The sequence below is a fragment of the Acomys minous genome (assembly GCF_964271855.1).
Source record: "Acomys minous genome assembly, chromosome: 3".
In the NCBI taxonomy this organism is placed as follows: Eukaryota; Metazoa; Chordata; class Mammalia; order Rodentia; family Muridae; genus Acomys; species Acomys minous.
Window position 1 is genome coordinate 2,089,399 of NC_140485.1, and position 72,089 is coordinate 2,161,487.

The 72,089-nt window shown below is 44.8% G+C and overlaps 2 long non-coding RNA genes across 2 annotated transcripts; one reads left to right on the top strand and one right to left on the bottom strand.

The window, feature by feature from the left end:
• Positions 1 to 21,155: 21,155 nt before the first annotated feature.
• LOC311594538 lies at positions 21,156 to 24,092 on the bottom strand. The gene is made up of 3 exons (XR_014778119.1): positions 23,704 to 24,092; positions 22,974 to 23,040; positions 21,156 to 22,746 (listed from the first exon to the last, which is right to left on the bottom strand). It is a non-coding gene; the product is annotated as an uncharacterized lncRNA (long non-coding RNA).
• An 11,972-nt stretch (positions 24,093 to 36,064) lies between these two features.
• Positions 36,065 to 51,246, top strand: LOC311594280. The gene is made up of 5 exons (XR_014778023.1): positions 36,065 to 36,781; positions 37,094 to 37,219; positions 46,940 to 47,122; positions 49,189 to 49,278; positions 50,420 to 51,246. It is a non-coding gene; the product is annotated as an uncharacterized lncRNA (long non-coding RNA).
• Positions 51,247 to 72,089: the final 20,843 nt, after the last annotated feature.

The window sequence follows — 72,089 nt, forward strand, 5'->3', positions numbered from 1 at the left end:
TGTTGTTGAAATAAGACATAACTTAGTTTTATTTTACATGGATGAGTGTTTGCCTGAATGTATGTATATGCACCATGTATGTGCGCAGTACCCATAGATGGACTCCCCTTGAATTGGAGTTATATATGGCTGTTGGCTTCCATGTGGGTTCTCAGAACAGAAACTGGGTCCTCTTCAAGAATATAAGCACTCTTAATCCCACTAAGTGGAATTTAATAAATTATTGCTAAATGACATACTAAGACTTTTTCCACTGGAGAGGGGAGAATCTCAGTTTGAATTTGTGTAAAACAGAAAGTGCTGATTGTTAGGCACAGAAGGATCTGGAAGCTCAAGGATGCCTATCTCTTCCCATCCCTTTCCTCTGATGAGCCCTGTCCACTTCACTGGGTTGGAGTCCTGTGCTGTTAGAGAGATGTACACCAACAGTCTGAGCCTTGATCTCCCTGAGGCAACCCACAAGACCAACTGTCTTTCCAGAAAGACTTTTCACATTGAGCCATCAAGTGTTGACACTTTGGAGGTGAGTCAGCAGCATTCAAACCATAAGCCTCTGCTAAAGACTGAAAGGGATTCTGTTACCAGAAGAAAGGATAGAGGTTAAGCAATGTCACACTGCATCCCAAGACACACAAGCACATAATCACCACAAGGAAATGCATTTGCATATTGCATTATCATAACACCAGTAGGTATTGCCCCACTGCTCAGCAACCCTCTTGAAATGTTTGAGGCTGTGGGTTCTGTATTTTTTTGCATGTGAAAGACTGGTACAGAGAATGAAATATTTCTGAGCTAAACACCTAGTGTTCCAAACTAGCACTAGATGTTGTGTAAATGGAGGACTAAATTCGTCTGGTGAACACAGATCTATTGACCAAGCTTTTTGTCCCAGTCTCTCTGAGTTCTTTTTGCCTCATTTTGGAGAGGCTGGCCTTTTAGTAACTCCCTCCAGCAGATGGGACTTGGAAATCCAACGTAACAATTATGTGATCTATGTTCCAAAGCAGGAACAGGAAAGACATACGTCTCAAATATGATCATAAATAGTTAGCACTTATGATGATGATGATGATGATGGTGATGGTGATGATGATAACAACTTATTAGCATTTAGTGCATTAAAGAGATGCTATCCAAACATTAAGTAGTCCAAGCTTGGGATGTAGCTCAGCTAGTACACTTCTTGTCCAGCATGCAGGAAGGCCCGGTTCAATCCTCAGCACTAGATAAACCAGATGTGGTGGCACAAGTCTGAAGTCCCAGCATTTGGGGAGTAGAGGCAGGAAGATCAGATGTTCAGGGTCACCCTCAAGCATAAAAAGAGTTGAGGCCAATCTGAGCTATGTAATCAAAACAAAAGACAAAGAAGAACGCCAACCATTAAGTAGCCTTAACAATTATTTAAGACACAGCCACAGATGAATTCTTTCCTAGCAAAGAAGGATGTCCCATTGGATGACAAGCTAAGAACACAGGCGCGTGTGCCCATTGCATATTCAACCACACTGTGTGCCCTTGGGTTTGGGGGAAGCTTAGGCTTAGGTCAATTCTGAACTGCTTAGCTGAAAAGTCTCTTTTTATTATTCAAGGACATGATGTCAAATTAAAGCAAAAATACCACAGCACCGAAAGCTTGCACTCATTTCATATTTTGCCAAGTCTCATATTAGAGAGCTTTGCATAAGTTAGACCCCCCCCCCCCGCCACCCACCGCCAAGCGTTTGCTCTGCAAACTTCCTTCCTCCCATTCCTTTAACTGCAGGTCAGCATCCTGGAATCCTAAAGCATGAAGTTCCTCGCGCTGCCCCCACAGTTACTCCCAACAGTTTGGAGATTATTAGGTTAAATTAAAAAACAAAACAACTAAGCCCTGCCATTGATGTTGTGTTTTCCTTTGGGGGGTAGGGGTGGTGCATGCTGCCTGCTTGGCTCAGTCCTGACAAGTTAATGAAAGTCATTCTAATTTTTATTTAAGAAAAAGCAATTTTCATAAACGGTGTATCACTAATGGACCATGATCACGTAAAGCCTCACAGCAAATGACTCTTAATCCAGTTCTCTACGCCCGCCTTACCTGAGGGAAATCATACCCACTCCTCCCCGGGCTGGCACTCTGTTCACAGGGACGGTTTCAATATATATTAATCCCACCATTTATCTTTGTCAACTGAGAACAAAAATAATTTGTGGAAGAGTAAACAGAAGCACATACAGGAAGGAGCCCGGTGTTATTAAACAGCGGAAAGCAGGTGCCGGCAAAGCCCGGCTTATTTTTATTGCAGAACGTGAGTAATTCTCCTTCTGCATCTGTGCATAGTAAATATGGCAAGGGAAGAAAACCTCATATCTTACAGGAAACTGAAATGGCTGCAGCCAAGGAACAAGGGCAGGTGCTGGCATCATAGCTTGCTTAAAAAAAAAAAACAGCCTGAAAAATGGGAGACTGGTGTCCTCTAAACAGCAGAAGGAAAAATGCAAGAGGCACTAGCTAGCAGAAATACCTACTTGCTTTAAGAGATGGAGGCTAGGGAGAAGGCTCAGGGGGTAAAGCACTTCCTGAGCAAGCCTGAGGGTCTGAGTTCAATTCCCTGGGATCTATGTAAAAGTTGGACATAGCAGCAGGTTCAGTGAGAGTTGCTGTCTCAGAATGTGGGGCGGAGCATGATAGAAGAGGACTCCATATGAACATCACACAGAGAGGGGGAGAAGGGTAGGAGGGAGGGTGAGGGAGGGAGGAGAGGACAGACAGAAGGAGGGGGAGGGAGGGAAGGAGAAGGAGGAAGGGAAGAAGAGAGAGGAGAGGAGAGGGAGAGAGAGAGAGAGAGAGAAACACTACGTATTTCTGCTGTTCAGTTCAGGGTCACTCTGCGTCTCTCCCATCAGCTCTCATTGCAAGCACTTGGATTATTTGACTTGCTGTCACTGGCTCTCACTTCAATCAGCTGGTCATTCTGCATCTCCTAACAGGAACAAGTACTCAAGATAGGCACTGTACAGGAGGAAAACCCAAACACTTGGGAGGCGGAGGCAGGGGGGTTGTGAGTTTGACGATGTTCTGGACTACAAACAGAGATCTTATCTCTAAAAGAAAAGAGGAGAAAAGGGGGACAAAAAGGGTAAATTTACTTTGGTTCCTGGCTCCACAGGTTTCAGCCTGTGGTCACTTGGTTATCTTGTTTTGTGGCCAGTGAAGCAAACAATATGGTGGGAATTGCACTATGGGAAAGGCCTGTTTGCATCATGATGACTTGAGAGAGGGTAGGTGGGGCACGAGCCAGGCAGAAGAAAGGCAGGCAGGTTTCTTTAAATTCAAATCTAGATCCCGATCTATGTAGCGAGTTCCAGGCCAGGCAGTGCTACACAGCTGAAGATCTGACCGTTCAAGTCCCTGCTCTGGGTGCCTGCTGCCATGTCTTCTCAGTAGTTAGGGAATTCCCCACCAGAACTGTAAGCCCACATGCACTCTTCCTTATAACCAACAAACCGACCAATCAATAAGAAAGGAAGAGAAAAAGAGGAGGAAGAGAGAGGATTCCCAATGACCCAACTTCTCTCTCTCACTAGGCCCCACCTTCATCTCTCCCAACAGCACCGCAGGCAGAGGCCCAAACCTTTAGTGCAACAACCTTTGGGGCACATTTCAATCTAAGCATGATGAGCGATGTCAAACGTGATGGCAGTAGCATCAGCACTGTCACCAATCCTATGATAAACAAGGGTGACTTTTCTTTAGACACCCCATGTACCATGCCCTCTGGTGCACTGTGACTGTCCCCACACCCTTGTGTAGGTGAGATGAAAGACTTGAGGGCCCCATGGCCATCAGAAGGCTCAGTGACTCCTCTAGAGTTCAAAGTGGCTCTGTGACCGCCATGTTGGAGAGTGAGGACCAGGCCTTCTGAGCACATGGTGTATCCTTTATCAGGCGACAGAGTACTTGGATGACAGAATTAGCCCCATTTGTGTTTGTCTAGTGGGTCCTCATGATGAGATTGTACTTATGCAGATTTTGCCAGGAATATTCCAGAAATGTGTGTTTGTCCTCCCTGTATTATATAATAGGAGTGGCTTAATGATGGTGCTTTTATTTTTCATTTTTTATTTTATATTTTTGAGACAAGGTCTTGCTATTTCATGCCAAAGCCCTGCTGGTCTTGATGCTGAGATCCTGCTGTGTTCTTCACTATTAGGGCTTGGCTAGCTTTGATACAGTGCTTAGGGTGATTTTGATGTCTTTTATCATTTCTCCTCTGTAAGACACATCTGATTTGGAAAGATGTTTTGAGATGGTGTAAATATTTTATTCCCCATTAAAAGTTTAGCCACCGCTTTCATTGTCAACTGTCAATGTTTGCCTCCGGTGTCATTGAGAGGATCACTGTGCGGTAGCTGCGATGTCAAACTCCATCATCCCAGATGCAGCATCTTGCCAGCTTTCAATGGCAAAGAACAATTCTCCATCTGCCATAGTTTTTAATATATTCAGTTAACTTAGCCACATCAGATGGACATACAGACTCAGATTTGACTCTAGGTTGTATGCTCTGGAGGATACAATGGCTACATGATGTCTAAGGGTGCAGCCCTAATCCACTAGACCTAGTGTTCTTAGTATGTAGATGGATGTGTGGATGTGTTTCTGGTGTTGTGCATGCAATGTGCTGACTGTACGTGTGTTATGTACTCACATGTGGAGGCCAGAGGACAGCCTAGCCTCCTGAATTGTGAAAGCCTGTTTCTGCTGTTGAGGCCTCACCTGTGGTGTGGGTTCTGGCAGCCTGAAGAAGCTCTTTCAGTGTGTCGGCTTCATGTTCTGAGCACTTCCTCACTCTGTGCTTCAGAATGAAGTTCTAGGCTTGTTTTCTCTCTCCTTGTACACGCTCCACCCTCAGACCCCTTGGTTCTCCTTGGTAAAGGGTGGCATTTAGTGATTGAGAGCTACAGGCTCAGTGTGTTTATTGTGGCTGGGAGTCCCTGCTTCTCAGTGGCAGAGCAAGCGTGTGTGCTGTCTGTCCTTAGGGGAAAGCCACCTCATACCTATGGAATCCAGATATTCATTTCCTACTGAAAAATATAAGGAGCTGATTTCAGAGACAACAGATACCTCTAACGGCCCATGTATTAGACCACAAGGAGTCAAAGCTCACTTTCAGTGTGTAGGGAACCAGCTACCAACACAGACAAACACACAGCATGCGCTCACATACACTCAAGTTGGTCTGACACAATTACCCAAATCTAGGTGGAGAGGAAGAATAAAATTTATTTATTGAAATGTGCAGTTAAATATCCCTCTCTACACTTGAAATTCCAAATGCTGCATACACAGGGGCCATGGCCAAATGCTGACAGAGTTAACCTTTGTTGAAAGATATACACAAACAAACAAAAAAAAAAAAACCCCTATGAACCTTCTGAAAATAGGATAACACGAAACTCAAACCTTCACATAGTGAAGATAAGAAAAGTACTAATAGGTCTTAGCTCTCCACCGTGGGGGAGTTGAATTGAGACAGCAGCCAGACAGGACTTAGCCTTAGATGAGGAAGATAGCGCATCACACCTAGGACTTAGCCTTAGTGCATCACACCTAGGGAGGGTCACCCAAGAGCTTCACCAACAGCTACAGTTTCATTCTGCCATCTGTCACTGGAGCATCCCTGACACCACTGCACTCCAGGCTAGAGTGTTGGGGGTCAGTACTAAAGCAAATGTTACCTAGTAACCACAGGAGCAAAAATTAGATATCTGTGTGGAAAGGTGTGATGGCTTGAACGGGAAATGCCTCCTGCGTACCCCGCCACTCCCCGCTCCCTGCTTACCTGGGCACTAGGTTCCCTTGTGGTAGTTTGGGGCAAGTTTAGGGGGTGCAACCTTGCTGGAGGAAGGATGTCACTGGGGGTGGGCTTTGAGATTATCTAGCCTTGTCTCACTTCCGGTTTGCTCTCCGCGTTTCATACTTTCTGATGAGGCTGCGAGCTCTCTGCTTTCTGCTCTAGCTGCCGTCCTGATGCTTGCTGCTCTGCTTCCCAGCCATGACGGACTCTTACCTCCTGGGAACCGTAAGCCCAACTGAACGTCTCTATAAATGGCCTTAGGCTATTTTATCTCATCTCTGAAAAAAAGCACCCATGATAGCACACAGGTGCAGGTGTCTTCTCTGCTGCTGTTGGCAATAGTCCGTGATCCTCCACAGCGTTGTGCAAAGGTAAAAATAAGAAGCCTCCTAAGTATCGCTTTTGTTGCAATGTTACCTATATTTTTGTTTCCAGATTTCTACAACCCTGAGTTATCTCACACAGAGATGGGCAGGGCAAAGTAGACATCTCTCCTAAAATTGTTCTTAAGAACTCTGGTTCCACAAGATTTGCCCCCTCTAGTCTCTGAAATGTGTCCCAGTTCAAGGCGATGATTTTTAAAAATACAAATCAACATTTTAATACTATTGAGGATATACACAAAATATGCCCATAGAATTTTGTTTAATTTTTTTCCTTTTTGCTTATAATGGCTCCATTTGCTTTATTTTTTTCATTTTAATTTATTGTAGTCCCAATTTTATTAACCAAAATACTTTATTAACAACTTATTGACCGAGCCTATATCAATTATAACCAGATTAACAAAAACAGTGGGAAATGAAGGTTAATTGACACAACAACAAAACCCTAAGGATATCAGTCCTGAGGAACGATTCTCCGATCGGGAGCCGCAGGATTTCTTCCACTGGAACCGGGGGTAATAAGACCTCAGAGCCTCAGTAGGAGCCGGAGCTCTGAAGCCTTCCCTCAAGTGGATTTCTCTAGGAGCGTCTTGAAGGGTAGCAACGAACAGCCAAATCTATCCCAAGTCTCCAACCTGCCCCCCGCTCCCCCACCGCCAGTTCTGGGCTCATTTATATAGCTCCTCCCAGAGTCTGTTCACAGGATCTTTTTCATCTGGTAGCAGTTAAGCTCCTGCACGCGGTGGTTGTCCTTCTAGTGAAGTAACATCACCTGTTCTCTTACTAGACCGTTCGATCCCACACTTGGGATCCTAAAGAACAGATTTCTCTCCTTCAAATTTATTTTTTTAAAAATTATTTTCAGACGCTTGATTTTTGACAAAGAAGCCAAATCTATACAATGGAAAAAAAGATAACATCTTCAACACATGGTGCTGGTCTAATTGGATGGTAACATGTAGAAAAATGAAAATAGATCCATATCTATCACCCTGCACAAAATGATTAAAGACCTCAACATAAAATCAGACACACTAAATCTGTTAGAAGAAAAAGTGGGGAAGAGCCTTGAGCTAATTGGCACAGGAGACAACATACTGAACAGAGCATCAACAGCTCAGGCTCTAAGATCAACCATTATTAAATGGGACCTCATGAGGCTGAGAAGCTTCTGTAAGGCAGGAGACACTGTCCAACAGAACAAAGCAACAGCCCACAGACTGGGAAAAGATCTTCACCAATCCTACATCTGACAAAGGGCTACTATCCAAAATATATAAAGAACTCAAGAAATTAAACACCACCAAACCAAATAATCCAATTTAAAAAATGTGGTACAGAGCTAAACAGAAAATTCTCAAATGGCTGAGAAATACTTTAAGAAATGTTCAACATCCTTAGTTACCAGAGAAATGCAAATCAAAATGGCTCTGAGATCCCATCTTACACCTGTCAGAATAGCTAAGATCAAAAACTCAGGTAATGGCATATGTTGGTGAGGATGTGGAGAAAGAGGACACTCCTCCACTGCTGGTCAGAGTGCAAACTTGCACAACCACTTTGGAAATCAATCTGGTGCTTTCCTAAGAAATTGGGAATAACTCTACCTCAGGACCCAGCCATACCACTCCTGGAATATACCTGAAAGATTCTCCACTATATAACAAAGATATTTGCACAACCATGTTCACAGCAGCTTTATTCATAATAGCCAGAATCTGGAAACATCCTACATGTCCCTCAACCAAAGAATGGATAAAGAAACTGTGGTACATCTACACAATGGAATGCTACTCAGCTATTAAAAACAAGGAAATCTTGAATTTTGACGGCAAATGGATAGAACTAGAAATGATCATCCTAAGTGAGATAACCCAGACCGAAAAAGACACGCATGAGATATACTCATTTATATGTAGATTTTAGCCCAACATAAATGTCCTCTGAGAGACTCCACCCAGCGGGGGCTAGGGACAGTTACCGAGACTCGAAGCTTGATACTGGGCAGAGTGTTGAGAGTGTAGGGTGGCCTTGCCAGGCCACAGAGGCAGAGGCTATATGTAGCACAGGGGACACTAGATAAGCTGAGAGTAGACGTTAGAGGAGGAGGGCTGCCATTTCTAAGGACCAGGGGAGGGAGAGAAAGGTGATGAGGGAGGGGTGGGATCGGGAGGTGATGAGGGAGGGGTGGGATCGGGAGGTGATGAGGGAGGGGTGGGATCGGGAGGTGATGAGGGAGGGGTGGGATCGGGAGATGATGAGGGAGGGGTGGGATCGGGAGGTGATGAGGGAGGGGTGGGATCGGGAGGTGATGAGGGAGGGGTGGGATCGGGAGATGATGAGGGAGGGGTGGGATCGGGAGGTGATGAGGGAGGGGTGGGATCGGGAGGTGATGAGGGAGGGGTGGGATCAGGAGATGATGAGGGAGGGTGGGATCGGGAGGTGATGAGGGAGGGGTGGGATCGGGAGGTGATGAGGGAGGGGTGGGATCGGGAGGTGATGAGGGAGGGGTGGGATCGGGAGGTGATGAGGGAGGATGGGATCGGGAGGTGATGAGGGAGGGTGGGATCGGGAGGTGATGAGGGAGGGGTGGGATCGGGAGGTGATGAGGGAGGGGTGGGATCGGGAGGTGATGAGGGAGGGGTGGGATCGGGAGGTGATGAGGGAGGATGGGATCGGGAGGTGATGAGGGAGGGGTGGGATCGGGAGGTGATGAGGGAGGGGTGGGATCGGGAGGTGATGAGGGAGGATGGGATCGGGAGGTGATGAGGGAGGATGGGATCGGGAGGTGATGAGGGAGGGGTGGGATCGGGAGGTGATGAGGGAGGGGTGGGATCGGGAGGTGATGAGGGAGGGGTGGGATCGGGAGGTGATGAGGGAGGGGTGGGATCGGGAGGTGATGAGGGAGGATGGGATCGGGAGGTGATGAGGGAGGGGTGGGATCGGGAGGTGATGAGGGAGGGGTGGGATCGGGAGGTGATGAGGGAGGATGGGATCGGGAGGTGATGAGGGAGGATGGGATCGGGAGGTGATGATGGAGGGGTGGGATCGGGAGGTGATGAGGGAGGGGTGGGATCGGGAGGTGATGAGGGAGGGGTGGGATCGGGAGGTGATGAGGGAGGGTGGGATCGGGAGGTGATGAGGGAGGGGTGGGATCGGGAGATGATGAGGGAGGGTGGGATCGGGAGGTGATGAGGGAGGGGTGGGATCGGGAGGTGATGAGGGAGGGTGGGATCGGGAGGTGATGAGGGAGGGGTGGCAGTTGGGATGTAAATAATTCAAACTGCAGAACAAGCGGGTACCTTATATCCCTAAACCCACTACATGGGAATAGCTCTGAGACTGGCAGGGATACCAATGTAAATGCATGGAGAGGCTTCACGTTGGCCACAGACTCTCTGTGACTTATTACTAGCGGCCATTCTTAGAATAGCATGGAGGAAGATTTGCAGATGGCTTACTTCTGCTCATACAATGAACAGAGAATCCGTCTCAATTTCTCTGTACATCCCGAACACCTCCTACAGTTATAATGTTAAAACTGTATAATGCTTGTGAGAAATTATGTTTTCAGAACAAAAGAACTGGACACTGACACTGGATCAGACCCGACAGGATTCATTCCTCTCAGCATGCTGGACACTGACATCCTGCATCCTCCTTGCTCCAGCCCCAGGTGCCTCAGTTGCTGTTACCCTTCAGAATTGGACAGCTTCCCAGACAGTGTTGTAGAAAGCTACTGATCCCATTTGGTCCAACATTTCAATCTGTCCCACACAGGACTCCTACTAAGCCTGGAATCTCTCAACATTTAGAAATTGGACCACAAATTCAACCCTTGCCTTGCTTAACTATTTTTCCCAATTTGTGTGTGTGTGTGGGCTTCCAAGGTAGTATATATGCCCCAAGTCAGCCTGAATAAACCTGAAGAGAATGATGTCCCATTTCCTCTAAGGAGGCTTGGGTAGGTTTGCTCTCTCGGTCTACAAATGCTTATTTTCATCGGGAGGTGGTTTAAGTTATTATTGTCTTATTCAGAGAGAAAACTAGGCTGAACTCAGGGATGTCTCTCTTTTCCTTTATCCTTCATCCATAGGAAAGGAGATAGGAGGTGAGAAGAAAAAAAGGGGGGATTAGAAATATAGAGGGAGGACAGAAAAAGGGTAGATGATTGAACCTACTCCTTAACTCGAGGCCTTAATGTTACTCACAAAAAGGCTATCTCTAAGTCATTAGTATAGAATTCTGTATATTGATGCAAATCATGTCAAATACTAGACTGATTTAGCACAAGAATATATATTATAAGTCTAAGAGACAGATATGATTCTATAGATATATATAAATTAAAATAGTTAAATAAAGTCTTCAAAAACCACCGAGACCCACAGAATATGTAATTCAAAGACGTTTTTATTATTCTAAAGATTCTTTGACAACAAGACAAATTAACTCCTGACAACACCCAGCCGACCTCAAAAAAGATGATGAGCATCAAAGAACCTCCTTATGGAGTTGGCTTCAAATGTGGCAAACCAGCCACTGGACAAAATGTCCTGTGTCTGCCACAGACAGAATTCTGCCTAAAACTGGGCAAGCGTAGATGCAGGCAGAGTTGATGGGCAAACTCTGCCAAGACAGGGTAGGCAAGTCCTCAACAGTCCCTGCCCCCTGCATAAGTCTGGCAGAGATATTGGCCTAGGAAACTGAGAATGAGGCTCCAACATTATAGAGAGTGTTGGGTGACTGTTCTGGCAGTAAATTGTCTCTGTCATTTTTTTTTTTTTTTCATTTTGGAAGCTGATAACCTGCCCTACCGATTCACTCAGGCATTTAAGTTTTATTCCTTCTCAAGTCTCTGAGGGGGAGTTGAAGACCAGATAGTTTAGTTTTATAGTTTGCTAGGGGATAAGATCTTTTTAGATCAAGATAAAGGATTTAAGTTAATAGAGATGAGATATGATAGATATTGAATTTCATTCAGAAATTTAGACCCAACAAGATGGGAAAGATGTTTATTTCAAGTTTAACAAATACAAATAGCCAAATCACTATGAATGTAACATATATAACTCATGGTTGTCTCATGGTTCTCCCTGCTCTATGTAGTTTGTTTTATTCATGTGTAATAAAGTAAATGTATATGTTTTAAAAAAGGAAAAAATTATTTTCTTTATATCCCAATTTTAGCCCCTCCCTCATTTCCTCCTGGTCCCACCCTTCCTCCTCCTCCCCCTTCCCCCTAGTCCTCCCAGAGGGGGCGCCTTTCTCCCCTACCAACTGACCCCAGCCTATCAAATCTCATCGGGACTGCCTGCATCCTCTCCCTTTGTGGCACTGTAAGGCACCCCACCAGGGGGAAGTGATCAAAGTGCAGGCAACAGAGTCCTTGGCAAGGACAGCCCCTGCTTCCCTTAATAGGGGACCCATGTGGAGACTGAGCTGCCTACTGGCTACATCTGAGTTTGTGGTTGGGGTGGGGGTGCTAGGTCTTCTCCATGCATAGTCTTTGTTGTTTGAAGCACCAGTCTCCACCAGCCCTCCTGGGCCAAGGTGTGTTGGCTCTGTTGGCCTTCTTGTGGAGCTCCTGTCCCCTCTGGGTTCTGCTATCCCCCCCCCCCCCACTCATCCATAGGACTCCCTGTGCTCTGCCCAAAGTTTGGCTGAGAGCCTCAGCTTCTACTTTGGTCCCCTGCTGGGAGCAGTCGTTCAGAGGACAACTGTGGTAAGCTTCTCTTCTGCTCCCTCTCTGCAGCTGCCTCCAGTGTCTATTCTATTTGCCCTTCTGAATGAGAAGTAAGCATCCTTCCTAGAGCTCTTTTTGTTACTTAGCTTTCTTTAGGTCTGTGGATTGTAACATGGTTATCCTGTGTTATATGGCTAATATACGATTATAAGTGTCTTTCCGGGTCTTTGCAGCTCCATCCATTTGTGTGCAAATTTCATGATGTGCTTGTTTTTGATAGCCGAATAGTATTCCATTGTGTAGATGTACCACAATTTCCTTATTCATTCCTCAGTTGAGAGGCATCTGGGTTGTATCCAGTTTCTGGCTACTAAGAATAGCACTGCTACGAACATAGTTGAGTAAAAGTCCTTGTATGGTGGAGCATCTTTTGGGTATATACCCAGGAGTGGTATAGCTGGGTCTTGGGGTCTCAGTTTTCTGAGAAAGTGTCAGATCAATTTCCAAAGTGGTTCCTACCAGCAATAGACGAGTGCTCCCCTTTCTCCACATCCTCACCAGCATGTACCATCACTTGAGTTTTTATTTTAGCCATTCTAATAGGCGTAATATGGAATCTCAGAATTGTTTTGATTTGCATTTCTCTGATTGCTAAAAATATTGAGCACTTTCTTAAGTGCTTCTTGGCTATTCAATATTCTTCCACTGAGAATTTTCTGTTTAGCTCTGTACCTCAATTTTTAATTGGATTATTTGGTTTGGTGGTGCTTAATTTATTATATATTTATTATATATATGTTTCATTAGGCGCCATTAGGCGCCACTTACTAATTGTTGACCTTGGAGCCTGAGCTGTTGGTGTTCTGTTCAGGAAGTTGTCTCCTATGAAAATGAATTCAAGGCTCTTGCCCACTTTCTCTTCTAATAGATTCAGCGTGTCTGGTTTTATGTTAAGATCCTTGATCCACTTGGACTTGAGTTTTGTGCAGGGTGATAAATATGGATCTATTTGCATTTTTCTACATGCACACATCCAGTTAGATCAGCATCATTTGTTGAAGATGCTGTCTTTTTTCCACTGTATGGTTTTGGTTTTTTTTTTCTTTTAAAAAAGTCAGGTGTTTATAGGTGTTTGGGTTTATTTTTGAGTCTTTAATTCTATTCCATTGATCCACCAGCCTGTTTCTATGCCAGTACCATGCAGTTTCTATTACTGTTGCTCTGAAGTACAGCTTGAGATCAGGGATGGAGATACCTGCAGAAGATATTTTTATTGTACAGGATTGTCTTAGCTATTCTGGGTTTTTTGTTTTTCCATATGAAATTGAGAAAAATTGTCTTGGCATTCTGATGGGGATTGCTTTCTATTGCTATGATCAGAACATTAACCAAACCAACTCAGGGATAAAAAGGTTTTGGTGTTTTGTTGTTGTTTGCTTTTGTTTGTTTGTTTTTTTTTTGGTGTACATTTATACTTTACAGTTCATCACTAATGGAAGACAGTCAGGACAGAAGCCATGGAGGCCATGGTGGACCTCTGCTTACTGACTTGCTCCACTTGCTTTGTCATTCAACCCAGGCCTATATTTCTGGAGTGGTACCATTCACAGTGGACCAGGTTTTCCTACATCACAGACATGCCTACAAGCCAGTGTGATGGAGGCAATTCTTCTTGTGTTTGGGACAGCTCCTTACCTGCCTTAGGTTGCTTTTTGAACTGTGGAGAACAGTTTCTGGGAAATTGTCGCCAAACACAGCAATACTGGCCAATGACTCTAAACTGCAGCTGCACAAGGGATGCTGCAAGCCTGTCACGCATGCCAATGGCCCCTGCTCTGGAGACTTGGCTCCAGTTGATCCTGTGTGGGCTTTGGGCTATTTCCTTCCTGGGGCATGGAAGGAGGGGTGTTGTTTCCGTGTTTTCTTTCCTAATTGCCAAACCTTCCAAATGTTTAGGAACACATCAGTAATGTACAGCAGAGATCCATGAACCTTTCTTCTAGATTTAGCAATGTGTTATCGTGGGAAGAAGGAAGCAGGAAGGGGGGAGGAAGGAAGAATAGAAGGAAGGAGTGGCAAAACCATGGAGGGTAAAATTGGTAGACCATATAAATCCAGAAAAAGAAATATTATCATCCCACTTTCATCCTTGAGATTCTTACCTAATTGTTGGACTGTTGTCTAATTTCGAACTCAAAAGCACCTAGACTCAGAGAGAGACTTTAAGAGGAGACTTCAGCCCATCAAGTCTCACCTGGACTGCCTGCATCCTCTTCCTCTGTGGCCTGGCAAGGCCGATCCATCAGGGGGAAGTGATCAACAAGTGAGCACCGGGGTCCATGTAGCCCCTACTCTCCATACGATGGGACCCACAAAGTCAGATGACGGGGGAGGAGGGCTCCCCATTTCTGAGGCCTAGGGGAGGAGGAGGAGGAGAGATGGGACCAGGAGGAGATGAGAGAGGGGCTATAATTGGGATGTAAAGTGAAAAAATTAAAAATTAATTTTTAAAAACTACCATAAAAATAATAAATTTTCTCTGGTAAAACAAAAAGGAGATTCTAGACCATTTTGTCTTGCACCACACAAAGCATTACCTCAACACTCTGCACGCACATGCTGACTCAGTTCTTACAGATTAAAACCTATTTCCTGTACCCCAAGACATTTATTCTATATCCGTAATATCATCACAAAAAATTAACCCTGGCACAATGTTGTTAACGGCCCAGAGCCTATTTGAAATGTCAACACTTGTCTAAACATCCTTTCCAGCCGCTCTCTGCCTCTAGCTGGCCTCATTTGACGTGCCACTGTAGACTTCTTAGGTTTGGGGCAATTCCTCGCCTGTCTTAAGTTGCTTTCTGAATTGTAGAGACTAGTTATTTGGAAGAACACCACTCACTTTGGACTTCTTTAATGTATTTTGGGCAGGGCATTCTGTCCTCGAAAGATCCGTCTTTCTAGTACCCTTGAGATGCCCACTTGTTCCAACTTAGATGGCACTGACATTTTTATTCACGCTGAATGAAATGGCTTTGGAAGGAAGCCCCTGGCGTGTCTTACCTGGAGGGTGGAGACGTGTTAGATGGCGCCTCTGTGCCTGCTGTCTCACACGCCCACCAACTCAGTGCTGCCACAGCTCATGCCCACCGTCCCAGCAAGCAGGAGGCTGAGGCAAGGGGGCCATGAATTTGAGGGTAGCCTGGGCTTCACAGTGAAACCTTGTCTCATAAGCCAAAAATAAAACAAACAAAAACCATAAACAAACCCAGAAAACTACAATGGGCCATATAGATTTGATATTTCTTGTCAAATTAGTTTAATATAAAAATATGGTTAAGGCTCTGGACAAAATTTCTTCTCATATAGACCGAAACGCAACAGAAATTATAACATTGCTTAAAACTCTTACCTGACTCGACCTACAATAAAACATGTACTTCTTAGGGGGAATTTCTAACTGCTTTCGCCAAGTAACCTGCAATACCGAAAGGGACCATTGGGGGGCTCACTGGCTCCAGTAGTCCGGTAGATTTTTGTTTTGTTTTGTTTTGTTTTTCAATGACGCTCCGCCTGGGAACTTGGTGTTACTGGAACTGCAGTTGCTTAGGAAGTCAACCCAAAAGGTTCCTTGGAAAATAACTGACTTGAAAAAAAAACCTTTAGTTTTATATATTTTGATCTGGTTTTGGATACTTTTCCATCATAAATTTTCTTCCTCATTTTTTTTCTGACTATAAATTTAGGCAACTCATTTAGGTATAGAATAAAAGTGGAAGTGAACATTAGCAATGCAACAAAATATCTAAATCTCACATCAAAAAAAAAACTTCTACCTGGACCTTGGGGGGGGTGGTTATGAAGACTGAAGCTCCAACCAAGGGCCATGCATAGACTAGACCTAGGCCCCCTACATACATGAAATCAACAGGCAGCTCAGTCCTTTCTTGGGTCCCCCTAGTAAAGGGAATGGCAGCTGGCTCTGACACAACCACTTTTCCCTGGCAGGCCTCCCTCGACAGGCCCTGGGGGAAGAGGAGATGCTGGGTCCTGGTGTGACTTGACGTGCTGGGCTGGGTGGGTGGAGGGCTCTTCTCTGAGTAGGTTAAGGGGATGGGGGAAACAGGGAGGGAGGGTGGGACTGGGAGGAGAGGATGGAGGGGGATATAATTAATAAAAATTTTAAAAGCCATATAACCTCTCTCTTCTCTACTGTTACCTCAGAAAAATGAATGCTTGGCACGTGTGGCAGGGACTTTGTAACATTTACTTCCTGTTTGTCTTGTTACATGTTGGAAATAAATAAATAAATAGTTGTTTAAATAAATAGAGAAATTTTTTAAAGACATTTAGAAAGATCTTGTTGCTGCAGCAACTTCAGCTTCTTCTTCTTCTCCTCCTCCTCCGTCTCCTTTTTCTAGAAATAGAGAGAACAATTGCATTCTCTAGAACCTACAGTTCCCTGGGTGGCAGCATGCACTACTGTGACAACATGTGTGTGGGTGGGAGGGTGGGGGAGATAACAGCTTTAAGAATAGTTAGACGAATCCCACTAAAGATTTCACGTACCTAAAAGACTTTTGACATAATTAAGAGGTAGATCGGACTTTATTCTTATGCCCGTTTTGGGCTGCAGGGCAGTGTTTTGTGTTCTGGAATGTAGGGTTTTGTCCTGTTTCTTTCTTTTTTCATTTCCTTGCTTGCTTCATTTCAGCAGACTTCAACTAAAAGCACACATACACACACAAGTTCAAACCTCTTTGTGTGATTGGACCATACCACTTAACAAAGCGAGTTTTAAGTTTAAAGCTCTAAAAAACAAAACAAAACAAAAAACCCCTCTTCTATTTAGTTAACTGGGCATGAATTTCTGGTTTCTGTTAATATACATGAGTTAGCTCAGTGCCTAGCCAACTAGATGGCTACATTTCTGAGGTTTGCTACAACACTCTGGGGTGGCGTCAGGAAGGGGACAGATACTTTAAGAGGCACGAAATGAAACGCTGTAACAAGACTATGTGATCTGTGGATAGTAACCCAGCAGGTTCAACCACGGGGTCACTGGAGCTTAATTCACCTATTTAGTCTCTAGAGGGCTCTCTTTGGCCCCTCTTCCTCCTGCTCCACCCCTCTCTCCTCTCTCCTCTCTCTTTTAGAGTCAGGGTCTTTGTAGCCCAGGATAGTTTCAAACTCTCCTTACTCTAATGATAGCTATTTTCTTCAATTTTCACACAATTATATTTCAGCCAAGTTTTTGGGCACTACCTCTTTAAATACAATGGCAGTTTTCACACATTTTGATTTTATGAATAAAAACAAAGTTCTCTTATAGTTACAGCTGTCAGATTGCAGTGCACCTCTGTGCAAAGCAAAGCATGAGTCATGGCCCCGTGCAATGACGGACTCAGTTTGCACCTAGAAATATCAAGGATGGGAAGAACATTTTTCACTCTAGCAACATGAAGTCCCCATATACTATTTCAAAGCATGGTAGTCTCAATTTAAAAATGAAAAAGAAAATGCCCGTGCAAATCTCTTCTTCCCATGTTCTTGCCTTTCCCTCTCTGCCTTCTTGCTTCTTGCTAGTTTCCTGTTGTTTTCCTACTCTGGAGCACAAGAGAACGCATTATAAACCTGTGCCTCAGAAGGACTGGGTAGAGCTGATTCAAGGCAGACAGTCTCAAGAAAAACACACACACACACACACACACACACACACGCGCACGCGCACACACACATACACATGCACACATGCACATACACACATACATGCACACATGCACATGCACACACATACATACGCGCGCACACACACACATGCACACATGTGCACGCACGCACACACACATGATGCCTAGAAGCTATAAGAAGGAGTTCAAAACATCCTTTTCTCTCACTTATCATACTTCATGCAGATGACATCCTCAAGTTCACCAGATATTTTTAGGTACTACACATGTTTGATGCAGGTCCTGGTGTCCTCAGGACTCCTGGGCATTTCCAGCACCACCTCAGGAGACCTGCCCTTGCAGGTCTTCACGTCACTCAAGGCCAGTAGCCCTATCTTTATGTTTTGTTTATAAATGTTCAATAACCAGTCATCTGGAGACCCAGTTCTATCTGAAAGGCATAATCTAAGGTTAAACGATGGCTGACAAGATGGCCCAGAAGGCAAGGAGTTTGCCACCAGTGCCAGTGACCTGAGTTCAGTACCTAAGACCCACATGGAAGGAGAGAACAGATTCCTGCAGTTGTTCTTGTATCTCTGCTATGTGAGCATGCATAGGTGTGCACAAGGGCAAAGAAACAAAGTAAAACTTAAACCAAACCAAAGGAAAACGCCACAAGCAAATCCAATTATAGAACAATTTATTTAAGTCTTACTTTACTTATTTTTCAATCAGGAGTGCCTCAGTGGTATTTAACTTATAAATGGCTTATTTTATTTTATTATACGTCAAGGTTTAGCATATTCCAGGCTGGCCTAGAACTTATTATGACAGTGGTTGCTAAGTAGAATTTTTTTTCCTGTTAGAATGACAGAAAATTTGTCTGGTGAGGATAAGACAGGATTCTTGTGTCAAGCCCGCCCCTCCACAGCCCCATCTACTTTCTTTCTAGCTAGCAACTCCTTTTTCCTGTAGACTGATCAGCCCTGAAACATAGGGCTAACTTTCATCTTCTCTCCTTTGTTTTTGTCTTTGTTGTCTCCTCCTTACCCTGACTCTTCTACACAATTTACACTGTGAGGCCTTGGGACGATGTGGAAGCCTGTAAAGACAAGGAGATCTGTGACTAACCATGGCCAAGCCAATATATTAAAAGATACACCAGGGGTTCACAAAGAGGGAGTGCTCGGTCCCAAACGCTATCCAACATAAGAAGCATTTGAAAGCCCTATCACATGTCCCCTGATTTAGTTCTATCAAACTTTCCTAAGTTATATATTATTAATCTGTTTTCCAAACAAGGAAGTGAAATTTCACACCGACTAATTGAATTCAACTGCCACAAAATAAAAATTCCATGGTGACTCATGCTTGTAATCTCTGCACCCAGGGGTCAGAGGCAGGAGGATTGCTGCCAGCTTGAATCCAGCTTGGGCTACATGACTGTGTTCCAAGCCAGCCTGTATCTCTGCTTCAGAGATGCTGCTGGGTCTTCACATAGTGAGGGACAACATGATCCCTGAGGTCTGAGGACCATGGGAAGCCTCAGCAACCACAACGACAATGACAACAACAAGACAAATCAATTACATTTCAGTTAAGAACTAATGTGAATAAAAACTTGACACGGTGGTGAAAAGACAGACCAGAGAAAGATCCTGACAACATATCCAATGGACAAAGGGTTAGTATACACAATATATAAAGCATGCACGGTGGGGGGTGTTGTGAGGGAGAAAAAACTCCTGGATGTCTAATAAATACAGGACAGATATTCCATTTAATGGGGGAATGGAGGAACTACGAAGCATAAAATAAAAATTAACTGTCATTTTCATGTTGAACTAAAACAAATAAAGGGCATTAGTGATACAAAGGTTGTGCAGAAATTATAACAACGGTATGGTGGGGGGGAGTCAATTAGTGTAACATTTGAAAACAATTTGGTACTATCCAAAAATGCAGATAATGTGAATGTCTCATGACCCAGTAATGTATCCCCCCCCCCCCACAGGTATGTTAAAGCAAGATATTTGCTGTTCTACTTGTACAGAAATACTATAAATTGTAAAGACTGGATGCATACATGTATAAGCAAACCAGAAGAGACTCAACTTCCCACGAAAAGATTTCAAAAACATATTAAGGGGAAAGCGTCTATAACTGTCAGAGGAAGAAGGCCGTGTGCCTGCAGGTGATGAAGGAAGTGTCATTGTCATCAGGGAACACATATTATAGTTTCTTCAGTGTCGACTTCAACAGAGTGTAGCACTAAACCACCAAACTCCAGCGCTGTATTTTGTGAATAGCTTCACAGTCACAAAGACTCTCAAGAAAACCTTTGGTGAGAGGAATGAGATGAGAAGACTCAGGTGCCCATGAGACACCTCCAGGTTAGTGGTCTGGGAGAATAGCTCAGCAGCAGAGCACTTGCCCGGAATGCACAGGCCCTGGAAATTTAATACCCAGTGCCCCGTAAACAGTTGCCAGTTCATAATATTACGTTATTTATTTGGTGAGGCTCAGGGAAGCTCCTGTGTTATAGCTCACTATATAAATATATTTTTCTGTTTACATTTTATTTTCTTACATTAAAAGATAAATTTCATTTGGGTTTGCTAACCATTTAATATTTAAAAACAGCCAGCCGAGAAGATACAACTTAGAAGGTAATGATTCTTGACTGAGCCTGAGAGATAGATATTTTTTATTTACCAGGTGGTAAATATGGAAAGCGCCCCTCCCTCACCCCCCACCACCAACTTCACCACTTTGCCAGGTATTTCTGTGGGCAGCAGCTCCCGGATCCTCTGAACATGGAAAATCCCAGATCGAGTGGGGTCTATGGGTGAGAGAGCGTTGTTTGAAGAAAAACACAGAAGGGAATCTGTGAGCCTCTGAATCTCACAGCACAACAGCAGGCTCGAGGCAGAGGCTGCACTCTCAGGTGGAGACAGTAGGCATCACTGGCAAGAGGACAGCAACAGGCACCATTTCCTGTATGTTTCTAAGTCAGGGATTCTGTGCAGCAAATAGCCTGCCTGGTCTGCATACGGCTCAGGCTCCGGGCAAACCCAGGGATGGAGAGTTAGCTAGCAGAGCTCTGTAAGTGTTTGAGCTTTCCCAGGAGGCTGGCTCACCCAACGAAGCAAGAGGCTGGGTGCGGGGATGTTCCCAGGAGAACTGAAACTCAGACCCCAGCCCAGGGCCCAGCCCTTCCTTTTTCTGGTTCTTACCCTTATTCCCTAGGGCACTTTCTTAGCCTCATGACCATTCCAGGAACATTGATGACAGCGCCTGAGAATACTGGTTCTGAGCTCAGAAAACTAAATGAGGGGTTTTTTTTCTTTTTTTGGGGGGGGGGTGGAGCAATAAGACACAGAGGACATGAAAGCCAAAAAGGAAAAGAGTTCAGAGAACCCACTAAAACAAACTATGCTTGAAATGCTATAACGACATCTGATATTTTGTTTGCTAATTTATTAATTATTTTGAAGACATTTTTTTGAAACACGATTGTTTATATTAGCTCAAGGAATGCTGCAGCTAAATTGGAGTCTGCTAAAATATTTCAAATTAAAGTAACTAGTAAAGGAAAGGAATAAGCAATTTAGCCATCCCGGAATGCTGTTTGCAATCACCCTCTGGCTCTGAAGAAGACATCTTCTGTCACCTTAAGGGCAGCCCCGCAACAAACATTTACAGCTCACTGAGGTGGGAGGAGGCCTGCTCCTCCTCTGCTGGTCTCTCTTGTGCCTGTGGGTACCAGCAGGCCTCGGGAGCCCTGGTTTATGCTCCTGCCTTGTTTTCACATAGTTTCCATCGGTCCAGTGAGACGGGGCCAAGCTCTATAAAGCAAACCCCATTACGCAGTTCTGTTTTAAAGGGCCCATCCCATAAAACAACGTATGACAGGACCCGACACCTGCCTTTAAAAGCACTTCCTCCCTGTCATGTCTAAGTTGATTTAACGTCGCTACGCAGGACTTCCCTGACAGCTTGAGCGCCTAAAGAGGCCGCTGTACAGGTGCAAAACAGATCTTTCCAGCGCTGTGACGCGGCTTACAAGGAAGCATCAGTGGACTGTGGCCGCTCTCCGCGAAGAAATCACTGGGGAAGAGGAAGGACGAGGCAGTGCGGCCAAATTTTCAAGGCTCGGTGCAAATTCCCCTCATTATACAACAGCAAATAAATATCTGTCTGGCCGAAGCAGGTGACTGTATACACAGGTGTCTCCGCGGCGATGTTTATGTACATGGAGGCAGGGAGGGTCTGTGGAAACACAGATGTGCCTGCCCTCTGTGCCGTGAGCCGTGCTAGGGTGAAAAATGAAGGCTTCGGGTATCAACGTAGAGAAGACTCTGGGAAATGGTCTGTAGCACTCAGAGGCTTTCCACCCTGGGCCTTTTGGGGCGCTTCTGAGGATACAGTCGCCTAGGCTTCTACCATGGGGCCATCTTCCTAAAGAATTGAGAGGCAAGCATTATAGAAAGTTGAGTGGGCACAGTGCCCTCCAACGCCACTTGTTCCTGGGGTTAGGCGACCAGAAGGTCACACACCACAGACCCCGAAGTCAGACATCGTCGCCCTCTCCCGGCTGCTCAGCTCGGGGCCTTTACATCAATCCCAGTTCTGAGCTCGTCATGTGACAAACTGACTACCCATGAAGATTAAACAAGATCTGTGAAAGCTTGCCACAAATTGTCCATTGTCTGGCTTCCTTTGGGCTCAGATCTCAGTGAGGCATGAGGGAGCCAGTCCCATAAATCTGCTGATGAGCACCAGGAACAGCTAGAATTTCGTGTACAGGGAAGAGCCAGGATCTGAGACAAAGGCGGTCATATGAACATGGACGAGGTTGAGACTTCAGAGGAAACAATGTCCACTCTCACAGAGTATCTTTTTACGGTGGGATCTTCGTTGACAGACGTACTGGATACGACAGCAAGCCTCCCTTTGCCAGAGAGACCATAGCCTGGAAACACGTCTCACATTAGAGTTTGTGCCCATTGGCAGGATTCCCCCCCCCCCCCATACGCCCACAATGCAGGTGGCCCTGGGCATCACCGGAAATCAAGCCTGACTTTGCTGTGCTCCCGGTCAAGAGCAGGAGATCCTGAGAGCTCTGGGGAAACATCTTCATTCCGCCACTGGGGCGTGGTCTAGGAAGAGAAGGAATGTTTTGTAGGGGTGAGGTAGATCTACCAGTCGCCAGGAGCAGGGACGCTCTCCGGATGGCCGTGGGGCCCCCTGAAAGGAGCCCAAAGCTGGTCAGAGGCACAAGCCTGATATTGGGGAGTCCTGGGCAGAGACGGCAGCGGAACCCTTGAAAGACAACTCTCCCAGTTGCACTGAGCTTCAGAGTCGGCAGGGCTCGGGGAGCACACACCTTCGATGTCTGTTTCAGGCAAGATTCTGGAACACATTACTGATTCTGGCTCGCCCTTTCAGGGGATCTGTGATCACAAGAAGGCAGCATGAGTTCACTGAGAAATAGCAATTTCACACTAGACCCCGCTCCTTTTTTAAAAAAGAAATACTGGATTAAACCATGTAGTGGGTGTTATGTTATAGGGGAAGGTTTGGCCAAAGATCAGAGAAGGACCCTTGTTTCCTTGCCAAGACCTAAATTAATCAACAGGTTCTATTTACAAGTCAGGGAGTTAAAAAAAAATTCACAGCCTTAGTAAGAAATGCACAACAACCAAAGGACTTTTCATTAAAATGCAAATATAAGGTTAACAATTCAGTCCTATGTTAGAGAGTTTTCCTCAGGCCTGTCAGCGGGACTCACTTTTTCCCATTCTTACTTCTTAGTAACAGAAGGATGTTCCTTAAGGAATGGCTCTCAAAGCAAGGCCCCCTCACAAGTAGCTTCAGTACCACCCTGAGCCTGGGATTGGGACCACAGTAGGTCTCTTAACAAGCCCTTGCGATGCAATCATATTCTGAGAGTGCTGCTTTTTTTTTTTTTTTTAAGTTTTATGGATACAGCAAATGCTACCAAGGCAACTTGCCTCATTAGCAGAACTCCTGCTCTTAAAATACTTAAATTTTAACAATACTTAACAGTACTTAAAACAAGTTCCTCTAGCCCATCCATGAAGAAGGCAACTCACATGCACAACAGCTAAAAGGTCTCATGCTGTGGTTAGATGTCTGTCGTTTCATGAAATTCCTTAGATAAAGAGAAATGGAGAAAGGACCCAGTCCAGTACACACTTCTTTTGAGCCCTAATAAGTTGAAATATCCCAAGTATTCTCTAGAGAGAGCAAAGAGTATGATAGTGGGTGACTCTGACTGCGTGGCATGTGGCTCCCAACCTTGCCCTCTGGCTTACCACGCTTTATCAGGAGCAAGGAGGCGGGTTCAGTGGTATGTTTCTCATGCTATAGAATGAAGCAGTACATTATTGATAACACTGTGTGGTGAAATTAAGGTTCAACAAAAAGTTAGCTTTCTCAAACAATCACTGGGGACAACCGAATTTTCATTTTTTTGTGCTTGGCATGCAAATTTCAGTGACACTAAACAAAACAAATTGTGAAGAAGTCATTTAAAGGCTACTTCCTGAAAACTAACTTGGTGGTACATGGTTACCTTAAGAGGCTTGGAGGGAACCTGGAGATGTGGCAGTTATAGAGTGGATTTCATATTGGTCACATTGAGAGAATATTTATGAGGAAAGGTCTAGGTTCATTCTATTGTCATGATCAAATTCTACTTTTCAAGATGATGCTCAGTCTCGGATATCATATTTTAAGTGGTATTGACATCAGTGGGAGCTTGGAGCCAACTGAGGCACAGGAAACATTCAACACCATGTCTTTGGAAGTATTAGCTAAGCCTGTGGGGTATTAGCTTAGCTACTTTTATATTGCTGTGGACACCATAACCAAGGAAATTTATAGAAGAAAGAGATTATTAGGGCTACAGTTTCAAGGGCTAAGTTCATGACCATCACAATAGGAAGTATAGCAGCAGACCGTAGTCCTGGTACTGGATCCGTAGCCGACGGCTTATGTCTGACCCACAAGGACAAGGCAGAGAGCTAATTGGGAATGGCACAGGCTTTTGAAACCTCAAAGCCTGACCAGTGATATACCTCCCCGAACAAGGCCACACCTCCAAGCACTTCCCAATTAGTTCTACCAAACGGAGATCATGCATTCAAATATTTGAGTTTATGGGTACCACTCTTATCCAAGCCACTACAGTGCTCTATTCTAGAGAAGATTCAGGGGACCTCCCCAATCACCTTGACATTCTTGAAATACTGCTTTCAGACCTGATCTGTTTGATGTGGCCACCAGGGATGGAACTTGAACAAGGATAAATAAACTACAAAGACACAGGTTTCCCTCCACCATAGGAATCATTTTCCAGGAAGCATAAAAGCTTCCCCAGGTTGCAATAAACACTGTTGTTGGAGTGCTAAAATATGGACTACCACTTGGGGGAATGAAGTTAAGGGGATCCAAGCAGAGTAAAATAAACTGTCCTTAAAGTCTATTTAATCTCTCCCATGCTTCTACATGTCAGTAAGTGTCCTGGGAAGGAGATAGAAAACCCATCATAAAAACAGCTAAGTCTTGCAGTGTGCCTACTGTATTACATGCTATCCTAAGATCTTGTATAAAACCACTTATTGATATACCATGATACCACAAGAAGAGTCACACTGCTATTTAACAGAGGAGAAAATTAAAGCACGGAGACTCAAGTAGCTTACCTGCTCACAAGATCTCAATTAAAGCCCTGCTGTGTTTCCCTACTTTCTTTCAAGGGGCAATTGATGGTTTGTCCACAATAGCATGTGTGCATGTCAAGTGGGCCAGTAAGATCAGATAATCAGAAAGACATGGGAATGCACCAAGCTATGCGTGTTCACATACATGTAAAACACAGATGTGATTCATAATGTTACAACTGCAAGAAACTCTAGACACCAGGGGTAAGTCTGGATATGCACACTAGAAGACAAGCTGCCTCCCCATTTGAGGGCTTGGCATTTGCTTTCCCTCCCAGGCTGCCTTCTCCCTTGACTTTTCTCATGAAACACTTCTCTCAGTGCTTTATGCACATTTGTTGTTGAAAATATGACTTCCCAGCTTCCTGATCCTGTCATGCCTACTCCTTGGGGCTAGGCTTTCCTACCACAATGGACTCTTCCTCCCTAACCATAAGCCCAAATAAACTCTTTATTACTCAAATGAGGTTTTATTACAGCAAAAGAAGGGCAGCTAATAAGTTTGCATCCGGCAACGAACTGTTTCTGTGAAGAAAGTGACCCTCGTGTTTTTTGGAATAACGTTGAGGTCATTCAACTAAGCCTAGAAGACGGTAGAGTAGGACAGCCAGGGTCCTGCCTTGGGGTGAGGGGAGGGCTTGAAGAAGGGTGGGTCCAAGAGTGACAAGGGGAGAAATGGAGTACTGAGCCAGGCACCGGGATCTGGAGGAGGTTACAGCCCGACTGACTGGCAGTCAGAGTGCGTCTTTATTTATGCAGAACTCAGTAAGGCAGGGATAGATGCACGTTGTTCCAAAACATAGGTCATATCATTTTCCTGCCCAAACACATGTTTTAACTTGCACTTGGTCATACATTTAGTCATCATTGATAAACCATGACAGAACAAAATTGCCTTTTATAATCATTTTTCCTCATCAACCCCATAACCCAACATTTAACAATATTAAAGTTTCAGGGGCATATTTTGTCAAAACATGACAGTCTGTTCTCAGGGGCACTGGACATAAGGAAAATCTTCAAACCGGTCTGAGCAGAGCAGTGTATTATCAACTTTTAATAGTCAGAGTGCAAATTGTTATCAGGCCCAAAAAAAGTCTTCAGGCCAAGGTTGCTGCAGTTATTATTCGATTTCTGCCATAATGCAACGTTTATATTTTATATACTTGTAGAGTTTATTTGCAAATCTAATCTTGGTATTAGTGGCCCTGTATGAGTTCGCTTTTCCTAAGAAAGGAAGGTCATATGATTTTATTCTTTTATCACTTATCCATGTTATTCTTTGTCCATCATTATAAGAAAGAGGATTTTAATTTGATCTGATGCCAACTTCTCTAGCCTACTGAACACTGTTTACCTTTATAAGTTTATTTTACTTTGATTATCTTGTTCCTGAGTAATGAACATCAGGGGCAGGTGTGTCAAAGGTTATCTTTGAGTCAGAGGCTCATAAAGAGGCCTCTGGCATAATTATTTGAGTCACAACCTCCAGGGCATAAGGAAGACCTTCAAGTAGGACCAGACAAGGACATCTCCCCAAAAGCAGGAGGGGTAGTATGGTCAGGACGTTAGGAAAGCTTAGATGCAGTGCTTCTGAGAGAGGGAAGAAATGATTCATAACAACAGTTTCATCAATCTAACATCCCCAAGTTGTACAAATAATAAAATCCCCCCCCAAGCATGCGACACATAGAGATCAAGGCCAAAAAGTGGGGGACTGTACCGCAATGATTGCATCATTCAGCTTAGCTCTGCTGGAACCTTGTCAGACAGCTGTGCTAGCTTTATGGCTTTCACTCTTCTCACTAGATATGGCTGTGTTATCACATAGACTGTATAGGCCTGGCTCATGAGGGTTCAGAGGGAAGCAAAGACCTTAACAACAACTGGACTAGAGGTCATTCATGTGACGTAAAGAATCCAGTGGCTTTCTGCCTGCCTGACCTAAGAACTTTCCTGAGGAAGAATATTAACAGACTATGTTCTTTGGTGGAGAAAATTTCAAGACAGCATTATACTGAATCGGTGGCATTATTGTTACCAATAATCCTTAGGCAGGTCTAAAATGAAAAGAGAACAAGTGGGCCAGAGAAGGAGAACAAGGAAAGGAGCTCTAGGAAGCTTAATGTTGCAGCCGGAGCTCTTGTGGGAAGAGAGACTGTAATTATTAGAAATACTACCACCATTAAGGCGAGGCTTGATCTGCACTGAAAGGGAGGCAAGGGTGCCAGAGAGAAAGATCCAAGTTTGTTACCCAAGATAACAAGCTTCCAGTTAGTTAAAGAGAGCCTGAGGAACTTTATGCACCTAGAAACCAAGTGAGTAAAAAAAAAAAAAAAAAAAAGCTACTGCTAATGCAATTCAAGGGAGCCAGGGTCCATCCCAAACTCTGCCAACCTTGCCAGAGTCACGCAGCTGGTGTTGTCTTTAGAGGCATGAAGGCTGAAGGGGTTGTGAATCTTTCTCCATGCTCTTAAGGAGCCACTGATAAAGTATGTGGCAAGGAAGTCCTTGCATGAATGCCCTAAAAGGTCAGGAGGCCCAAAGAAGCCATTGAGTAAAATTGAAGTGAAGCCTAGGTTGCAGTGAAAGTGCCCAAGTCATGAGACACCTGCCAATGAGGGCTGCATACAGGGCACAGAACCATCCCAACAGGAAGATGTACGCTTCAGACAGCAAAGCTGGCGAGGCAGAACCATCTGAGCCATTGAAACTGAAGTCCCAGACACCAGACACAGAGCTAACAGGAGATCTTTTGGGTTTTTGTTTGTTTGTTTTGTTTTGTGATGAGGGAATGTATTTTTGAGTGCTGTGGGATAGAACAGTTAGCATAAACTGGGGGCTGATGATTCCATGGCCTGAATGGCATCCCATAGTTATCCACACTCCTTGAGCTTGTGGTGAGTCTTGACCCCTTATTCTATGCATATGTTCCTTTCCACCAAATACACAGTCCCCTAAGTTCCTGTCCCTGGTACTATTATACACCTGTGAACCAACTAAAGGTGGAATTCCTCATCTTGCTTTTTTCTTCCTTCTGTAGCTTTGCCTCCTGCCATCTGTTCACCATTGCCCATGGTGAGTTACTGTTTCCCTGACCTCACTCCTGGCCCTGCCCCTATGTGCCATATGCAGATATCTCTACTGTTATTTTCCCTACCATGACTTCTCTCTGGTTACTTGCAATGGATGTGTCCCTATGGACTCAGAGCCATCTGGCGCACAGCTGCTGGGCAGAGCCCACCTTACTGGTCCTCTCCAGAGGCTCCTATGTCTGTATCACTCTCTCTTATTTGAGATGGGATGCTACTGTTGCCTGGAGTACTTAGCTGATTAGAAAGAGGTTGAACTCCGGAGACAGTGTCTGCTCCTTCTAGCTTCAGCCTAGCTGCTAGGTTGACTCTGGGTTGAATTTCCCCTAGGAGGTTTAGGATGGGACCAGTGGATGACACAAACCAAGTGGGAACCGGTAAACAGTACAAGACATCTCAGTTTGAACCTTTGCCCACTCCCTACTCAGCAGACTCTTCCTGGGCAAACTTCCTATTCTTGACACACAGGCTCCTGACAGCCTAGCAAATAGAAATTCAACTTTCAAATGCTGCCTGATGCAAAAGCGCTTCAGAGAAGTTAAAAGTTGTCTATTCTTCAATGACAGTCTGGCTTAGGGCTCCGTGCATCTGTGCATCCACAGTTCTCACTGGGTTGGCCATGGTATGAGCCAATGCCTTGTATGGCCATCTCACTCGAAGTCATCTCTAGATAAAGTGATAACACTGTGTTTAAAGATATGTTATGTTATGTTATGTTATGTTATTTATTTATTGGTTTTTTTTTTTTTGAAACAGGGTTTCTCTGTGTAGCTCTGGCTGTCCTGGAATTCACTCTGTAGACCAGGCTAGCCTTGAACACACAAAAATCTGACTGCTTCTGCCTCCTAAGTGCTGGGATTAAAGGCACGTGGTACCACCACTCAGCAGATTATTTATTATTTATTCTTAATGGGCTAGCTTAGTTTTTTTCTCTCTCCAGAAATCCATTTCAAGTTGAAGCCTATTTTTTATTATCAGATCCAACAAGTAGTACAGGGGTAGAGATCCTCCACCTGCCTCTTCAGTAAACAAATAGCACAATGAAGTGACCCAAACCCTGCAGCTGGCCATGTGCACAGCCACTGGGCTACTGCCTGGATATGCCAGGCACAAGTATGTTTTCTCAGACTTGCACTCTTTTGCCTTTTGTTGATTAAATTTGGGAAGAGTCATAATTACTGTGACATAAATGTGTTCAACTGTGGAAATCTGTCTTTAGAAGAATCTGGCATAGCCTCCTGTAGTCAATCAAGAGCTTCAAAGGAAGCAACTGGGGGCATCTAAAGTGACAACAGTTGCCTGACAAATTGCCATTTCAAATCCCTTTGAACTAGAAGAGTGAACTTAATAGCTTTCAGCCATTGATTGTTATTCTTCAAACACGGGCTTTTCCTCTTGTCTTCTGGGTCATCTGCTGAGCCCTCCTTCTGCAGAGGCCTCAAGACTGTTCTTGCTCCCAATTTAGGTTAAAATTGAGATGTTTCATACTGTTTAGTGGCTACCAGTTGGATTTGTCATCCACTAGCCAAGTCAATAATGGTGCTGGGAGAATGCTCGCAACATCAGGACTCTCAGTGGGGATTGCTGGCAGCAAGCCACACTGTGACTGACACACGGCTGCTGAAGAGATGGTTTTAAATGAGTGTTGGAAATCTGGCTTATGGATTCCATATCTCATTGCAGCCTACGGGAACCAAGGCAGATGTTCTAAACCAGCCACTTTTTATGGAAGGACAGATTCTCTTTCACACCTAAAAGTGCACATTAAGTGGTGCTCCTGGATGCAGAGGGTGTCAGGCGCTCACGAGATAGGAATCAAGTATGGTGTGAGAGAGAGGTTCTCAACCTCAGGAACACACGTACATGCACAATAGGCAGATGTGGTCAGTAGCTGTTAAGCTGGACAGCCCCAGATAAGGCTTGCACCATGCTAGAAGTTTTGGATGCATCATGACCAAAGCTTCAGATGCAGTATGACTAAATCAGGTGTTTCTCTTCTCATGGTTCAAACACAGGTGAAATGTGGATTGTAAGCCACGCGCACATGGTAAAAATCCCTGGGGCCGGTTCTCACACTGGCTTCCTTCCATCCTGCCTCCCTCACCAGAGCTTTGCGCTTTGTTCATTTTCCGTCCTCCATCCACATCATACCTTCTACCCGTTAAGCGCCACCATCTGTATCACTTAAAGCGGGGCTACATCCTCATACAGTGGCTCTTCTCTGGCATCAGAATTCATTTCGCCCTCTGCCACCCTTCTCAGCTCTTTCCCTTGGAGTCATTGTAGCCATCTGCTTAGTATCTTGACTGAATATCTCTAAGGAGCCCTGGTAACCTGCTTACTATGTAAATATATGCGTATCTGCATGCTTGCTATGCAAATATATGCATACATCTATAGATGCGTATCCACAGGCACTTACATGCTTTTTCACTGTGTAGTTGAACTAATTGGTCTTCTAAAGGAAGACTTCCAGCCAGATTTAAACACAAGCTTTGATGTAGGATTGAGAGCTACTCCTCTTTTGTCAGGAAAGTCAGTCTACACTGTTTTGAGGTCAATACTTACATTTAAACTTTTGTTTTGGAGCAGCTCACATGTAGACTGTGGGTTTCAGCCAAGGGCTACTAAAGCCTGCCTATGCATTCCTATTGGTCTGAGTCTGGAACTCCATCTCTGTCATCCGGTTTTCTCCGGACCCTTGGATAGTGCTATTGTCTGAGGAAGCAATAGATTAGTAGTACCCTGGGACAGCAATTAACCAAGGACTGGTGGATTTGGCCCTCTACTTCTTTGAGCCTAAGCCCCTAGAATGCATCACTGAGCTGTGAGTTGTTTGTTGGTTTGTTTGTTTGTTTGTTTGTTTGTTGTTTTCAAAGACAGGGTTTCTCTGTGTCAGCCTTGGCTGTCCTGGACTCACTTCGTAGACGAGGCTGGCCTTGAACTACAGCGACACACCTGCCTCTGCCTCCCAAGTGCTGGGATTAAAGGCATGCACCACCTTATATTACTTTGTAGAGTTAGGCTAAGTGCCCACAGCAATGATAACTCTGATGCTCTCTAAATTGTTTGGCAATCCTGGTGACTCCTACACTTTCCCTGCTCCTCCCTGGGGCTTCCTAAAATCATCTCTCAAAGAAAAAGGAAACCTTGCACTTAGATTCTCCCCCTCACAAGTGACCTGAGGTTGAGCTGAAAACCATGATATACATATAACCCCCTTTCAAAGATCACAAGTTACTACAGGAGGAAGGCAAGAAAAGAAAGAGGAAGAAACACAGCAGGTCTGCACAGCTTCGATCCTGTGTTTCATGTACTCTCTACCCGCAGGTCTGGAAATGGTACTGTCGATGCCAGATCTATGACTCATCCAGGATCATCGTTTGTCCTTGCGCCAGGGCTATCCCAGCCTCATCCCCTCTACCATATCACTAAATGCCAACTTACGCAATATGGTTGTCAGGTGATCATGTAAAGTGGGAGTGTTTAGAGATGGAAGAGCCAGATGCTGTTTCCTAGAACACTTGGCCTGGGAGGGTGTCTGGGTGGCCAGAGTAGGCCATGACTCTCTAGGACAAAGAACCCATTTTAGCAAAGACTTGGAGGTTTGAATTGAGCTTTCCAGCCTTCATATGTTTTCATTTGTTCTTGAACATGTTTTGCCTTTAGTTTCTCAGATCTTGGGGAATTAAAAAAACACACGTCAAAAACACTTATCTTTCCTGTGGTTGATTTGGAGGATCCTGAATTAAAACACATTAAAAGAAGATGTATCCATATGAGCTCATGGCCCAGTCTGAATAAGTCATAAAAGGAGATGATTGTTATTTTTAGAATTCTACCAAGAAAACAAAGCCAACTGGGGTCATTGCTTCACTGTTGGCCAACCATCTTTACTGCATCAAGTAAAAGCAAAATCCTCTCTTCTGCTGGCCAGGGAATAAAGGCTCTCACCAACAGGCATTCAGACATGATAGCATCTGACGAACCATGTAAGTAAGTATATACCATTGGGCAGAGTTCTGTGGAGAGATGCACACAAAAGAGATGTAGCAATCCATTTTTTTCATTGTGTGACAGATGCCTAAAAGAAACAAATGAAAAGGAGGAAAGTTTTATTTCGGTTTCTGTTTTCAGAGAGTTCAGGCTGTGGCCACTTGGCCGCATCGCTATGGGTTTGTGGTGAGTCAGAGCGTGATGTAGAGAAAAAGTACAATAGAGGACACAGTAGAACAGAGAGAACAGAGATGCTCACCTCATGGCAGTCAGGAAGCAGAGAAGAGAACAGTGGCCATAGATACAATGTCCTTCAAAGGTATTCCCCTAATGACTTACTTCCTCTAACCTGTCATTATATCTTAACCATGCCACCTGAATATGGCTCTATTAAGAGATTAACCCATGTACTGGTATTAACCATCAGGGTCCAGTCACCTCATTACTTAGGTCTACCAGCTGGGACCACATGCTGAAGCAATGATCAGGAATTAAAAGATGGAGTAGCATTTTGTATTTGTTTGTTTGTTTTTGTTTTTGTTTTGTGTGTGTGTGTGTGTGTGTGTGTGTGTGTGTGAGAGAGAGAGAGAGAGAGAGAGAGAGAGAGAGAGAGAGAGAGAGAGTAGATCACAGACCCTGTTTTTGACTATACTTTCATGCAAGTAGAGATGAGAAGATATGTTTTTAACTCTGGGCTGTTGTTAACAAAATCTCAGAGTTCTCTAACACAATCTCAGATTTCTCTGGCTCCGTGACTCCTTCAGCAAGCTGTTATCCACACAAGGGGAACAGAAGATGGGTTTCCCATTCCTTGTCTTCTCTCAAGGACCTACCTGGCTGTGGCTTCACTCCATACCTTTACTTTTTCTTATGGTACCCAGAGCAGCTCACCCTAGGCACGTGGTAGTCCCTCTCTTGTGCCATAGAATTGGGAGGAGGAACAGCGTGAACTTCTTCTAACCCCTTTGCTAACTTGTCTCTTCAGAAACCTCACGGTGGCGACATCAACACAGGCGGAGTATAATTCAGTAATGCAGCTGCTATGCTCAAGAGGCGGCATAGCCTGCCTTTCAGTTTGCAAGAGAAAGCCAGCCCTTCATTGTAAGGAGATTGTCTTAATTGGAGCCTGGTGAAGATTATTAGGCAAAGTGATGACTGAGGGTTTCCTTCAGGAGACACATAGAAGGTGAGTTCTCCCTCACCTGGGGAGAGCTAGGTGTTACGAAATCCAACCAGGGCCCTAGGCACAGCAAGCTGAATGGAGACGGGAGCATCTCTTCTGCTCAAGGTGACAGGCCACTGTATTTTAAACCCCATCAGTCTATGCAGCTGGGATGCAGCGGAATGTGTGAGCGGATCTCAGAAGTGCTCCGGGGAAGCTATCCCTGAGCATCTTCCAGAGAAGCTGCATGGAGGAGGACATTTCTACCAGCCCCCGCAGCAGCCAGCACAAAAGCTCCCCAGGAATCCAGGTGCGCCAAGCACAGAGCCTGGGACCCAGAACCTTCTGTGCACTCTCCACATGTCCCCCAGCTCTGCATCTTCAGACTGTGTCTGTATGCCTACTCAAGTCGCCCTGGGAAGTTCTTACCTCTGCTCTGGGGCATTGGCTCCCTTTCCCAGGAAATGGTCTTCTTTATTCCCACAGTCTACATCAGGCCACCTAGAAGGCGTGGGTGCCCAGTGCAAGCCACGGACCTTGAGCCCCCATCTTCATAGCACAGAGGAAGCAGCTTTATTGCTGAGACGAGGAATAAAATGGGGTGATGCTTGCATTTGAGGTTTTATATTTTTTTTCTCTATCCCTCCCCTGATCCACCATTATGCTAACACTACTTGCTTCAAAGTAACCCTTTAAAATTCTTTTACGTGTATGGGTGCTTTGCTTGCTTGCTTCCCCCCCTCCTTCTCCCCCCCCCTCTCATGTCCATGTCTGGTACCAGCAGAGGCCAGAAGAGGGAGTCAGATGTTCTAGAACTGGAGATGCCATGCTCTTGACTGCTGAGCCATCTCTCCAGCCCCTAAAAGTAACCCCTCCCCCTTTTATTTAGAACAACAAAAAGGAGACTATATTGACATTATTATTATTATTATTATTATTTTTTTTTTTGGTTTTTTGAGACAGGGTTTCTCTGTGTAGTCTTGGCTATCCTGGACTCCCTTTGTAGACCAGGCTGGCCTCGAACTCAGGTCGATCCACCTGCCTATGCCTCCCAAGTGCTGGGATTAAAGGCGTGCACCACGACACCTGGCCATTACTTTTATCACACTGTATTATATGTATTTATATACAGTAATTATTACATGCAAGTTTTTGCATTATTAATTTGTAAATTAAATTTTAACATACATAAACATGCATAGGGAAAAAAACTTAGTGCATATAGCATCCAGAACTGACCACAGTTTTAGCCATCCTTCTGAGGGTCTTCAAATATTTGCCTTGCGTATGAGAGGGGAATGTTGTATGTAATTAATAGGGAGTCCATGGCTCTCTTGAAGATGTAATATTGATTGTCACAATTGATTTCTTCCCCTTTTCCTTCAGCAGGTGCCCTGCATTCTTTAAAAGCTACAGCAGCCTCTAACTGCTGCCTTTGTTCTCATGAAATCCTTATTAATTATGCAGTTGACCTTCTCTTATGTTAGCTGTGATAATGACAGGCTGTCTGACACTCGCATTGCAAAAGGGCACCGGGAGCTTTCCTTCTTGTTAAGGCAGCTCAGTGTAGCTATCTGGAAAGTCTAGTCATTCAGCAAGGAAGCACCATCTCTGTTTTTCTTTCTATTTTATTTAATTTTTTTCATACAATATATTTTGATCATTTTTCCTTCCCCAAACTCCTTCTAGATCCTCTTACCTCTGAAGTACTTTTCTCAAAAGCAAGGAAGGTGGAAAGGGAGGGGAGAGGGCACAGGTAAGGAATGGAGTTGCAGTGTGGCAGCTGAGGGTCTAGTATACCATGAAGGACTCTGGGAATTTTGAGAAGTGTGTTTGTGGCCAACCAGTTCAAGCCCATGTACGCATCTATACTATGTGTGTACAGTATGCTAGTGAATTGTCAACTAGCCCCATGATCTGAACTTTTTATTTGCATGGAGCGCTGGGATTCATGGCATTACAGGGCAGTTACTAACAGGAGCAGGAAGTCTTTTCTTCTCAAATGTTCTGAACTGCTCAAAACAATTGTTTTCCTTCCAGAACATTCCTCCAAGTTCAGCGTATACTACTACATGGGCCCTTCTAACAGCAAAGAATAGGATCCCCAAACAATGCCCGTAAGCATCTGCAAAAACGCACTAACTTGCAGGGAGCGATGATTCTTTCCTCTAGTGCCTGGGCACCGAATTCCATTGTCAGCACAGTGGGGCTACAAGAAGTGAGGGAGCAGACACTCAGCTCTGGCATTTTCTTGGCATCCTCCACCCAGAGGGAAAAAAAATCAGACACTGCCAAGGTGTCCCCCAAACAGTGCAGCCTGCAGCCTACACACCTTGCCTCAGAATTCCAGAAGGTTATTGTGGCGGTTTGAATGAGAAGCGCCCCTCCCATTTGTCTCTAGTTGGTGGCCCTGTTTTGGGGGGAGGTCATAGGGGCGGAGCCTTGCTGGAGGCGGGACCTCATTTGTGGGGAGCTCTGAGAGTTTATAGCCTTCACCGACTTCCTGGGTTTTTTTTCCCACTTTCTATTCTATGTTAGAAGAGATGTTATCTCTCTTGCTTCCGGTCCCTGCTGCTTTGCCTTCATGCCTACTACTCTTGTCGATCTCTCTGGAGCCACAGGCTAGAAAATATTAATAACCCTCCTAAGATGGTTCTGTCAGGACATTTTATCGCAGCAATATAAAAAATAATTCTCCTGATGCTCCTTCATAAACCGCAGTCTGGGCCGTCCTCAGCCTTTCCTCTTGGTTCTCCACTCCCGTGAGCTTCCCTCATGGCAGATGGCATCAGAGTGTCACAACAAGCCGAAATGCGGCCGCTGAAGTTCTGACTTTGAAAACATTTTAAAACACTGGGTAGAACATTAGGTTATTGCCTTTAATACAACAAAACGCAGGCAGGCAGCTGCCTTCATTTCCAGCGGTGGCTGCCAGTCCCAACGCTTGCTTCATTCATGCCTGGCACTCTCTTTCTTTCTTTCTTTCTTTCTTTCTTTCTTTCTTTCTTTCTTTCTTTCTTTCTTTCCAGTATGCAAACTGACCCTCTTTATTCCTCTAATACACCTTATCTCAGACCTGACATATTATACCACGGGGCAAAACATCTGGGTTTAGAAAGAAGGAAGTGGGGCTTGAGAAAGCCCCACTGGGCAATGAAGAGGTGAAGACGTACTGAGAGACATCTGCTAGAAGGAGGTGAGGAGGGGCCTTGCTCAAGAATAAGCACACACTTTCCCACAAAGTGCATTTTCCCCTGTAGCATCCCAGAGTGACCCACAGTAAGAGAAGTGAATGCCAGCAGGAGGACTGTGGGCAGAGGGTCCCTAAAGGGGTAGACAGTTAGGACAGCACTTGTTTCTCATGGATTTTAGCAACGGGGTCATATTTAGAAATGCGGCCATATTTTATGAGTATATTAGGTAAATTTGATTGAGATCAATTCTCAAATAATATTTTTGAGTTAAAGCAGTTGTGTCATACTTTATTTGTTTTTTTTTTTTTTTTCAGGCTAACCCACTCCAAGACAATATCTGCCTGCTATGCAGGCACCAAGCAAAGCCTGGAAAGAAAAAGAGGAGACAGGGAGTTGCTTTTAGGGTGTTGGCTCCAGGAACATCTCAGAGGTGGTGTCAGGTATGCAGGAAAAATGGTCACTGGAGGATTGTGGCGATAAAAAAGGCAGGCACACAAAACAGTGGTGCAGCCAAGAGCTTTCTCTTTTTCAGGTATTATCTATTTGTCTGTTTATCTACCTATCTGTCACCTATTTATAGTCTTTATCTTATGTATTATTATCTGTCATATAATATATAATGTGCAATATATTATATGTATAATGCCTGCATGTCATTTGTTTTATCTGTTAGTAACCCTGTCTTTTGTAGCACCTACCACATCTATCACCTCTATGTGTCTATGTGTCTATCTACACACATACTATCTGATGATTTGTGTATATATAAGTTTGTGAGTGTGTGTTTATGTCTGTGCATGTGTACATGTGTATACACATGCATGTGGGTGTGAATACCCATGTATATAAGCAGTCAGGCATCCTGTTCTACAACTTGTTGCCTTATTCATTTGAAACAGGATCACTCACTGAACCTAGAGCTAGGCTGGTTGCTGGTACCAGGGTACCAAGGAGCCCCCAGTTTATACGCCCCCACCCACACGTAATAGTTGTTCCATATTGCACTTCTCACACCTACGAAACCAGGCAAGCGTTCCAGAAGGCAGTCTGCTGTGCTATGGCAGCAGGCTTAGACATCTTGTATTTATCACTTCTCTTTATTGCGTAAAGAGGCCATGCCAATTGGCCTGTAACATCTGGGTATGTCAAGTATTAGATGCAACATCAGAACAGACAAAACCATCTCACTTCTCAGAGCACCACTGAGAATCCTTTATGGCTTAATGGAGTGAAAGAAGGGGGTGTACATGGCAGTAGGTGCCGACACTTCTCCAGGGCAGTTCAGAAAGCAAGTTCATGAGGAGAAAAAAAGGAGCCCACAGGGATCCAGGGACAGGAAGATAGAACCTGGGTGGCTGGCCCTATGCTGAGAGGCAGAGAAGAATTTAAAAAGCCATGTAGCTTCTGTGTGATCAGGTAGGAAGACTGGGAAAATCCATTACTTTAAGGAAGATACCAACATTTGTACCTTTAGCAAGGTCTTCAGCAGGATCCACATCATTGGCTGTAGCCTTAGTAAAGAACTAACGGACATGAAGACCAGAACAAGCAGGAAAAACAGTCAGGCCCATCCCTGAGTTTAAGAAGGATGCTCGGCGACCATCAGATGTCAACTAACCCCTGAGGAAGATGCATTTATATCTCACCTGCAACTGAGTGTTCTATCCGCATGTGTGTCTGTGCACCGCATGCATGCCATGCCTGAGAAAACCAGAAGAGGGCATTACATCCCACAGAACCGGAGTTACAGATGGTAGCCAGCCATCATGTGGGTGCTAGGAATTGAACCCAAGTCCTCTGAAAGAGCAGCCAGTGTTTTAGCTGCTGAATCATTTCTCCAGCCCCTTCTTGCCCCTTCTCAACATGGATCCCAAGGCTAACGGCAGTGGACATTTAGTGATTCAGAGGGCAGGAAAATCTCTATCAGATGTGTCTCCCACGTGTTAAGAGCACCTGTGACTTTCATCTTGGGAGCTGACTGGCATGAGCTAAAAGACACATGGAATCTTGGTACAGCCAAACAAAGTAATCTGGAGCATTGGCTTTTCTGTAAAAATAGTCAATAATATTAACAGAGAATATTTAGAAAACATTAGAAAATATATACATGGGTTATGAAGTAGAATGTCATTCCTAGAGATGTTCGTTTGCTTGCTTGTTTGTTTGAGACAGGGTTTCTCTGTGTAGCCCCGGCTGGCCTGGAATTTGCTCTTCAGACCAGGCTAGCCTTGAATCCACAGATCTGCCCGCCTCTGGGATTAAAAGCAGGTACCACCCCCTTACCCCCTACCTACACCTCCTGCAGCAGTTCCTAGAGATTTAAGAAGTAAACATTGAGGAAATTCTTTGCTGGTGACAGGCTATTTTAGATTAAATCCACCAGGATACCAGGTACTAGCCAGCCCAACTTCTCTGATGTTAGAAGTGTTATGATTTGGTTAAGTTCCCTACAAATACTTCAGAAAAGCATTGTGCCAAGAGCCGAAGTTCAAGCTAGTGAGGTAGTTACATCTGTGCTCCTAGCTTCTTTGGAGCCTAAGGCAGGAAGACTAAAGTCTGAGGTCTGGCCTACATAGGTAGGCTTTGTCTCAAAATACAAGTGGTAGAACACTTACCTGGCACAAAATACAAGAGGTATTCGGTTTAACACCCAGTGCTTTAAAAGCAGACAAGCCCAGTTGAGGCCCACATCTATCTCTTAGTTATGTGAGGTTAGTGGTTAGTTCAATTCATTGTGAGGTTAACATAATCAGGACATTTGCTATCATTTTTCTTGAGAATGCTGAGATAAATTCATTCCAAAAGCTACTTTTCTGGGAGAAACAGACAACCCAATACTCAGAGAAGACATTGTGGGCTCCTCGACTCACATTGGTCACTCTGAAACACAAACCTGCAAATGTCAGTCTGAGTCTTTTGCCCAGAGTTTGAGTGGCTGGAAGGGTTTCTAATCTAGAAGGACATTTCCAAACGAGGCACAAAGATGGGAGAGCAAACAAGAGCTTCCTTCTGTGCACTTCCCTGTGCCCACAAAGCTCTCACTGTCCACAGAAGGTCGCCATGGATTGAGAGGTCACATGTTCCACAGGCAGAATCCATTCAAGGCTCCAGATTTTCAGTGTTGCCTCTCCTGATTCTTGTTGGCATTTCCTGCAGTTTGTTCCAAGGTCTAGGGCTGGTGTCAGAGTCCTTGTCTTAAGGATGCGCTTTGGAGATCAGGGCAAATCAATCTTTACCTCTTGGTTAGATAATGAGATACAGTGATGGAAACACTATGCAGAACTGAGAAGCCATGAACTGGGTGGGCCAGCTGAGGGAGAAAATAACATTTCTTTTTTAAATTTAATTTTAAAAGACTTGTTTATTTTATTATACATATATGAGTGTTTTGCCTGCATGTATGTTTGTATGCTACATGGATGCCTGGTACCCAGAGAAGGCAGAAGGCACTGTCAGATTAATTGAAACTGGAGTTGCAGATGGCTGAGAGCCACTGTGTGGGTACTGGGAATAGGATTCATGTCTTTGGCAAGAGCAACCCATGCATTAAATCACTGAGCCGTCTCTCCACCTCCCAGGAACACTTCTTAGAGGTGGCACTACTACAGCGCACATGGCAGGGACAAGAAACTCAGTGGAAGTCACCATGATGGGACAAACAGAGGACAGAGCAAGGTGTAGGAACACTTGGTTGCACTGGGGAGCAGTGAAATTCTCTTGGTTTTCTTTTTAAAGATCTACACAGTGGAGATGTGTGGGGGCAAGAAACCATATGAACCTGTTTACCTCCAACACCCTACAATCCCAGTTCAGCTGCATCTAGGGTAGCATACGGAAGCCAGAGACATAAACACTCAAGTCCATCAAGAGTTCTTAGATGAATTCTCTTCAGCAGCACAAGGAGGGACCAGAAAGGCCTATAGGAAGCATCCCTATCACGGGACCAGCTTTTGACTTAAAGTCACTCTGGGTGACAAGACTTGGCCAACCATGGTGCACTGGGAGGGTCATGTGTGGTGGCCAGGCGCTTGTCTTTCAGGGAGAAACTAGTTAAAAGAAGTGGATCAGGATCCTGGGAACATAAAAAAGAGTGTCCCATGCCCAAATGGAACATGTTTCCCCCCAAAACCAGCTGGGTGCATAGAATGAATAGAAGGAAGGTGGGTGACAGCTGTCTCTAGAGGCTCTGGCACACAGAGCATAGAAACTGCTGCTCCCCCTGCACGGACTGCTCTGGCCTTATGAAGAAAATATTGCCATGCGTGCCTGAGATCTTACCGCCATGGCTTTAATAGCCATGAGTCAAGGTGCAGAATTTATTCAATATTGAAAAGGAAACTTCTTGAATTTACTCAGGTGCGGGCCAGATGTTCTCTTAGCACTGGCTCCACAAAGAGGCACTCCTAGAAATCAACTGCAGGCCCTAGAATCCCTCACTCTTTTCCTCAGTTAACCCTTAGGAGGCCATAGCAACCAATACTAATACCATCTATCGCCCAGAGGGCTGGCAGTTACACTATTTACTCATTGCCGCATCACACAGCCCTATATGCAACACATAACAAGCAACCAGTTAGAAATAGCATGTTATGTCTCTGTGTTGTACACTCAGTGTAGAGGATAGACAGTTGGGGAAGGTCTGTACGTCAAACTTCACTTCTCTAACTTCCAAGTCCTTTACTGAGGGAAACTACGCAATATGGCGCTGCAATTTTAGAGTTTTCACAGTTGTGATGAACTGGAACCTCAACTAAGATAGGAACCATGCTTTTGGTTTCCTGATAGTCTGTGTTTCCACCCAAATGACCAGATGAAGCACATGACAGGCTTCCCATCAATGCTGCCTGTCACAGAGTTCCTTACAGGATCTTCTGGCTTTCATGGCTCTCTTGGGGTGACATCTCTAGAACTTGGCCTTCTCATCTGCAACATGAGGGACCTTCTTGTGCTGGCCAGTTGTGCGTCAACTTGATACAAGCTAGAGCCATTTGGGAAGAGGGAATCTCAATTGAGGGAAATGTTCCCACCAGATTGGCATATGGGCAAGCCTGCCGGACATTTCCTTAATTAGTGATTAGTGTGGGAGAGCCCATCCCACTGTGGGCAGTGCCACCCCTAGGTTGATGGCCCTAGGATGTTTAAGAGAGCAGGCTGTGCAAGTCAGAGGGAGCAAAACAGTAAACAGCTTTCCTTCAAGACCTCTGCTTTAGTTTCTGCCTCTTGATTCCTGCCTTGAGTTCCTGTCCTGACTTCCTGGACTGTGAGATGAAACAAATGCTTTCTTCCCCAAGTTGCTTTTGGTCATGGTGTTTATCACAGCAATAAAAACCCTAGTTAAGATGGTACTCAAGATGATGTCTCTCATTTCCTTCTGGGAAAGGATGAATAATTTAAGGCTAGCTGAGAAAGCAACAGTCACTTGACCCAATGCAATGACACGTGCATTTGGGACCGCTGTTGGGTTTTTCTAAGAAGCTCCTCCCACTGTCAGCACAGCTCTAAATGTTCCTTCTACACACAGGCAAAGTAACCACCAGCAAGGATGCACCTATAGCCTGGTGCCACCAACCACTCCAGAGGATAGCACATCAGCACACCACGGCCTTGGGGAAATCTCTGAAGCTTATGGCCGTGGGTGGTATCTGGATGAGGTGTTTGATTTAAGGAGATACCTAAAGTGGGCAAAAGCCGTGGCGAGAAAGGTGGTTATGGCACCTAGAAGACCTGAAAGGATACTGTAACGAAAATTCTTCTCTGTGCAACATAGGTTAAGGCAAAAACAAATTGTGTGACCATGAAAAGTAGACACCAGTGACTTCCGCTGTCTGGGACAGCACTTCCAGCTTCTCCTGTTTAACTGTGTCTTCTCAGCCTCACACATGGTTCTCTGACCTCGATGTTGGTGTTCTTACAGTCCTGAGAAAGATCTACAATGGCCACATTTTCAGTTTTGAGGCAATGAGTTTATTAACTATCGAGACAAAGTAGAAGAATCAATAACAGTAGACAGAGGGCCAGATGGACACAGACGGACAGACAGACAGACAGACAGCAGGACAGATAAACAGACAGATAGACAGCCAGAGCCAGCCAGCCAGAAAGACAGAGGGCCAGATGTACATACAGAGAGAGCCGGACAGACAGAAAGACAGACAAACAGACAGACAGAGAGACAGACAGAGAGCAAACTAGCATCTAATTAGGCACTCAAAACTTCTAGCAGAGTGAGGAAACTCTGTTGTAGCATCATCTCAAGTTCTCAGTAGAGAGAACACTGTGCAGAGCAGAGTGTCCCTTAGGTGAGGTTTCAACTGAAAGAGCAAATAATGGCAGAAAGCAACATCACCAAATCCGGGGCTTTACAAATATCTATCAGAAACCGACTGGGGAGGATGTGACAGTCAGCTGGCCTTCTCTTTGCATCGTTCTCCCCAGGCCGAGTTTCCCACGACTGAATTTTCAGCTTCTCTTTCCAGCTAAGGTGTTCTTATCATGGGATAAGCACGCCTAGGAACATCTGGGATATTTTACCTTTCAGCTGTTCTTGAGGGCATAATGTGTTGACACTTGGGATGTCATGCTCTTGTCTTCCCTCCCTGTCAAACATGAGGTCATCCCATCCCGAGACAAGGGCCTTGGTTGGAAGTGGGGGACCAGATCTGCTTACAGAGTCAGCTTCTCAGGGAGCTCAAACAAAATGTGACAAATGGCCAGTATAATGTGCATTATAAATGATGCTTTATAAATGGCACCGAAGCCAGGCTGCGCTAATCAGAATTCTTTGCTTTGACTGGAATCCATGCATTGGGGTGACTTCCGCTCTGGCTGCAGGATTATGAGGAGACACTTTCAGGATCCAGATGCCACCACCCCGGCTTCACCCAGACTGTCAAGTGTGGAGAAGCAACAGCGGGCAGGACAGGCAGTTTCAGCTTTCCAGTCCCTTCCATTTCCATGGCCAGTGTCGCATCTCTTCCCCATACCCAGTCGCTTCATTTGGACTCCTACTGAAGAGTGTCTTTAATTTCTTCCTTTCAAATAAAAGCCCCTCTGCTTTGTATATACATACAGCTTCCTTAGAGGAAGTTGTCACGCACACTGTGTGTGTGTGTGTGTGTGTGTGTGTGTGTGTGTGTGTGTGTGCGCTCGCGCCCTCAGGAACTGTCTGTCTCCTCTGACCCAGGGATCCTAGAAGGGATAAGAAACCACAATTGTCCATGAAGAAGACACAAGAGATTATCTTTAAAAAAGTTTTGTTGATTCTTTATGAATTTCACACCATGCACCCCAATCAATCACACTCATCCCTTCTTATCCACCCTCTGCCTTTGCAATCTGCCCCCCACAAAGAAAAGAAAATAAGATAGAATTTATATATATAAAAAAAAACCTAACCAACCAACCAACCAACAAACAAACAAACAACTTTGTCCTGGAAACTGAAGTGTGTCACGGAGTATCACACAGTATACCCTTTGGTCCACACATCTTTACTTGCAAATATTCATTGAAATGAGTCATTGGTCTGTTTTGAGGCCTCTGGTTTCTGCTACACCATCAATACTGGATCCTCATGGAGACTCCTCTTGGATATCCTGCTGTTGTCCTGTGTCATGGAGATCCAGCATCCTTTGATCTGCAGGACCAGCCCTTTCCTGTTGCCCTCCAGCAGACCATAGATGGGGTTGACATTGGGGTGGCCTGGAAGGTAGCTGAGTTGGTCAGCCTGCAGGTTCTCCTCTGATTGCACCACCAGGGTGAGCTCTCCGGCTCTGCCCCAGATAGGATAGCTCACCAGTGCTGCAGTTGGCAAGGGGCAGACCCAGCTCTCCTACACTCATGCCCTCGAGGATGGTCCACCCATGCCTTAATCTCCAGGGCCTGTTCTAGTGTGCTGCCCTGGTGAGGTGCATGGCCCATTCTCCTGGCTGCTGCCACCAGTGAGGGGCAGGGACAGCCAGTTCTCATGACTAGGGGTGGAGCCAGTTTTCCCAAGGGAAATTTTTTTAAAAAATACATTTGAACATCTGATAGAGGAGTAACTGAGAAAGACAATCTGGTCAGACTTCCAGGAGCTCTGCGTGGATTTCTGTCCAATGACATTTTTAAGGCAGTTGCCAGAAAGTAGGGTTGGAAGGGAAAATTCAGATTGGACCAGTTTTTGTCCTGAAGAACAGTGAGTAACTTTGGAGATGAGAGGAAGAGAAGCTACTAAAGGAAAGGCCTGGAGAACACGCTCCGAGTCACTTCAGGCACATCAGAGCCTCCAGCATCAGAGCTTGATGAAACAACGACCTTCCGCTCTGTTTTGGGCACCTCTGGTGGCTTCTTCCTGAACACAATGAAGTACTTCTTATAAAACTCCTACTTGAGAGAGGTTGGTGGAAAAAAAAGAAAAACAAAACAAACAAACAAACAAACAAACAAAAAAACCAAGAGCCGAAGCAAAGCCACAGATACTTGACTCCTGTTGTTCTCAAGATCTGAATCAGTAAACATTTAAGGGCGTGGTCAAGTTTTAGAGCTCCTGACTAAGCAACTCCTTGAAAGTTGAGTAAAAAGAGAAACCGGTATTCTCTGATTACTGGGAGGATCACATTCACTCTGTTCATGCGCACACCAGGTGATGAACAAAGGCTGAGCACTACCCCAACCTCATCAGGAGGTGAGTGGTTGAACCAGTTCTGGCTTTGCTGGAGAGACCAAGCTTATGGTCTTTCTGTTCCACAGCACTGATCCCTAGTTCTTTTCAAATAAGGGACACTTAGCCCCACTGAGCGCAGATGTCCCTATCTGCATGTATTTCAGTGATGTGAATTTGTTGCTCTAGATTGTTCTAGGTCGGTCTGCAAAGTTCCTTTCTTCTGCAAATAGGTTTTAAGGCTGACTTAAATAGATGTCTTCTTTGAAGGCACAGCTTTTTAAAAAATAGATTAAATTCCCTACTGTTTAGTATTTGGTAAGAGGTCATTCAGTTCACAAGGTCCTGTTTCTGATAACCTTTGGAAGTTTGGAGTTTATTTTTATTACAAATTTTCTCCACTTCCTTTATTTTTACTTACGTTTTCTCCATCATTGACATTTCTTCCTTGTCTGCTGTACTCAAGGAATGGCTGTGTTTTCTTGTCCTTGAACTGAACTTTCTTTTCTGTTTAGGGTCATGATCCATTTGTCGGAGCATTTAACAGCCAGCCTTATTTTGTCCCTATCCTTCCTTCCCCCAAAGTATGATCTCCCTGATAGAGAGCAGCGCCCTTTCATAGTGTGACTCCTTTTCATTGCATTGTATTTCTTGCAGTAATTATTTGCCAAGTATGTGCAATCAAAAATATAGGAGCGGAATATGACTTTAAGTTCCTATGATGACAGTGGCTTTATCAATAGTTAATGTCACCTTTTAGGCACAAACACAAGTAGTAGACAAACACATATATAATATACATACACATATGTGTATATGTATGCATCCTTGATAACCATATTACCTACTGTTTGTTTTAAAAATACTTTAGACAATGTTAAAAAATATCTCTCTTATTTGGGTACTTAACAGCAATTCAAGCAGAGAGGTATCCTTGCTTTACATCCTCAGGAAAGTTCTGCAAGAGCATCTACTATATGTGTCTACTATTGTATCTCTGAGGCTAGGTTAGCTACCTGTAGATTTGGGGTAAATTGTTAATAAACACATTAAAATGTATCCTTATGTAATGAAGTTGAGTGTGAAGTCAAAAACACCCATGAGGGATTTTTCTGATTAAGCCATCAAAGTGGGAAGCCTCAGGCTAAGTGCAGTCCTTTCCGGGGGTGACCCAGATACTGCACTGTCTATGGGAAGAAGCTTCTTCTGCCTTTTGCCTGTTTGCTTTTGTAACTGACTGGAGGATCCATCTACCCTGATCATGAGTCCGTCCACCCTGTTGCTACTGTGGCCACCATCCTTTGTTGGCACCACAACCAGGGTTTTTAACCTTTCAATGTAAATCGAAGACCACTGACTCTCCAGAAACTGTCTTGGCTCACAGCACTACATTGGAACTGTTGAGACCCCAGCTCGCGGTGTATTAACTTGAGTTCTATTGCCAGTATGGTGGGGAAAATTCGAGAAAGACATCATAAATTTTAAAAATACTAGGGAAGTCTGATTTCTCTTTCCACAGATGAATACCCTTGCCTGGAGGCTACTCGTAAGGATGTGACAGAAGCTGATGGGGAACCCATGGATTGTCCAGTGACTAGTGTTTCCTCATCCATGCTCCAGCAAAGCCTGATGGGAAACACGTGGATTGTTCAGTGACCAGTGTATCCTTGTCTGTGCTCCAGAAAAGCCTTTTAACTCCAAGGTGAGACTTCCTGGGATCCATTTTCGGGAAGCTGTTCCTACTACATCTCAGCTCTGCCTCCTTCCTATTAAGCCCCAACCTATGAAATCTATAATAAAATTCCTTTTATTCCCCCAGCTCATAAAACAAGAATCCAGAAGCCACTGTCACCCTAAAACTCACATTAATCCCCACCTGAGGCTAGGAAGCCTTCCTTAAACCCAAGACCCTCCCACATGACCACGTCAGTAGAAGAGGGAGATGTGCACATGTATGCATTTCTGTACAAATGCACACACACACACACACACACACACACACACACACACACATCCAAGTACAGACATGGAGGCACGTGTGTACATCTGCGCCACAAACATGCGCACGTATGCGCCCACACTTTCACAAAGCACATGTGCACACACACTTAACCAGTGCTGACTAAATGATTGACAGATAACCAGTGTCTAGGTAGGAAGAGACAAGGAAGATCCAGCACAGTCTTCTCTCGACAGACAGACAGACAGACAGACAGACTTGGTGTTTAGCATCTTTGTGGTTACCTCTCCAGCAGATGCTAACAGGGTACTGTTGGTCTGACAGAGAAAACCAAGGCTGAAATCTTGGAGGTGGCACTTCCGTTCCCACCATCACTACCCATCACTGACAAATCTCCAGGCCCATCACTGCACATTTATCCACAGCATCACAGGCGAGTGGGGGTGGCTGTCAGGGAGCACAGTCCTGGTACCGAGTCCGGAAGACAACGGGACCAACTCTTACCAAGAGCCCACACCCTTCTCTGTACAACTGTTATTCTTTGGCTCTCACTTTGAAAAGCAAGGGTCTTTTATCTTTCTCTCTAATTTGATATGCCCTTCTGGTGGCTCATTGCTGAGCTAATGGGGCATCTGTTGTCGGGGATCCACAGAGGGGCGGATGCCTGTGGGTAAAGATCACAGGCGAAGACCCCAGGCACCAAGGCAAGCCCGTGTTTCTTGTTTGGCATGGTTCTGAGCTGCTGTGGGCAGAACGAAGCACGTTTCATGTCGGGGATGTCAAGACACAGCCAAGCACCAGGAACAAGGGAGAAAATGAAACAGATCTTATCTTCGCAGGGACAAACTGGAGCAGATGGAATTCTGGGCTGGCCCCTTTGCTCCCCTCCTTTGTTGCTCTTATTGTTTTGTTTCCCCCAAATTCCCTAACTGAAGGCAGCATTCTGTTTAAAGCTCCCAAGACTGTTGGGAAATGCTTCGAAGGACTCCACCGGAAAGGGTCTTGGATCGCATCTGAAAAGGAAAAAGATGTCCCTCACCACCCCAAGCCCCCTCAAAATGACAGGATTTATACTACGTTCTCAGATTCAAACGTTTGGGAAAAATCTCCATGTTTCTTCGGGAATGGGCAGCCCTCCTGCTCAGCACAGCCATGGCAGGTGGGCCTACATACTGCTTGCCTGCCTGACCAAAAGCAGATCCCAGAAATGCTCCTGGGGAGCCTCTTCAGTGGACGGCTCAGAGGGCACATTAGTGGAAAACGCCAGAAAATGGGAAGAGAAGACCGAGCGACTTTGCTCACAAACCTCAGGTGTGTGTAGAGTGCAAAGCAGAGTGTGGAAACCCCCAGGGAACAAGGAAAACAAGGTGAGGAGAGAAATGAGCCTAGAGAAAACTGACCAGGGGTGATCAGACGTTCAGCTGGAGGTGGCCTCATTAAAAAAGTAAAACACACTTTGGACCATTCTAACTCCACCGTCGAGAGTCACTTGATAAGGGAATCTCAATTGAGAGGATTTCCCAATCTGACTGATCAGCAGGTGCGACTGTGGGAGGCTGGTCTTGATTGCCAATTGACTTGGGAGGACTCAGCATACCACACTGTGGGCAGCACTGTCCCTAAGTAGATGGGCCTGGGATTTATAAGAAAGCTAGGTACGCATGAATCTGCAGGCAAGCTAGCAAGCTACATTCTTCCTTAGTATCTACTTAGAGTTTTGCTTGGGTTCCTGCCTTGACTTCCCTTAGTGATGGCCTGTAACATGGAGGCCTTAGCCAAATAAATCCTTCCCTCTCTCTTGCTTTCAGAGTGTTTCATCAGAGCAACAGAAAGCAAACTAGAGTACTGTGTAATCGGAGAAGGACAGAAACAGAGAAACCCCTTGTTTCCCAGAATGCGTATCCTTTCAGGAGAAAAACAAAAGAAAACAAAACAACAACAACAAAAAAAACCCACAAGGCTCAAAACACAGAAGTAAACTGGACTGCAAGTGAAACGCAAAGCAAGGCAAGCAAAGGTGCGATTCTGTGAAAGGCTGCAACTGACTGAGTGACAGCCAAATGTGGCATCATCCAGCCCCTGTTCCCAGGCCAGAGTAAGTGGGGAAGTTAAAGAGCCCAGCACTGCAGGCCACAGCATGAAAGGAAAAGATGGCCAGTATGGCCCAGGGCTCTGGGGATGAGGGAAAGGAGGGTTGAGAGGCCAGTGTAAGCCAGCATCATGTCTAGGGAGTCAACCAGGTAAGCAACCTGATTCTTATTGGAAATCTGTAGGAAGTAAGAGAGACAGAGTGACAGTAAGGGGCAGGAGGCGGCCACCATCATCCAACTGGCACAGCTTATAAGAGCTTGAGTGGCCTGAAGGAAAGCAGGCAGAGTTTCTACTAGGCTTTGATAGATAAAGGTCGGTGACAGGCACCAGGGTGGCCCCTGTGAGGAGCAGAGCTGTTTAAGGAGATGAGTGAGCCGAGGGTGGGTCCGCCTAGGACTTGGCAATAACACCTGAAAAACGGCAGCAGACACTCCAGTGGAAAATGCTTTAGGGCCTTCCTTGCCTTATTCCAGATCTAGGCTCAATGACAGGAGGCAAGTTCCCAGGCCCGCCTCCCCTGCCCTCACACCTTCGCTCTGAACGCCCTCCTCCCCAGATGTTACCACGTACTCCTGAGGAAATTGTTGAAAACATATTCCAGAGATCAGCAAAAAATAATCCAACCAGAAAGAAAGGGTAGTAATGGTTATCAAACCAAGAGGAGTCTAGGGTAGCATCACCTAAGGTTGGGGGGTGGGTGCAGGAACTTCTAGAATAGGGCTGAAGTGAGAATGGCTCTTCATAGCCTTGTTGTTGGCAAAGGAGGCTTGGGAGACATAGGTGAGTCCATCTCTCCTAGATCACATGTGGTGAAGAAGTCACAGGCAACTGGGCCAGAGATACCCTCTGGTTTTTTGTTATTATTTTTTAAGTCAGTGTCTCATATATCCCAGGCTAGCTTCAAATTTCCGATATAATCAAAGGTGATCCTGAACTTGTGATTTTCAGTCTCCTCCTCCACAATGCTTGGACCATGGACATACCATAATACTCTGTGGACTAAGCCCAAGACTTTGCCCATGCTACCCAAGAATCCAACCAACTGAGGGCTACATCCTTCATCCTCATCTTCTATCTCTTGCCACATGATGAATTCCCATCATCAAGCCCATAGTACCAAGCTGAGACAGTGGTGACCTCAGTGACAAAGCTTGAGTCTGTCTCTATAGGTCTCAGCTTTCTTATCAGCATGAGTTTGGAGGCTGTAGAGCATCATAAAAACCTCTGTGGCTCTGCTATGACCCATAATATGTCAGCTTAGGTGACTACAACTCCATAAACTGTGTGGAAGTCACTGTCGCAGGGACAGTTTCCTCTCTGAGCAGGTGCGGCAGCATTGACATGAGCCGCAAACCCTGAGTGTTCATCCCTTGGCCTGATCCCATCAGTTGGTCAATTTTGTATCTCCAGTATGCAGGTAATAAGGGCTGGGAATGAGACTCGGGTCTGTCTGATATCTCAATATGTGGATGCTGCGGAGGCTCTGGGATTTCAGAGGAGCTTCCCCATGGCTGTGATGTGCAATCTGGCTGAGGCACTGACAAAGACCTTTGCCAGAAGTCCCTCTCCACAGATAACTTAGAAAACCTAACAGTCAGCTTTAGTCCTCCAGATGCAAATTGCTGAGCTAAGATCCTGCAAGCAGGTGACTGATGCCACAGCATGACTTGAAGGCAGCCAGCAAGTCCTCCATGGGGGTGTGCTTTCTATAACAGGACAGGGGCATGATTAGAGAGACGGCCCAGAGGGTAAGAGCGCTTGAGCAAGTCTATGTAAAGAGCCATGCATTCCACAAGTAGTGTAATACCAGAACTCGTGTGTGTGTGTGTGTGTGTGTGTGTGTGTGTGTTGGGGAGAGTAGTAGGGGAGTCTCTGGGCTTGTTGGCCTCCAGCGTAGCCACAAAACACTGAGTTTCCAACTTCAGGGACAGATGCTGTCTCAAGGGAATAAGGTGAAGAGTGACAGAAGAGAACACTGTTATGTCCAAGTGGGTCTGTAGCCTCTAAAACAACAGTCTGGCCTCAGCTCACGTTGCACTCTGACCAGATAAACAGAGAGATTGCTAGTGGATCAGCAAAGGCTTACACTCAGCATTCCACGGAAACTTGTGAAGCAGCTTTCTGTTTGTCAGGAAGAGCCACTACTTCCCTTATCTTGCCCTGTGCTGACTAAGGCATTTAGTTCCTTGTTTGCTCATATGTGTAACACATATCAAAGCCGCCACAGTAGCTCCCAGGCTCTTCTGGCCCTCAACCGCCCCCCCCCAACTTTAACTTCCAGTTTACAGAATCCACACCCTGCTCCCCATCACACCTCTTTCTTTAAAACTGCAAGGCTTTCATCTTTTTGTTGGCCCCTCTCCCTGGAGAAAGCTGTGGCAGTTTTCAATATCTCCAAATAAACCTTTCTTTCCACCCATGGAGTGGACTAATTTGGTCATTTGTTTATGCCCTCACTTCCAGACACCTGATGTCTTTCTCTAGCCTCTACATGAACACAAGGACACACACATCTGCACACATATACACAAACACATACATAGGTAAGTAGGTAGATAATAGATAGATAGATAAATAGATAGATAGATAGATGATAGATGATGATATATAGATTAGATAGATAGATAGTAGATAGATAAATAGATAGATAGATAGATAGATAGATAGATAGATAGATAGATAGATAGATAGATAAGAGGAATTGTGTAGATTGTACACAGACTAATCTGCAACTAATCAACATGAAGTGGAGAAAGGAGGCAGGCCATGATGAAAGTCTCTAAGGGTACTCTCAGAACTTGATGGAGAAGCACCATGTCAGGTGACTGCAAGCACCAGCTTTGGTGTCACATTTCAGACTTGTAGACTAGTGTGAGTCATAAAGGTGAGCGAGAAGAGATGGAGCCCAAGGCAGCCAATGCAGCACTAAAAGCCAGTGCCCTAGCATATGTCACACCTAGATTGTGTCCAGATGAAGGCAAGAGTGTCTGTGGAACCCCACGAAGTATGGATAACTATAGCAGATTCTTAGCCCCTCTGTGCAAACTCTTTAAAACACATTGTGCCAGAGTAAGAAGCTAGTATGACTCATGGGCATTTATTATCTGAGCACTGCTCCAATATAGGAAATTTCCACATTGAAGATACTGTAGCTCATGCTCTTGGCAACACAGACTCTGGCTGAGAATGGTAGGTGGCGTGATTAGCTTTCTGGTGTGTTGACATGTCCTGTGGTTGATGTCCAAGGGCTACTACTTTTTTGTAAGAAATTGTAATGATGATAAGAAATTAAGTGCTGCTTCTGGGAATGGAGCAGGGTTTGATGGTCTTGATTTGCCTATTGGAGGGAGGCAAAGATAATCACAAAGAACTTGACCTTGGATGGTAGAACATTAGCTACTTCGGCATTTTTGGTAAGGGGGGCCACTGGGTGTATCCAAATTCACAGCTTCCTCTCTTTCTTCTCACCCTCCCACACTCTTAAGTATCTGATGACACTGGAGTCATTTTGGTGTCATTATTGCACCAAGGCATCATAGACATGGTGCCATGTCAGACAACAGTGATGTACTGTTGAATTTCATGCTCTTAGTTCTGGAGAATTCCAGGTCCTGGCTCTGTCTTCATGATGTCATTCACACTGTGGCTTCAATTATCAGCTGGGTGAACATTTTTTGACTTTTATTTTAAATGCCAGCTAACCTACCATTTGCATGTTTTGAGGTTTCTGAAGGTTGCAACCACCCTTTACAAAGACAGCTGCAGAGTTCCCTACGGAGGAGCAGTGACCTAAAGCCATAGAAGACTTTCCAGTGATACCTGCCCCGACCCCTGACTTGTCTTTCTCTTAATGAGGAATCACAGAATTTTAGGAAAAATTGCGGGTGGCCAGGCTACAGATGATGAATATGGTAATTAGGATTGCGTCACTTGGAACTAACTGGAGGCAAGATGGGGGTTGGTGCTGAGTGGAAGATCAGAGTATCTTAAGGCATCTCCTGCTCAGTCTCACCATGCTTCTGTATCATCTGTAGAACTGGCGAGAAAAGCAAATGCATAGAGGCATGAAGAGAAGAATTATTCTGGCCAGCCTCCCTGGTACACTGTGTGGAAACAGCTGGGTAAGCGGGAACTTGGAGGTATTAGCACATGTCATTTGGACAGCAGTGAGAATTTTGAAAAGTATTCGTCTTTCACACTCAAAGTGAAGCCAGATACAACATTTGATGAAGAGCGAGAGAGTCTAGCATGGGGCTGTGCACGCATTCTGCCTTGCTCAGATTCCCAGATGTCTGCTCTGCTGCTTTTTTAACCAACTGCTCAAGAAAGCTTTGGCCAATTTTCAACTTGTAGAATGTAAATGGAGAATATTGTTTTTTTTTAATGTTATTTATTTTAATAACATTTTATTACTTCTTTGATAATATAATACAATGTATTTATTTTTTTTATCATACTCACTCCTCTTTCAGCTCCTCCAAAAATCTATCCTCACCTTACCACCTAACAAATTGTGAGTCCTCTTCTTAAAATTTTTCAAACCTATCAGCTCTACGTTATGTTGCCCAGCTACTCTTGGATGCGGAGCATGCCCTGGAGTATGGTCCACCTCCCAGGCATAACATCATAAAAGTAAACTGACTTGCCCTCCTCAGCTAGCAAAAGCCAAGAGCTTCTCAGCTAGTGGTGAGACTTTATGCTCACCTCCTCACCTCTAAACTGGGATGTTGTCTGCCTCTCCCTGAATGGGATGAACATATTGCACCCTTCCTCACAAGGCTGAAGGCTCTTAATGGAAGCAGGAGTAGAAATGTATGAGCCAGAGCTTATGGGTGGCTTCAAGGAAACATTGTTTTCTGCCTATAAGAAGGAAGTGGCGCATATGAACCCATGATGATTGTGACAATATGCACTAGACCGATATTTATTTATTTTAGTTTTGTGTGTATGTGCCTATATGTGTGTATGCATGTTACCAAAGACGAGATGGTGTGCTTTTAGAGATCAGAACAGAACTTATGAGAGCCGGCTCTCCCTTTCCAGCTTGTTGCTGCCCAGGATTGAACTCGGGTCTTCAAGCTTGGAGGTAGGCGACTTTACCCACTGAGCCACCACACTTAAGAAAACACTTCTGTGACTCTCTTTCTAGCTATGTGGCATCGTGACACAGGAAGGCAGGTGAGTACACACTTCAGATGCCCTGATGTCATTTAGAGAGTGACAATGCACTTCCTTTGCACAGCACCTACCTTAGGCTTGGAGTCCCATTGCAGCACCAAGGATCTGATGTTTCCAGTGGAGAACCACATTAAAACATGAATTTGCAGGGTGTGTGCTTTTTTTTTTTTTAAATTTAAGATTACAGTGTTCTGTCTGCATGTACACCTGCAGGCAGAAGAGGGCATCAGATCACATTATAGGTGTTTGTAAGCCACCATGTGGTTGTTGGTTATTGAACTCAGGACCTCTGGAAGAGCAGGCAGAACTCTTAAGCACTGAGCCTTCTCTCCAGCCCCATGCAGGGTGTTTTATGATGTTTCTTTTTTCCCTCAGCACTGCCCTTGGTCTCTCTCTGCTTCAGGCACGGTGATATTTGGGTGGCGGCTCGGGTAGTTATTAATTAGGGCAGAAAGTATCTCACCCGGGACACACAATTTCATTTTTTTTTCTTCCTTAAGCAAGTGGTGTGTTTCTATAAGAACTCAAAACCAGGCACATTTTGGGGGACATAAAGTCAGATGATGACCTGTTGTGCCATCTTTCTTCTCCATTTCCTGGCATAGACGGTCCTTCCTTCCTGGCCCCACCCTAGTCTTCACTAAATGCTTAGCTAAAATTTCATCTTTCTCCTGAGCTAGCCTTTCCTTCATGATCCTAATACACCCAAGAGATAGCAATTGGCATATCCTCTGCATAGGGGCCAAAGTTGTGGCCTGAAGTGCTCACTGTGACCACTGAGGTCACGCTATTGTCACCTTCCTGGAATGTAAACAGAAGTCAGATGTTCCTGAATGGGTCTATGGTTCAAGACCAGACAGTACTTAGCGGAGAATCCAGGATGCAAAGCCCAGCTACACCACCTTGTTGGAGCCCACCCTCTCTCTCCAGTGTTCAGTAGCTCACAGTAACCTGCTCCTGGGTCCTTTAAGACTTACTTTTTTACATCTAGTCTGGAAAGTGTCTCATGGCTTTCCGTCTTCGACTTCTTTGCATGATGAATGCCGCCTGAAAGAGCTAGCTTGTGTGCTTTTCACACGTGCAAAAGAGTTATCTTAAGTGCCGTCAGATGGAGATGAGGGATTTAGTGGGTATCTATAAAACCACACATGGATAACAGCAAAGCCAGCCTTTAAGTGAAGGAATTAAGTAAAGGAAACAAAACAAACAAACAAAAAACCATCCAGCAACGCGCACAACTTTCGTGATTGAATTATGACCCATTTTGTTTATGGCTCCACACTTAGATGTGGAGGAGCCCATCCAAACTCTCCTAGGCAAGGAGGTTCAGAGAAATTTTCCATTCCATTAGCATTGGCTCTAAGTCCTACTGCTGGTAACGTGGGGCTACTCGACGCTCAGACTGCACTCGTCTCGGTGAATGGCTCTGTGCCACAGAGGTTCTGTTCATCTGTTATCCCTACACCTGGCTCTTCCTTAGGACTGGGAACAAGTTTAGAATATGCCATCCCCGCTGCCCCCCCCCAAAAGAATACACCACTCTAAAATATCCTGAATCAGTATATTGATTATTTCAAGTTAAGGCCACTTGAGGGACTGCAATTTCTGAAATGGACTATCCTAGTTTCCTGTTGCTGGGATAAAACGCCATGACAAAAAGCGGCTGAGGTTCAGGTGGCAGCCCAGCATTTCAAGGAGGTCAGACAGGACCCTTGGGCAACTAGTCACAGCACATGCTCAGTGTAAGAGCCCAAAAATAAAGGCATGCTTGTGCTCAGCTAGATCCCCCCACTCTGGGGGCAGGGGGGCTCCAGGGAAGGGTGACAACAACATAGGTTGGAAGAGCTCTGCAGAGAAAGGGGGATCTGGAGGGTGGAAAGTGGGGGAGGGCGACATCTGCCCGGGAGAGGGAAGGCTGAAGGCCAAACCAATGGCAGCCTATAGAGACATGTCTGTGGCAGGGCCCTGGGAGACGCTATGGTCAGGGAAGCACACACGGCCTCAGAAAAGCCTCCCTGACAGGTAGGGAATGTTGGCCTTCCGTGGAGTATCGCTCTGTTCACCACTTGTCCAAATAGTCATAAATCACCAGCAAATTCCTGTTGCTGTTTAGAAGGCTTAGACTTCAAAGCACCAAATTCACAAACAGGAACCTTTCATTAACTCTGGAAAAATCCCACTTTATTTCAATTTGTATATTTGGGTTATTTAGTGGAGGTGAATAGCACTGACCGGAGCGACACCCAGTGTCTCAACGCCACATCAGATTACGTTCGTGTAAGGTGAAGCAACTCTGCTGCCGAGGTTCTTTTATTTTTAAGCTGTTTTTTATTCACCAGACACAAGCCTCTCAGAACTGTAACATTGTGATTTTCCCGGAGTTCAAAGTCCTACCTTTATTATTAAATAATTTAAAGCATGTTTCTTGAGAGAAAGGAAGAAAAAAAAACTGGACTGTGGAATTACGCACCTGGAGGTGTGCTGCTTTGTGGGGTGAACCACCTTCTGAGTCCTTCAGCCTTTCTTTCCCCCGTCTCCACTGTGGGAAGGCGTTCAGTTTGACACTTGTTTCTTCCATCAGGCCTGTGCACATGTACTTACATTCCTGTGGCTGAGCACAACTGGTGCTTTGTTTTTTAAAAGTTCATATTGAACATTCTTCTTTGTTTCTACTAAGAGGCACTGCATCACACAAAGACAGCGCCGGGGCCTTTAGCAGGAACGTTGTGAAGCAAACTGGGATCGCGTCTACCTTCAGTGGGGAAAGCGTCCTCCCTCAGGCTCGAGCTAAGCATGTGATGGTTGGGTCCATTGGGCATCAGGTGAGGAGGATGAACATTCAAGTCTAAGCAAACTAGAAGGCTCTCCAACATGCAGGGTCTGTAAATTAGCAGCCAAATGCTGCATTGCCAGCTCCCAGCAGGGTTAGAAAAACTCATCGGTGAGAAAGTAGCCCAAGCGCACACGTACACAGGTGGCCAGCAGCAGCCCAAGGAGAGAGAGCGAGAAGCAGGAGTGTGCAGGCAAGCACTCCCACCTGGTGGCCCAGCTAGCTGCCCTCCATTGTGGCCATCCTGGTAGGTAGGTAGCCCAGGCATAATCCTGCCTTGAGGTGAGGATCAAGGATGCTTTTCAAGTATAACATCTAAACCACCCACTGTGCATGGAGGTCTGTGCAGGCTCCAGCAGGCCCCTGTCCTCCCTGTTTTATGGCTTTGAGAATGAAATCTTCACAGCTCGTCTTTATTAGGCACCCCAAACCAGGGCATCCAAGGGATTCAGTATCAGTCTAAGGATTACACTCCTTTCCCTTACCAAAGGATTCCTTGGTTTGCTTGAGGTAGGGAGGACTGAATTCCGGGTCACACATGCTTGACAAATGCTCTTCTTCTGAGCTGACATCATCAACCTTCTTATTTCTCCGTAAAGAGGGACTGGCCACGCATACCTAGTAAGGACAAGCAGGACAAGTCACCAGCTGTCAAAGGGCTCCACAGTGAAAACAGATGCACCTAATGACGTTTAGAAGCATATGTGTTACATCATCATTTTTAGAAATTCCTGGAAAAAAAAATAAATGCATCCATCAAATAGGAGTTCTTTATCAAATTAACCATGAAGATAGATCAAAGTTCATTCAATAGCTAAAACAATCTTGTACAATAAAAGGTGCTCCGGAGGAATCTCCATACCTGATCTCAAACTGTACTATAAAGCAATAGTAATTAAAACAGCATGGTACTGGCACAGCAACAGGCTGGTTGATCAGTGGAATTGAATCGAAGACCCAGATATGAATCCACACACATATTGTCACTTGATTTTTGACAAAGAAGCCAAATCCATTCAATGGAAAAAGGATAGCATTTTCAACAAATGGTGCTGGTCTAATTGGATGTCTATGTGTAAAAAAATGCAACTGGACCCATATTTGTCACCTTGCACAAACCTCAAATCCAAGTGGATTAAAGACTTCAACATAAAACCAGAGATACTAAGTCACTTAGAAGAAAAAGTGGGGAAGAGCCTGGAACATATTGGCACAGGAGACAACTTCCTGAACAGAACACCAACGGCCCAGGCATTAATGTCAACAATTAATAAATGGCACCTCATGAGGCTGAGAAGCTTCTCTAAGGCAAGAGACACTGTCAACAGAACAAAGTGACAGCCTACAGACTGGGAAAAGATCTTCACCAACCCTACATCTGACAAAGGTCTAATATTCAAAATATATAAAGAACTCAAGAAATTAAACACCACCAAACCAAATAACCCAATTGAGAAATGGGGCTTGGAACTAAACAGAGAATTCGCAACAGAGGAATATCAAATGGCTGAGAAACACTTAAAGAAATGCTCAACCTCCTTAATCATCAGGGAAATGCAAATCAAAACAACTCTGAGATTCCATCTTACACCCATCAGAATGGGTAAGATAAAAAATTCAAGTGACACCACATGCTGGCAAGGATGTGGAGAGAGAGGAACACTCCTTCATTGCTGGTGGGAATGCAAACTAGTACAACCACTTTGGAAATCTATCTGGTGCTATCTCAGAAAAATGGGAATAGGGCTTCCTCAAGACCCAGCTATTCCACTCCTTGGAATATACCCAGAAGATGCTCCAGCACACAACAAGAAAATTTGCTCAACCAACAAGAAAATTTGCTCAACCATGTTCATAGCAGCCTTATTCATAATAGCCAGAACATGGAAACAGCCTAAGTGTCCATCAGTAGAAGAACGGATAAAGAAATTGTGGTACATACACACTATGGAATACTACTCAGCTATTAAAAACAAGGAATTCCCGAAATTTGTGGACAAATGGATTGAGCTAGAAATGATCATAATGAGTGAGTTAAACCAGAAGCAGAAAGACTCAAATGGTATATACTTACTTATATCTGCATATTAGCCCAAGGGGCATGTCCCACGAAAGCCTTCACTTACCAGGAAACTGGGACAGAGGGGAGGACATTCTATTGGGACTCTAGATGAGAGAAGCATGGGAGAATGACAAAGTAGAAGGATCCAGAGGGTCCTAGAAACCTACAAGTAGAACATTATGATAGGCAGATTTGGGCCCAGGGGTCCCGCTCAAACTAAGGCACCAGCCAAGGACAATACAGGCAGTAAACCTTAAACCCCTACCCAGATCTAGCCAATGGTCAGAACATTCTCCACAGTAGAGTGGAGAGTGGGTTATGACTTTCTTACGTACTCTGGTGCCTCACCTTTGACCATGTCCCCTGGAGGGGGAGACCTGGTGGCACTCAGAGGAAGGACAGCAGGTTACCAAGAAGAGACTTGATACCCTATGAACATATACAGGGGGAGGTAATCCCCCTCAGGAACAGTCATAGGGGAGGGGAATAAGGGGAAAATGGGAAGGAGGGACGAATGGGAGGATACAAGGGATGAAATAACCATTGAGATGTAACAAGAATAAATTAATTTAAAAAACAAAGTTCATTCAATATTTTGTTGATTTTTGGTAAGAGTACATTGTACTTTCCTACTTGTGGGATCAGTAAATCATTTTACATTCATCAGAAAGCATGCATACATCTTGTTTGTGTTCCTGAAGAAATGAGGCCACTGGCCTGAAGGTAAGGCTGCTCCAGCATCCCCTACTTTCATTGGCATCAGAAATAAAATTGAATTTACAGGTAATGCCTCCCAAATAAACATTTACTTTCCCTAAGAAACACTATTTTTCCATGGTGCACCTAAGGCTATTTCCTTAAATTTTTTAATCGATATATAACAATTTTACATATTTATGGGGTATTGTGTGATATTTACACACATGCAAACTGTATAGAAGAAAGGTGGGCTTTGGCTTTTGATTTTTAATCATGTGAAAAGTTGATATCAAGTCCCCTTTGTGTGTCTGGATGGGCATCTGTGTGTACCTAATGAAGGACAGCATATATAGCATTTTGTAAAGAGCAGAGCCCACATAATGATCCATCACAAGGCAAAGAAAAGGAAATATTTAAGTGTAATGAACATGGAGGTCACCAGAGCATTCTGGATTTGGGTTTCTGCCTCTCTCTCTCTCTCTCTCTCTCTCTCTCTCTCTCTCTCTCTCTCTCTCTCTCTCTCTGTGTGTGTGTGTGTGTGTGTGTGTGTGTACATGTGTGCCCATGCATGTGCATGTTTTGTGTGTGTGCATGTATGCATGTACATGTGAAGGCCAAAGGACAACCTTGAGTGTCTTTCCTCAGGTGCCATCCAATTATTTAAACTTCCTTTTTTTGACATATTTATTGATTTATTTGCATAGGGGGTTAGTTGTGTACTTTGGGGTGGCAATGAAGGTCAGAGGACGACTTGCAGGCGTCAGTTCTCTCCTTCCACAGTGTGAATTCTGAGACTGGAACCCTGTCAGGTTTTGTGGCGAATGCCTTCACCAACCGTGCTACCTCTTGGACCTGATTTTTTTCCCTAAGGATATTCCACTAGCTGAAACTTGTCAATTGGATTAGGCAAGCTGACTGCCTGGTGGTCCTCAGGGATATGCCCATCTCTGTCTTCCCACTTCCAGCAGTACAAATTTATTCCACCACACTGTGGGTTCTGGGACTCAAACTCGGGTTCTCATGTTCATTTTACTGACTGAGCTATCTCCCCAGGGCCTGATTTAGCTCTTATTTTGTGACATTGGAAAGGTTTTCCTGCCTACTGCAAACAGTTGTCTTAAGGATCAAGCTGGATAATAGATACTAATTATTTGGTTTGGTTCAGTCTGACAGTGAGAGTCACCAGCACAGTGATAGCTAATATTAAGAAATGTTACCTAATATTGTTGATATACATCAAAGTCCTCAGTGGGTTATTTAGATGTGTGTATTTCCACATTCAGAAAAGCCATATATTAATGCAAAGTCTTTGGGGCAGGGTTGTCAGGCAGAGATTCTACAGACAAGAGGAAGACAAAATGTGTTTCTTCTTTGTTCCCCGGAAAAATTTTACACTGTATGGAAATATAGATAAAAGTGAGTTAAATAGAAGCCTCTTTGCTCTGTTCTCTCTCTGTTTACTGTGTGTGTGAATAAATACATGATCAGTTTCCTGCACCTGCTGCTGTGTGATAGCTTCCTTGCCACACAGGACTCTACCCCTCTAGAGCCAGAAGCCAAGGTAAATCCTTTCTTCTTTAAGTTGCTTTTGGTCATGACATTTTATCAGAGCAGCAACAAAGTAACTAATACATCACTCCTTCTGAGGAGCACCTGAGTTGGCTGGGTGTCCAAATCTTACAGTGCAAATTGTTTTCTCTTACTCATGATATTTAGCTATCCAGTGATCCCCACTGATATTAGTTATATCTTATGTGCTTTACAATTCTATCCACACAATTTACCAAGCATATTTACAATTGTTGTAAAAGTAGGTATTTCCACATTGCAGAATTTGAAGCCGAAACTCATGGAAAAGTTGTGTCATTTACTAACGCCATCTACTAGTGTTCTATAGCACTGGGAGTCGACTAACGCTAGGCAGAATATCATATTTAATTCAGAGTTTGCATTTATAGTCCTAGTTTTACTTTCTTATTTTAGAATATATTAAATATATATATAGCCCACAGTTGGTGGGAATGTTTGGGAAGGATTAAGTGGTGTGGCTTTGTTGGAGGAGATGTGTCACTGGGGGCAAGCTTTGACGTTTCAAAAGATTTCCACCATTCCCAGTGTTCTTTCTTCCTGTCTCTTGATTACAGATCAAGATATGAGCTCTTGGCTGCTCCTGAAACCACGCCTTCATTCCTCCATCATGGACTCTAACCCACTGAAACTGTGAGTCAAAAATTAAACACTTTTTAAAAATAAGTTACCTTGGTTATGGTTTTTCATCAATGCAATATAAATCTAACTGAGACGTATTTTTAAAAACACTAGAAAGAACTTGAAGAAACAGAAGTTTATTTTTGCTCATGGTTTTAGAGAATTCTGTTTGCAGGCCGTCTTTCCCATGTGCGTCGATAAAACATGGCGGCAGAGGAAGAATGTGATCTGTCAGAGGATGGCACTCACGTCACAGCAGCTAAGACCCAGATAGAAGGGGACACTGTCATTTTGCTGGCTTCGTTCTATTTCCCCTTTTCTGTTATGTCTAGACCCCTAGCCTACACCATGGCGTGGGCCTCCCTCAGGGTGGGTCTCCTCAGTTACTGCTGGCTTCGTTCTATTTCCCCTTTTCTGTTATGTCTAGACCCCTAGCCTACACCATGGCGTGGGCCTCCCTCAGGGTGGGTCTCCTCAGTTACTGCTCTCTGGAAATGTGCTCATAGACCTACCTTGGGAAGTAGTGTCGTTTCTCCAATCTGTAATGTATGCATTTGTAGAAACAAGTGTATTTTCCCCAGGGTGCCACAGAGAAGAGATTTCTTTGGTCCACATGAAAGTACTAACATTGCATCTGTTTTGATCGCTAAGAACAGAAGTCCACACACTGAGATCAATCCTGGTCCCTCAGTAGTCATCCAACATCTGTGGCTGGTCCTGGATACCAATTAACTTTGAGAGCCCGCATTTTCTTATTAATTTAACAATGCTAGAGTGCTTGAGGCCTGCTGGCTCCTAGGCACTACCTCAGTCAGGCTTGCTGTGAGAAAGTGGTGTGAGGACTGCCCACCAGCTGAACACCTCTGTCTTGCAGGTGACCATGTGCCCCTCTTCCTTGCACAATACCTTATAATTGCAAATGATTGAACTGGGGCTGAACTCTGTTAAAGTATCTGAGGAGGCCAGGTCTTGACCTTCGTATTTTATACATGCATTTTGGTGGCCCTGAGAACCAAGCCGAGGGCCTCTGGCATGCTGCATGAGGCATCCACTGGGCTGTGCCCTCAACCTCGAGGCTTGATCTTTAAGTCAAAGCAAAAATAGGTAGTCATCCAGTGAGGATGAAAAGATGGATGATATAACTGCTTGGGAGACGTTCCCAGGGAACAGGAATCCACAAAGGAAAATGCAGGCTTCTGTCTCCCTCAGTGACTTAGTCAGGAATTTGATCATGGACAAGTCAGTGGAGAGGGAAGAGGCTCAGCTTAGAGAAACAGCTTTTGCAAACATTCTGATTTGGACACAAGTTTGTCACAACAAGAAAAGTCACCTGAGGCGGGCCTGGTGGCGCATGCCTTTAATCCCAGCACTCAGGTAGGCATAGGCAGACAGATAGCTGTGAGTTTGTGGTCAGCCTGGTCTACAGAATGAGACCAGGACAGCCAAGGCTACATATAGAAACTCTGTCTTGGAAAAAAGAAAAGCCTATGGTTGGCACATGATAAAAGTGTGCTGGGGGCAAGGGACAGTCTGTTCACAGGCCTTGAAAGGTGATGAGAAAAGAGCAAAGGTGAACGCTCTCTAGCTTTAGATCCCAATTCCTCTCTCATTTAGAAAGTCTTGATGAGTTTACTATGCGGGCCGCCTTGGGCCAGAGTCTCACCCACCTGTCAGTCACTCCAGTATGTCTCAGCTGTAGAAACTTGCTTAGCCCATGGCCCTTTCAGGAGCCTGTAGTATCCCAGGATACATCACTTCATGGGCCTAAAGTCTTAGCCACCTCTGCCACTGGGGCCACACGGAAGTTCAGCCCTGCAGCACCGCAGCTCGCCTCTCTTCTCCGCTCCCTTTCTTCTTCCAGGCAAATCTCTTACCATTCCTATCCTACCTCCTCCTCATGGCTCCCTCCTGCCTCCCTTCTCCCTTCTCCTGCTATGCCTCTCTTCTCTTCCTTCCCCAATTTTTTCCCTATGTCTTCCTTCCTCTCTCACTCGCTCCTCCTTTCCTCCTTCATGACTTCCCCTCCTCTATTCATCCAAAGGTTAAGTGTAAGGCTGGTTATTAACATCTGCCAAGAGAGCCTCATATTTGATTCTCTCTTAGGGACACTTTTGATGCCCCTGGTCCTCAGATTGGAATGATATCACCAGCCTATATGGCATGCTCTGCTTCCAGTCTGAATGGCAAACTGGTAGCTCCGAGCCTCAGCACTAGCAGGCATATCCAGGCACAGCCCCTGCACATGGGGAAAGATTCTTCCTCAATGTCCAACTATCTTAAAAAAGAATATTTTAGATTATGTACTGATTAATTTTTTTGTTTTGTTAACTTGACACAGACTCGAGTCATCTGGGAGGAAAGAAGCCCAGTTGAGGAAATGCCTGTTTCAGATTGACTTTTGGCATTTTGTTGATTGTTCGCTGATGTAGGAGAGCCCCTATCACTATGTGTCGTGTCACCCTTTAGGAAATGTTCCTTCGAGTTGTAAGTAGAATAGTTAACAGTAAAGCAGGATGCAAGCCAGTGAGCAGCATCCACTGTGGGCTCTGCTTCAGTGCCTGCCTCCAGGTTCCTGCCTTGAGCTCCTGCCCTGACTTACTTCTCCCTTCAGTGATGTAGTATATTATCTGTCATCCAAAAAAACCTGTGGCTCCCTAGACTAGTCGGTTTTTTTTAAACACAGCCACAGAAACTACAACAGATAGCTTGTCACGGGATCATTAGTAAATTTGTCCTGTGCAGTTTTTTTGTAAGTGTTAAGCCTAAGCCTCTTCATTAAAGCAGGGATCAGTGGCACCTTCCAACTTCCTTTGGTGATTCTTCATTATTAGTAAATTATAAAATAAATTAATAAAGAAATACTTTGGGGCTGGAGAGATGACTCAGCGGTTAAGAGCACTGACTGTTCTTCCAGAGGTCCTGAGTTCAATTCCCAGCAACCACATGGTGGCTCACAACCATCTGTAATGTGATCTGATACCCTCCTCTGGCCTGCAGGTGTACATGTAGGCAGAGCTCTGTATACATAATAATAAATAAATACGTCTGTTAAAAAAAAGAAACACTTGGTGCATTCATTGCAATATTATTTGGTGAACTATTAAAAAGAATGATTTAAACAACAGCTATATTATAGTAATTTAATTTACAACAGACTATTACAGTGCCCTGAGTCATAAGAATCTATAAACAACAGCTATATTATAGTAATTTACAACAGACTATTACAATGTCCTGAGTCATAAGAATCTATAAAATTGCTTTACCATTTTAAAGCAAAATTCACTGTTTTTGTTAAGCATGATGGATAATTCCATTTCCAATTCTAGATATAGACACTAGTGTAGGAATACATGTAAGAATTAAAAGAATCGTGAGACTAGTTGTCAAATATTAGATGGCACCATGATCCTCCAGAAGTGAGTGGTTTAATTGTTCCCTTATTCTTAAAGAATTCTCAAGGTTTTCTATAGTAAAATGTATGTTTATATATGTAAATACTAATTACTAAAAAATACAGCATGTGTGCACATGTGTATTCTCAAGTGCCTGGCATTTAAATACATGTCAGGGCTGGGGTTGCAGCTCAAAGTGTCAGAGCAGTTGCTTAGGGTGTGCCCGGCCCCAGCATGAGTACTCAGCACTGAGAAAATAGAAGGTAGGCCAGAAAGCAAATAAGGGATGGGGATGCAGTTTGATCATAGCATGTAGCATTTGTACATACATATAGACTCAGTTTGATCATAGCATGTGTGCATACATGTAGATACAATTTGATCAGAACATGTGTACGTACATATAGATACAATTTGGTCTTGACTAGTATGTGTGAGGCCCCAGGTTCAGTCCTCAGCATCAAAACTAAAATAAAGTAAGAGTCTAAGAGCCTAGAAAGATAGAGCCAGACGTCATCGCTCACTTTAATACCAGCGCCCACGAAGGTGAAGCAGGAGAAATTCGAGGTAAAGGCAAGCCAGGGCTACACAGCAGACCTTGTCTCAGAAACAACAGTCAGCCAAACAAAGGAACCAAACCTGCATTTTCAAGTATCAAGATAAGTTATTTAGGCGCATAGTAGGCAAGCCCTCCCTCTCCCAAGTGAAAACCAGCTGGGAGGGCCAAAGGAACGCCAAGAGGTGGAGGCCCAGGCCTCCCTGTCTGCCTCAAGGCTTGTGCAGCACCAACCAGAACATGTGGCTGGGAAGCTCCAGGCTGCGGCTTGTATTCCGCCTGCCTGGTGTCTAAATGTGGCCACGCACTGCTGAAACGGTGAAATCCACTCCCCACCTTTTTCTGTGCTAATGACTTTCTAAGCCTCCAAAACCCCCAGAAAGCTAATTTAGGTGGTCTTATCCTCAAGTTTTGGAAGAGAAAAATGAGTTCTCACTTCACTAAAATGTCATCACGTTTTATGAAAATGATTTTTATGAAAACGTATCACTGTCTGCCCCTTTCTCCACTGAAGCCGTTTCTCTTGGCTGTACTGTGTCCAGAAACCTCAGTCTGGTGTCTGCTTTACTTTTTGACTCCTGCTCTCCCCTTCCAGGGAGTTCCATGCAGTGCCAAGCTTTGCTAGTCTCGCACACGCACAGCCCCCCCTTAGAACTCAAACCACACCAGTCCCCATCCAGAGAGTCACCAACATCATTCTAATCATCTAGGCATCATTATAATTCTTCAACAATTTCATAGTTGTATTTCTAATAGGAAAGTAGTAATTGCATTCATGCGATATAATGTGGTATTTCCATATATACATATGTGTATAGAGTACGAATGACCAATTACACTAATTAGCATAATTAGAGTAATATGCATAACCACTGCTTTAGCTGTGTAGGTGTGGTGATAACACTTAATACCCCATCTTTGAGAACCTGGAGAGACGGCACAGTAGTTGACTGTTTGCTACATAAATAAGTGTGAGTACCAGAGCTTAGATCTCCAGCAGTTTGGATTCCTCGCAACTCAGAAAATTCTAACTGGGTGTGACCATCAGGCACAGGCAACTCCAGTGCAAGCTGCCTGTGAGACTGTGTCAGCGAGCTCTTGATTTGATTGAGAGACCTTACCGCAAAGAATAAGGTGGAAGAGTAGCTGAGGAAGATTCTTGATACCTTCACACAAGTACACAAGTCCACATGTCCACATGTCCACAAGTCCACAAGTCCACAAGTCCACCGTTCCACCAGTCCACATGTCCACAAGTCCACAAGACCTCAGGTCCACATGTCCACATGTCCACACGTCCACAAGTCCACAGGTCCACAGGTACACAGGTACACAGGTACACAGGTACACAAGTCCACCCCCACAGAGGGGGAAACACAACACACATCTGATTATCTGTCTTTATTGGGGAGCATTGGCTTTTATCCTACTGAAGCTTTACCAAGGCATTAGGTCTCACTTTCCCTGTTTACCCTACACACACACACACACACACACACACACACACACACACACACACACACACACACACACACACACACACGTGTGGAAAGAAACTGTTTCTCAAGACTCTGTTTTCCTGCTACTAAAATAGTTACCTTGTTTCCTCCAAGTTGAGGCATTACCTTCAGCACCCATGTCTGCCTGTGAGCCTCTGGTGTGTGATTTCTCTAAGGTAGACACACCCGGCCCCGGGGGGAAGGAGGGTGTCTTGGCCTTTTGAACTTGAAGGATTTCTGACTGCCAATATCAGGTTGGCACTGGGTTGTCCATGGCATTTCTGGAGCATAGCTGCCGGTGCCTGGCTGGAAAGCAGTGGGGGGTCCTAAGCCACAAGATTAATATAAGCTCTCATCTAACTAGCGGATGAGTTCATGGGGCCCTTTCAATGTGTATCTGTAATGCTATATACAATATCACGCATCTGCGAAAATAATCAGCATTGGCTGCAGCCAAGAACTAAGCGGTTCCATCTGAAGCATTGCACACTGGATCTACGCCATGCCACTCTCTAATCAAGAGACAATTTAGCACCTTTTCAAACGCCTCGGGAATTCCCAGATGCCATTGCAGGAACCACAAATAACCAGTTCCCAACCTACAAAGGGTTTTGGTGCAGTACCGCATATGGCCAATAGAGGTCAGCAGTAGTCAAGACTCTGAGAAGGGTTCCCAGTGTAGTGTTTTGAAATCTAGAACATTCTGCAGGAAACTGTATTTCTCCCTTTAGTGTTCTTACTCATAACATTAGTAGGACCAGTGGGAACCTGACCTTCTCTGAGCTAGGTTCCAGGCTTGACTCTATGACAGTGTATGCAGAAAGCCAACAATTTATTGAAATACCTGAATTGGCTTTCTGCATCCACCCACTGCTCAGGCCAGGACTCTCATCTCAGGAGCCTCCAGCAAGTTATTTTTGGCATCTTCTGGGTATCTTGTGGTTCGTGTCTTGTGGGAGAGGACTGGTGCACTTTAGTTTTATACAAAAACAATGAGTAAATAGGCAAAAAGGGTCTATTGATGACCTACAGTCATCCATTCCACATTCAGAAGTTGTTCAAAGATAGCAATGCATAAAGGCATATTGTCTATTTATCTATATGTCTATAAGGTCGTTTCTACATGATATTTGAGGGGAGAACAGCCAGACATTGTGTGGAAGCTTGTCAATAGGGCACTGATGATATGAACTAGGCTCCATGTGTATTGAGATACTCTTAGACAGGGCAAAGATGGTGCCATCAGCAAGGAGAGCAGGAGACCTGGCTGTGGAGTTGTTAACATCCCTGCAATACACTAACTCAGAATCAGTGAAGGACTCTGCAGTTGTGAGTGCATCTAGATTGACTCACTGCACATACCAGAGCCACTGTGTCCTGCTTCTGTGAATTAATTAATGCAGGAAGTCTAAGTGGTCTATAGGCTGTATACCTAGAAAATGTCCATATAGCACATGCTGGTGAGGTTGTGGAGAAAGGGGAGCACTCCTCCACTGCTGATGGGAGTGCAAACTTGGGATAACCACTTTGGAAATCAATCTGGCACTTTCTCAGAAAATTGGGAATAGCTCTACCTCAAGACCCAGCCATACCACTCCTGAGCATATACCCAAAAGATGCTCCACCACTCTATAAGAACATTTGCTCACCTATGTTCATAACAGCTTTAAACATAATAGGCAGAAACTAGAAACAACCCAGATGTTCCTCAACTGAAGTATAGATAAAGAAACTGTGGTACATTTATACAATGGGATATTACTCAGCTATTTTTTTAAAAAGGGAAACAAGAAATTTTCAGATAAATGGATAGAACTAGAAAAGATCATCCTGAGTGAAGTAACCAAGACCCAGAGAGACACACGTGGTACATACTCACTTATAGGTGGATTCTGGCCATAAAGTACAGAATAACCATACTACTATGCTCAGAAGCTAAGTAACAAGGCCCAGGGGAGGATGCTTGAATCTCACTCAGAAGGGGAAATAGAATAGGCAGAGGAAGTGGACGAAGAGAGGGAACAGGACAGGAGAGGAAGTGCTGAGGGAAATGAGAGTGGGGATCGGATGTGAGGAGGACAGAGGGCCTGCAGGGAGAAGAGAAACCACAGGCAGGGGCATCGCTGAGACTCAGAGCCAAACATTGGGTGCAGCACACAGAGGCTTGTGGAAGTCAGGGAAGGATAGAGGGACCTAGAGGGGACCGGAGCTGCACAAGAGGGCCAACCGAACCAACTGGGTCCAGGGAGACCTGTGGAGACTGACGCACCAGCCAAGGACCATTCGTGGACTGGACCTAGGTCGCTCTACACATATATACCCCATGGGCAGCTTGGTCTGTCTTCACGAGGGTTCCTTGTTCAGGGGAGAGGACTCAGCTGCATGCTTTTCGGTCACTTCCCACCAAGGCAGAAGATGCACTCAGTCCTGATATGACTTTATGTCCTGGGGTGGGTTGGTGGGAGGAGTCACCTTTTCTGAGGGGGAGGAGAAGGAGGAAGAGGAGGAAGGAGGCTATGATTGGAATGTAAAGTGAAGTAATAAGTTAATTAATTTTTTAGAAATTAAAAAAGGAAAAGTGTCTACGTAATTAGAGATGCAAATGGATTGTGTTGGCAATGATTTACTGGAGCATATTGACAAACAGTTCACTTAAAAATCATTTGGCTTGTGTGTTGTAAATGTGTAAGAAGTTTGGGAGCTAGGTATGATAATAGCTCTTATCTGTAATCTCAGTACTTGGGAGGCTGAAGCAGGGGGATTGTCTCACACCCAGGGGCAGCCGGGGCTGCACAATGAGATCCCCGCTAGCCTGCGCTACTGAATAAGACCACTCTCCTCCTGCCCAATCTCAACGAAAAGGAAGTGATACAGTTCTGTCTTGCTTTTCTGCTTGGGCATTTACAGCAGAGCCAGCCAGGCCTGTCCGTGCTGCTGGAGGGAACCTAGTGTATCATGTGGGGGTGTCCCCTCTTGTCCTCTCATCCAGCCCTTGCCAGACCTCTGCAGCCACAGTCCCAGCCTCCTCGTCCCACCTGCTCCTCTGCTCTGTGGTTTCTGCACACAGGGCTTCTTCTCGGCACACCCGGAGAAGAACTTCCGTGTGGGCGTCTCCGAAAGTCACAGTGAGTGAAAAGAGTTGATGGAGGGGTATGTAAATTATGGATTTTTCTAAAGACTTAGCCTATATGGAAAGGCGTCTTTCGGCCTGGCAGAATAAGGGACACAGAGGACCCTTTGGCCTGCCCGAGGTTGTCCATAGCACTGTACACAGACCCTCACTCACCAGAAGTTACAGTGCCAGGGACTGAAAGATGCTAAATATGTCCAAACCACTCAAAGTTTTAGGAAAGAAGAGCCAAATTAGTGAAAGGCTTAATTTCTTTTATCAAACCACCTTTGGCCCTCAGGAGAAGATCAAAGAAGACGCAGCAGGGAGCAGTGTCCCTCGGGGAGGCTAGGCATGTCCAGGTGTGTGTGCACAGCTGACTGCCAAGTTGATAAAGAAAGAATGGCAAGGACCTCAGCAGGCCGGGGTCGGGGGAGGTCACTTCAAACATGGCTGGAGCTGATTGAGTCATGGGTTACGGGGCTTTAGGGGAGGCATGGTGGTTAAGGGCACTTGCTGCTCTTCCAGTTCAAGTCCCAGAATCTCTCCAAAGGTATTCTCCTCGTGCAACACACACACACACACACACACACACACACACACACACACACACACACACACACAAAGCATAAGAGGTGGAAGTGGGTATGCATTCCAGCAAAAGGTGAGGCCATACTGTATACTTCGGGGAGGAGGGAGGTTGTTCTAATCCCCAGGGCCTCGGAAATGAGAAGAAATCTCATGAGTGGTGAGCACATAGTGCTGTCCTGTCAACCCCTCTGTGATTGTGTTGAAGGGAAGTTCTTATGCGATCGGACTGTTGTTTACTTTCTGAACTGAGAAAAGAGACTTTTAACCATCATACAGCTTTAAAACAAGGAAATCATCTTTTGAAATATCATTTGTTTCTTTTCTTCCACTTGAAAGAACATTAAATAAACCATATGGCAAAAGTAGCAAATTACATAAAATAAGCATATTTTCAGTTGGTTCCACTAAATGATCCTTACATCAAGTCATGAATTGACCCTTTCTTGAAGACAGAGAGGAAGCTATTTATGGCTAACTCATGACCTTTCCTG